The following is a 72,089-nucleotide window of genomic DNA, read 5'->3' as shown; positions in this document are numbered from 1 at the left end:
TGCCATTCCTTACGGAGTAACAACTCTTCTCAGAGATTATTTTTCAGTTGCTCATTCTTTTGATACAATGATTGGGAATATATATATATATATATATATATAGGTATATTATATTTATTAACTACACAAAGAGTGATATATTTCAAATTTGTATTTCTTTTAATTTTGATGTTTATAACTTTATAAGGAAAATCCCAAATTCAGTATCTCAGAAAATTAGATTATGAAAAGGTTCGATATTGAAGACACCTGGTTCCACACTCTAATCAGCTACTTAATGCAAAGCCTTTAAATGGTCTCTCAGTCTAGTTCTGTAGGCTACACGATCATGGGAAAGACTGCTGAATTGGCAGTTGTCCCAAAGACGACCATTGACACCTTGCATAAGGAGGGCAAGACACAAAACGTCATTGCAAAAGAGGCTGTCTGTTCACAGATCTCTGTGTCTAGTGATGGCAAAATGAGGCTTCCTTAACCTGTGAGACCTCACAGCCCATTGCTTCACCAAAAGGTTCATTATTCGAAGCTTCATTCATTATTGCTCACTAGTGACACCTAGCTACTGTGCAAAGAAATAGCAGACCAATAAAAACATACTGAATCAATGACCTGAGCAGACATTTGTCCATTGCCTGGGTATCAAATAAAATATGTTTCTCTGTCTGTCTGAATTTACTTGTGCAGAGACAACTGTCACACACATTCATTATTCATAAATTGTTTGGATAGTGACAGTAGGAACAACAAAAGTGAGACTGTGTTGAGTGTAGTTCTTATGGGGGAGGGAGTGTAATAACGCAAATTGCAACAGAAAAGTGTGAGGTGGGAAAGGTTAAGAATTGTTTCTGGTGTGTTTTGTGCATTAAACTGTTACTAGTTTTAGTGCAGTGTTGTGCTTATGGGACTATGGATTTAGAGGAACAAACTGCAACACTGCAGTTTGGGGTGGGTGAAGGAAGGATCACACATTCTTTTTATTGAGGAACAGAATTTGTTCAAGTGTGTTGGGGCTAGACGATTCCTCCTTTTGGACAGAACCTCTCCAGCCTGGGAAAAGGTCCTTTCGCATGGAACAGAGGATGCGGGGGAACAAAAAAATTTCAGTGCCAGCTGGTATAAATGAGAATACAGATGTTTATGTTGAGGCCAATATACTAGTGGATCCTCAGATCTTGTGAGATTCACTTTGGATAAATATTGATTTGATTGATAAAGATTGTTAGTAGTCTGTGCATGCTCGTGCAGTGCTCGATAACGCCTGTGCATGGAGGAGGTGTTATTGTTGTATGTCAGCTCCTTTAGGCACAGCAATCATTTCACCTAGAAACATAAATGAATAGACATTAAATATAATACAACCTTATAGTGAGTATTATTATTAGATCAAGACCGTAAAACAATAATAATACACATACCTTATTGTGACCAACCTTTTAAAAAAAACTCCCAGACAGAGGAGGATTTCCTCTTTCTTGCTGGCTCCATTACAAGGAAAAAGGAAGAGGTCACAAAAAGCATACAAATCCAAAAGGGCAATCCAAATCAAAAAGCAGTCCAGTCCAAATCCAAAAAACCAAAGCAATCCAAAAAATCTTATCTAGTTAATATAACAATATTATAATATAACTACTTTAATTAATAATAACAATATACTATAACTAATATAACCTGATATAATCTAATAATATACAGCCATAACACATATATGACACAATAACGATGACGACACAACTATCTAACTCTAATTCTGACTCGCTCACTCTACTACAACTGATTAATCTACTCCTGACAACACTCACAAGGTGGTGTGAGTTTCGAACCACCTTTATCCGGAACCGACACTCAGACCAAACCGATGACATGTCCACACAAACCGAGGCCTCGTTTGTCATCAGTTCATAACAGAATTACTGTTGGTGTCGCTGTTGGACAGTGTTTTCTCTACTTCCTGTTGGCCTTCTGTAGCTAATCATAGCTCCATGTAGCTGTTTTTATTTTATATTTTTTTCTCTATAATCTTTCTTACTATCACTGTCTGTTTGTTTGTTTTTTTAATTGTAAAATATAACTTAATTCACACCATATTTCTGATATTACCGATCAATCTTATCAGATTAACTTTGATCGGTCACTCTTCCGTGACTGCAGTACACCTGCAAAGCGTTAGCACTCGTTAGCTTGTCATTAGCGTTTTCTTTTCTCCTCTCCTCTCCTCTCTCACGCTGCAGTTTTCCACAAGTTCATCAAACAACCGCAGTAAGAATATTTCATCAAGCACGGTGAGTAATGGCTTCTCCTACAATTGTTATTTGCACCTCTTGCCACATGTACAGTTTATCTATCTCTGTCGCTGATGAGGGATTCACATGTGATAAATGCAGGGAAACAGTTAGGCTGACAGAGAAGATTTCAGAATTAGAGACACGCATCCAAACTTTAATTGAGGACAGTAAGAATGTTAGGGCTCTAGATATGGCTTTGGATGCGTCTAGCTCAGGGATTCCTGTACATTGTCCGGTTCCAGCAGATCCCCTGCAGCAGGGCAACTGGGTGACGGTGAGGCAGCGTAGTCGTGGGTCAAAACACCGCTCTTCTGTTCCGCTCAAAACATTAAACAGGTTCTCCCCACTCAGTGATGCACCCACTGAGAAACCTGATGAAAGTGCTCTAGTTATTGGCGATTCTATTGTACGGAACGTGAATATAGAGACACCAGCCACCATAGTCAAATGTTTACCGGGAGCCAGAGCGCCTGACATCTTGGCAAATTTAAAAGTGCTGGCTAATGCTAAACGTAAATACAGTAAGATTGTTATTCATGCCGGCGCTAATGATGTTCGACTTCGCCAGTCGGAGATCACTAAAAATAACTTTAAAGAGGTGTGTGAACTTGCAAGCACGATGTCAGACACTGTAATATGCTCTGGTCCCCTCCCTGCTTACAGTGGTGATGAGATGCATAGCAGATTGTCATCACTCAATGGCTGGATGTCTAAGTGGTGCCCAAAGAATAACATAGGTTATATAGACAATTGGACGAGCTTTTGGGGCAGACCTGACCTGTTGAAAAGAGATGGTCTTCTTCCCTCCTGGGGTGGTGCTGCTCTTCTGTCTAGAAATATGGCACATAGTCTTAGTGTTTATACTTGACTAACTGGGGCCCAGGTCAGGAAGCAGACAGACTGGCTAAACCGACCGTCTGCTAGCTGCCTCCCGTCACAGAGGTCAGTTAATTCTCAGCACATAGAGACTCTTTCACCTAGATATCACACTATAGAGACTGTGTCTGTTCCACGAACTAGAAAATACAAAAAACGTCCAAACCAAGTTAAGGTTAACAATTTAATTGAGGTTCAACAAATAAAAAACAAATGCAATATGGATAAACAAATGATAAAGATTGGCTTATTGAATATCAGATCCATTTCTACGAAAACACTTTTTGTAAATAATATGATAACTGATCATAATATAGATGTGCTCTGCTTGACAGAAACCTGGCTAAAACCTGATGATTACATTATTTTAAATGAGTCCACCCCCCAAGATTACTGTTATAAACATGAGCCGCGTCTAAAAGGCAAAGGGGGAGGAGTTGCTTCAATTTATAACAACGTTTACAGGATTTCTCAGAGGGCAGGCTTCAAGTATAACTCGTTTGAAGTAATGGTGCTTCATATAACATTATCCAGAGAAACCAATGTTAATGATAAATCCCCTGTTATGTTTGTACTGGCTACTGTATACAGGCCACCAGGGCACCATACAGACTTTATTAAAGAGTTTGGTGATTTTACATCCGAGTTAGTTCTGGCTGCAGATAAAGTCTTAATAGTTGGTGATTTTAACATCCATGTCGATAATGAAAAAGATGTATTGGGATCAGCATTTATAGACATTCTGAACTCTATTGGTGTTAGACAACACGTTTCAGGACCTACTCATTGTCGAAATCATACTCTAGATTTAATACTGTCACATGGAATTGATGTTGATAGTGTTGAAATTATTCAGCCAAGTGATGATATCTCAGATCATTATTTAGTTCTGTGTAAACTTCATATAGCCAAAATTGTAAATTCTACTTCTTGTTACAAGTATCGAAGAACCATCACTTCTACCACAAAAGACTGCTTTTTAAGTTATCTTCCTGATGTATCCGAATTCCTTAGCATATCCAAAACCTCAGAACAACTTGATGATGTAACAGAAACTATGGACTCTCTCTTTTCTAGCACTTTAAATACAGTTGCTCCTTTACGCTTAAGAAAGGTTAAGGAAAACAGTTTGACACCATGGTATAATGAGCATACTCGCACCCTAAAGAGAGCAGCCCGAAAAATGGAGCGCAGTTGGAGGAAAACAAAACTAGAGGTATTTCGTATTGCTTGGCAGGAAAGTAACCCATCCTACAGAAAAGCATTAAAAACTGCTAGATCTGATTACTTTTCTTCTCTTTTAGAAGAAAACAAACATAACCCCAGGTATTTATTCAATACAGTGGCTAAATTAACGAAAAATAAAGCCTCAACAAGTGTTGACATTTCCCAACACCACAGCAGTAATGACTTTATGAACTACTTTACTTCTAAAATCGATACTATTAGAGATAAAATTGCAACCATTCAGCCGTCAGCTACAGTTTTGCATCAGACAGTGCACTATAGACCCCCTGAGGAACAGTTCCACTCATTCTCTACTATAGGAGAGGAAGAATTGTATAAACTTGTTAAATCATCTAAACTTACAACATGTAAGTTAGACCCTATACCATCTAAGCTCTTAAAAGAGGTGCTTCCAGAAGTCATAGGTCCTCTTCTGACTATTATTAATTCCTCATTGTCATTAGGATATGTCCCCAAAACCTTCAAACTGGCTGTTATTAAGCCTCTCATAAAAAAGCCACAACTTGACCCCAGAGAACTAGTTAATTATAGACCAATCTCGAATCTCCCTTTTCTGTCCAAGATACTAGAAAAGGTGGTATCCTCACAATTATATTCCTTCTTAGAGAAAAATGGTATATGTGAGGATTTCCAGTCAGGATTTAGACCGTATCATAGTACTGAAACTGCTCTCCTTAGAGTTACAAATGATCTGCTCTTATCATCTGATCGTGGGTGTATCTCTCTATTAGTTTTATTGGATCTTAGTGCTGCGTTTGACACAATTGACCACAACATTCTTTTGCATAGACTTGAACACTTTGTTGGCATCAGTGGAAGTGCATTAGCATGGTTTAAATCGTACTTATATGACCGCCATCAGTTCGTAGCAGTGAATGAAGATGTATCATATCGATCACAAGTGCAGTATGGAGTACCTCAAGGCTCAGTTCTAGGGCCGCTACTGTTCACGCTTTATATGTTACCCTTGGGAGATATCATCAGGAAACATGGTGTTAGCTTTCACTGTTATGCTGATGATACGCAGCTCTATATTTCCTCGCAGCCCGGTGAAACACACCAATTTGAAAAACTAATGGAATGCATAGTCGATATAAAAAATTGGATGACGAGTAATTTCTTACTGCTAAATTCAGAAAAAACAGAGGTGTTAATCATAGGGCCTAAAAACTCTACTTGTAATAACCTAGAACACTGTCTAAGACTTGATGGTTGCTCTGTCAATTCTTCGTCATCAGTTAGGAACCTAGGTGTGCTACTTGATCGCAATCTTTCCTTAGAAAGCCACGTTTCTAGCATTTGTAAAACTGCATTTTTCCATCTCAAAAATATATCTAAATTACGGCCTATGCTCTCAATGTCAAATGCAGAAATGTTAATCCATGCATTTATGACTTCAAGGTTAGACTATTGTAATGCTTTATTGGGTGGTTGTTCTGCACGCTTGGTAAACAAACTACAGCTAGTCCAAAATGCAGCAGCAAGAGTTCTTACTAGAACCAGGAAGTATGACCATATTAGCCCGGTCCTGTCCACACTGCACTGGCTCCCTTTCAAACATTGTATAGATTTTAAAATATTGCTTATTACTTATAAAGCCCTGAATGGTTTAGCACCTCAGTATTTGAATGAGCTCCTTTTACATTATACTCCTCTACGTCCGCTACGTTCTCAAAACTCAGGCAATTTGATAATACCTAGAATATCAAAATCAACTGCGGGCGGCAGATCCTTTTCCTATTTGGCGCCTAAACTCTGGAATAACCTACCTAACATTGTTCGGGAGGCAGACACACTCTTGCAGTTTAAATCTAGATTAAAGACCCATCTCTTTAACCTGGCATACACATAACATACTAATATGCTTTTAATATCCAAATCCGTTAAAGGATTTTTAGGCTGCATTAATTAGGTAAACTGGAACCGGAACACTTCACATAACACCGTACTTTCTACATCATTAGAAGAATGGCATCTACGCTAATATTTGTCTGTTTCTCTCTTGTTCCGAGGTCACCGTGGCCACCAGATCCAGTCTGTGTCCAGATCAGAGGGTCACTGCAGTCACCCGGATCCAGTACGTATCCAGACCAGATGGTGGATCAGCACCTAGAAAGGACCTCTACTGCCCTGAAAGACAGCGGAGACCAGGACAACTAGAGCCCCAGATACAGATCCCCTGTAAAGACCTTGTCTCAGAGGAGCACCAGGACAAGACCACAGGAAACAGATGATTCTTCTGCACAATCTGACTTTGCTGCAGTCTGGAATTGAACTACTGGTTTCGTCTGGTCAGAGGAGAACTGGCCCCCCAACTGAGCCTGGTTTCTCCCAAGGTTTTTTTCTCCATTCTGTCACCGATGGAGTTTCGGTTCCTTGCCGCTGTCGCCTCTGGCTTGCTTAGTTGGGGTCACTTCATCTACAGCGATATCATTGACTTGATTGCTAATTAAAACAGACACTATTTCAACTGAACAGAGATGACATAACTGAATTCAATGATGAACTGCCTTGAACTATCATTTTGCATTATTGAGACACTGTTTTCCAAATGAATGTTGTTCAGTGCTTTGGCGCAATGTATTTTGTTTAAAGCACTATATAAATAAAGGTGATTGATTTATTGATCAGTCACGTGATTTCCATGTCAACAACACAAGCCTTGAATCACGGCTTCATCTGGCACGCCCCTTTTTTCTTGACACAAGCTCCGACGCCTCGGTTTATGGAGCCAAAAGAGTATCAGTAATAAATGCACACACTACATTCACATATGCACACATAGGATTCATACATGCACACACATAATTTATAAATACACAAATGCGCACACAATTCACAAATGCACACACAAAATTTAAAAAGCACAGAAGATTCACAAATGCATATAAAATTCAGAAATGCACACAATATCCAGAAATACACACACAATTCAGAAATGCAAACAACATTTACAAATGCACTCAAGATTCACAAATGCACAGGACAGGATTCAGAAATGTATTTCTGATGCACACACACATATATATTGATTTACAAACTGCTTGCGGTCTGTGAACTTCACTGCATTTGTGTGTGAATTTTGAGACTCCTCTTACTTGGCTCGACACACAAATAACTTTTTTTAAACAGGGAATGATCTGCAACCAATCAGATATCTCCCTTGTTTGAGCCAATCACAAGAATGCACCCCACGTGGGGGATTGTTTACTTATAAGCCAGTTTGTAAATCAAGATATATGTGTGTGTGCATCAGAAATACATTTGTGAATCTTGTTCTGTGCATTTGTGAATCTTGAGTGCATTTGTAAATGTTGTTTGCATTTCTGAATTGTGTGTGTATTTCTGAATTTTGTGTGCACTTCTGAATTTTGTATGCATTTGTGAATTTTCTGTACTTTTTAAATTTTGTGTCTGCATTTCTAAATGTTGTGCACATTTGTGTATCCTGTGTGTGTATTTATGAATCATGTGTGTGCATGTATGAATCCTGTGTGTGCATATGTGAATGTAGTATGTGCATTTATCTTGATTGATACTCTTTTGGCTCCATATCGGTTCAAATGTCACATCACTATCTGTGTCCAAGCACATTGATAGAGAAGCGAAGGGAAGGAAAAGATGTGATAGAAAAAAGTGTACAAGCAATAGGGATAACCGCACCCTGGAGAGGATTGTCAAACAAAACCCATTCAAAAATGTGGGGGAGATTCACAAAGAGTGGACTGCAGCTGGAGTCAGTTCTTCAAGAACCACTCCACAAAGACATATGCAAGACATGGGTTTCAGATGTCTGATTCCTTGTGTCAAGCCACTATTGAACAACAGACAGCGTCAGAAGCCTCTCGCTTCAAAAAGGACTGGACTGCTGCTGAGTAGTCCAAAGTTATGTCCTCTAAAGAAAGTAAATTTAGTATTTCCTTTGGATATCAGGATCTCAGAGTCTGGAGGAAGAGAGGAGAGGCACACAATCCACATTTCTTGAGGTCCAGTGTAAAGTTTCCACAGTCAGTGATGGTTTGCGTTGCCATGTCATCTGCTGGTGTTGGTCCACTGTGTTTTCTGAGGTCCAAGGTCATCACAGCCGTATAACAGGACGTTTTAGAGCACTTCATGCTCTTCATGCTGTTGACCAACTTTATGGAGATGCAGATTTCATTTTCCAACAGGACTTGGCCCCAGCACACAGTGCCAAAGCTTCCAGTATCTGGTTTAAGGACCATGGTATCCCTGTTCTTAATTGGCCAGCAAACTCGCCTGACCTTAACCTCATAGAAAATCTATGGGGTATTGTGCAGAGGAAGATGCAATATGCCAGACCAGAAGAGAAGAGCTGAAGGCCACTATAAGAGCAACCTGGGCTCTCATAACACACACACACATATATATTATATATTAGGCTTCTATCCTGTACATTTTGTCCTACTCAAATGGCCAGTTTATTAACATTCCACGGAATAAAGTGTGGTCTTTGTTTTCAAAATATTTAATAACCAATAAGGTCAAGGATATGTCCTGCAAATTACTTTATCTTTTTTATCCTGTAAAGCTTTACTTAAAAAGAATGTTTCCTGATATTTACTCTTTATGTTATTTTTGTTGTGATGAAGACAAATCTATTTCTCATCTCTTCTGGCAATTCTCGTATACTAGTCTGTTCTGGAAGGATTTCTATAATTGTGAATGCACAATTTTTTTTCTTTATTACTCAGGATGTTTTATGTTGTCAGCACAATTGTGATAAAGATGCAAAGGACCAATATTTCTTGATAAATTTGTTTCTTTTTCTAGCTAATTTTTTTCTTACATAAATGTACATTTCAGGGTGTTAAGCCTTACTTTAAAATTTTCATAAGCAACTTAAATCCTATCTGGACAATCTTCTTACATCCAGCAACTCCAAAGCCCGTAAAAACTGTCTAATTGTGTCATTGTATTTACCTCTGGCATTGATTGTGTATGTTCTTAGCAATGCAAAAAAAAAAAAAAAAAAAAGATTGTTTTCAGTTGAATACTATCTCCAACCAGGAGAGGTCGCTAGTTTCCAGACGCTCTCCGTATAATTTTCAGTATAGTAGGATATGCACTATAATGTAAACATTCACTAATATTAGCAAATAATAAATGAAAAACTGACCATGAAAACTGCATTGTCCAGTCAAGATGGTAAACAGATTATCTTTTTACCAAGTTCAAGGGGATGCTTATATGTTTGGAGTGTTCTGAAATCTGTTATTTAAATCGTCATCACAACACTACAGCACAAACAACGGGGACGTCAGAGTTGCACTTGCCTCAAATTTCAAAGGTAAAAAAACTTTTTTTTTTACATAAATGTTTGCACTTAACTATGTTCATATAAACTCTAAAATGATACAACGTCATAATTATTAGAGGTCTTAAATTTGGGGACAGAAAGACAAAAATGTAAATATAGATAAGTGTGTAGATTAAACTTCAATGCTATGATTTCACTGAATAATCTTGAGCGCTGCACGTTTCAAAGTCAGGTGTGCTGCGGTTACCGGGGAAACTGCTATATTTCTGCAATTCCGAAAGTGAAACTTGCCGGCAGAGAACGAGTCAATTGAATTTTTCAACAAGTCCGTCTGCTATTTTCGCTACATATGTGTATATATGTATATATATATATATATATATGTGTGTGTGTGTGTGTGTGTGTATATATATATATATATATATATATATATATATATATATATATATATATTTTATGTTAACCAGTGGATCGACAAAAAGCTAATGCATTATAAAAAATCTAAACAATTAAGACACTAAGATATATTTATGCAATTAAATATAATCATTGACTAATATTATCCCAATTGTTTTAATTAATATAATAATTGATACTTTGGACTCTTCCCTTTTCTTAGAAATTGTTTAAAGGCTGAAATATAAAGTGCAGGGCTTAAAAGGTATTTAAAGCTCTTAAATTTAATGAAAAAAAATCCTGCAGTAACGCGGTTATTTTATGGTACCATTTGGAATAACAATTTATTTCTTTTTAATAGGCCCTTTTTAACGGTCCTCTCATGATGTTTTGAGAATGTTCTTTAATAATAATAATAAAAAAAAAATAATAGGACCTTTGTTTGTTGCAAATTTACAATGAAATTGAGATTTTTATTTGTTGTGGTGATATTTCTGTCAACTGACAACAAAGTTTCCTTCTGAATTATCTTAACTGCACAAGTTTTATAGTTAATAACAATAACTGAACAAGTTTTATCTTTAAAAACAAATAACATACTTTAATTTCCTTCAATTAAAAGGAAATTGAGTAAGACAATGTAAAAGGTGTGTGAACATGGATTAGTAATCTGGCCTTTAAGGTATAAAGGAGAAAAATTCAAAATTGCCAGTCCCTGCTGTAGAGCATATAGCCTATGAGCACTATATTAAAATCCCAGGACACCCCGGCCCTAGTCCGAACTTTCAATGCTGTTTATTACTTTGGATTGTCTGACATGAATATTCTATTTACTTATAAAGAGACAGAAGCTATTCTACAATGGGTTACATTTAAAAGCATTTTGAGTTAAAATAGAGTAAATGAAATCACCTATAAAGTGATAAATCTGATTAACATGACACACACACACACACAGAGGGGGAGAGAGAGGGAGAGAGAGAGAGAGAGAGAGAGAGAGAGAGAGAGAGAGAGAGAGAGAGAGAGAGAGAGAGAGATGTGAACACTCAAATCGAAAAATTCTGTTGTTTCCAAATCTGTTTCTGTTAAAAATCAGCTTCTATTTCTTTTCCACACTTTACACTAATTACAAGTTAAAATATTTACTTAAAGATGCCTTTAAGTGCCATGCAAATCATATGTACTATACAATACATATTAATATAGAGTAATTGTTGTAATAAACTCAAGACATAACTAGCTGATTTATGAATTTATAAAAAATAAAAATAAAAAAGGACAATTTGATCAACAGATGTAATACCAACTAAAACAACTGACATACAGTTTAAAAAGTATTCCAAAATCTTCCCACTATAACCAAGTGGAAAACTAAATTAAGGAAGTCGATGTAAACATCCAAGAATACTCTTAAGTCATGTAAAACCTTTTTTTTTTTTTTTTATCCTTTTCCCAGTGAATAAACATCCAACACAATTAATGAACACCAGTACAAAAACAGTATCCTACAGCCATTATGGAGTTTCCACATACAAATAAAAACATAAAAAATTGTTCAAACAAAACCATTCACTCAACACAAACAAAAGTCTGGGTAGCATTTTTTGTTCTTTTTTTTAAGTTTCATTAGAATATCAAAATAACACACTTGTGGTTTTCATAACAACATGACTTACTAATATGCAAAGACAAAGTTATATATTTAATTATATAAATACATAAAAATATGTAAAAATTGTTGTAAAAACATTAAGTTACAAAAAACAAAGCCAAATAAAAGCCTGTGTACAAACTTCAATAATTTAAACACAAAAAAGCAAGTACTCTTACATCATGTTCCAGCCCTGATTACAGTATTCTTTTACTTTAGTTTTACACAATTTATTTTGTTATTTTTTTCCAGCATCAATGAATTATTATGCTGGGAATAATTCAGGAAAATAAAAAATGTATGTACAGTACCCATTACAGTAAACCTGAATAATAAGTTAGTGGCATTATTTACAGAACTGATTAGAGACTTCTGTGCAAAAGAGACAGAAGTGGCAGGTATGGAGTAAAACAAAATACAGGAGTCACACAGCAGGTGCCAGTCAGGAATGGTGCTTAGTAAGGCTTTGAAATGTGTCTGCATTTGCCAGTCTTAGTCAACATCACTAAGGTCACTAATAGGTTCATCTTTGACTCGATTCAGATGGTTCATGGCACGGTTAAAGGCAGTCTGAACAGCCTTGCGGATGGCTGATGTGCGGCCCTCCATCATTTTAATCTTGTCGATGGTTTTGTCAATACCGAGAGAAACCATCTTGGATTTAGGAAGCCACTGCCTGGACAAGGTAAAACACACACACACACACACATATATACAATCAAATAAATGAATAGAAAAGATATAATAATAGAGATCACTATACCTCCCTAGTTTATTGAAAAAATTAAGAAATGCAAACATTTTCTGTATTAAATCTTTGTTTCAAATGTTATGTGTAAATTGTCTTTAGTTAAAGATGCACTAATTTGCATAGATTTCTAGAACAAAATCCTGGACACTGGATGAAGCCAGGTTCATAATAATTGTAATATTGTGTTGACATATTAGTCATGGGTTATTAAAATATATCTCTTTTTAACACCCCATAAGTATAAAAAAAATAAATAAAAATAAGCTAAAAAAAAAAAAACATACATATACAATAATAATAATAATAATAATAATAATAATATTATATATATATATATATATATAAAATGAACAAAATTCTGTATACAATCAGGCAAGAAAAATCATATACAAATAACGCATATGAACAAACTCCTTTATAAAACCTTCAGAATACAGATTGGAATAAAACTGTAAAGTGTATTTAATTGCTACTGAATTTGAGATTTTTGAAGGTTTTTTTTCCCCCTTCACAGTAGAAAAATCTAATTTTGAGAAAATGGCCTTTAAAGATGAATTATAAATAAAATCTACAGACTCGAATAGATAAAATGCCATCAGATAAACACGCAAGAAAGACCTTGTTGTCTTTAATGTTTGAATTTTATATTAATAAGACTACTCGTTTTTGCTGCGATCAAAACTGGAATTTGGAATTTTAAGGGTTATTAGGGCTGGCAAATTTTGGAGTGTCTACTTAAACTAAGTGCAAATAACCTGCCTTGTTGGCTGAAGCTATTTACACCAACTCCACCCACTAACGTGTGACTTGGCTAGTCAATACTACTGAAGTTGTGCAGATGGTAAACCCTGTGACATGTTAATTTTGACGCGATCGACCTGGGTTCAAATCCGCCTTATGGCAAACTTTTTTTCACCCTTTTCAAATTTCTAATCACATCAGAAAAGCATTTATATAGAATATAGAAAACAGAAGAATAAAGTTTTGGGTTGGATTAGGATAGGTTTAGAGAACGCTTTAAATGTCCCAATAAGGTGGCATCCATTTATTTATTTTAATTACAATTAAAATTTAAACGCAATAAGTTAATATTGCATACTGTTTAACAATGTACTACAATACTGAGGTTCAGATAATAGCCACTATTTGCAGTAAGTAGTAACATTTTAATAGTGCAAATAAAATCTATAGCTATTTGCACCTAGTGTAAACAGCATATCACTAAAAATGCTGCTATTTACGCTTATTGCAAAAAGCAGGTGCCAAAAACTGATCATGGTAATTCTTTTTTTCAGAACAGTCGATATCCATAATTATCACGATAATAGTCAAATCTTTAATTCTTTTGAGTTTAAAGCCAGATTTTTGCTCCAAAATGAAAGTTGTAGAAACCAGATCATTATTGTAGAAACCAGACGTTTTTTGTCTAAGAAATGCACATTTGATAGTAGCTTAAGTTAGAATGCAGAGGTAAATTTTTTGTTAATTATCAAAATCAGTAACATCTGGAAAAATTGTAGCAACCACAGTTTTATATGGTTCATTTATTCTAACCAAGGATTTTATTTTTTAATTAAGCACTGGTCTCCTATTGTAGCATATATTTAAATCATGATAAACACAGTTAAAAACACACATATAGCAACTCCGTGCCATGGTAAAAATATAACTATGAAAAACAGTAGTCTAGAAACATTCAGTATAAATGCAAACATGTTATAGCTTAATTACAAATACATACTAGAATTACATACCATTACTCCTGTAATAAAATTCAGTGTGAATATCACAAATTTCTGCCACAATACATGTAAGTGATGGAGTGAGTGTTACTACAGTAAATCCATGGTGAATGATGGCGAGGTGTAAATTGAAAAGCCTTCTGTCTCATTGCACAGTGTTTCTTCTTTTTGGCTTTAAACTAGTTAGTCAAATTTTAATTTGTAATTTGTGCTCGTCACTCTTGTGGCGTACGGCAGTTTAAACTGTGATCTAAGAGGATTAACAGTCCATGTAGCGCAATTCAAACGAATCACGCTGTTTCGTTACGCTTTTGGCGCATACATTTAATTTAACATTTATTGAACTCTTCGTATTGTTTTATCAAGGAAAATTATATCGTGATAATTATCGTTAACAAATTATCACCCACCCCTAATTAAAATACAAGGTTAAATGGTTATCATGGTCTGTAGTACAAAAAGGAAAAGTTACAAGATAACTGCAGATGTTCAAAGCATGGTTTGCTCAAATCCCTAAGTACGCACAATAATAATAGTATGAGCAATAATTGACTTGGCAAACAACAATAATTAGCATCTAAATCTCACCAGCTACGTTTGTTGTCAAAGAAGAGAACAAGGTAAAGTTTCTCTTCTAACTTGTACTGCATCTGTTCTCCAATCTGTAGAACATCCAGTGGGGGCATTGGAATAGAGACTCCATTGTGCTGGCACCCCACTCGTGGCATGTGAGGGTCTATGATCTTTCATAAAACAAAAACATGTAACAGAAAATGAGGACAACCCTGGGAAAAGTAAAATAACTGTCATTGTTTATAAATATTACTTGGGTCATACATGATTTACAAAAACCTTTCACTTGTTATTAAATACATAGTCTATGTCGGGGTGTCCACACTTGGTCCTGAAGGGCCACTGTCCTGCAAAGTTTGGCTCCAACTCACTTCAATACACGTACCTGGAAGTTTTTAGTATGCCTGGTAAGACATTGCTTAGCTGGTTTAGGTGTGTTTCACTGGTTATGGAACTAAACTCTGCAGAACAGTGGCCTTCCAGGAACAGGACATCCCTGTTCTAAGTGATGTATTGCTCTAGAAAAAGTGTGAGCGTTTACCTTATGAGCGCTGAATATATGCAATGGCCGGATCAACATTCTGTCCAACGTTATATAACCAATCCAGGGGTTTTTCCGCATTGATCTTTTTTTTTTTGGCGGCTGTCAAAGCCTTATTTGATCGGGGAGTGATGTAGAATGACTTCTGCGCCTGAGAGAGAGCCCCGGCTGTGCGCGCGCACTCACAGTCTTCAAACAACACGAGAGCTTCTTGCTCTCTCTCTCCCTTGTGCATATTAATCAAAAACATTGAACACTATAGATAAAGGGCGAAACACCAAAGTTTCACGCGCGCTCGCGCACTCACGGTCTTCAAACTACACGAGCGCGGTCTTGCTCTCTCTCTCTCTCGTTTTCTCTCTCTCCCTCGTGCATATCAACCAAAATCATTAGACACGATAGAAAAAGGGCGGAACGCCAAAGTTTCACGTGGAGCATTCATAGATTTTTTTTTCTCCATGACAGGCTGCTGGCTCCCACTGTTAATTTTTTTTTTTTTTTTTTTTTTTTTTTTAGAAAAGCACGCTCTATTAGCTAAAAGCCCTCAAGTTTACATTGGTTTCTGTATTCTTTCAATTCCTCTAAACAAGTATTTTGGGTGATCTTTTTTATTGAATCCTAGACATCAAGTTGTTGTTATTTTCATCTGAAAGAAGAACTTTTTTTCAGTAAGCTAGGCCTTGTGTGTTGAGTAGGCTATGTGTTTTCAAGTCACATCAAAACTGATTATTTGTAAGTACTGAAAAGAATGCATCAAACAATAATACAATTTATTTTTAAAATCAGTTTTCTGTAGATGGGTCTGATCTGTATCTATTGAATTATCTATTGATAGAAAACTGAAAAATAAAAACATACTGCAATGTTGCAACACTTATAGGAATAATATGAGAAAGAATCCAGCCAGATGCTACATAGAGCAGTGGTTCTCAAACCTGTCCTGCAGTACCCCATGCCCTGCACATTTTGTATGTCTCCCTCAATTATCACACCTGATTAAAATCATCAGCTCATTAGTGGAGACTGCAAGACCTAAAGTGTGTGTGTCAGATATAGGGAGACATACAAATGTGCAGTGCTGGGGGTAAATCACGGAGAGGTTTGAGAACCCCTGACAGAGAATATAGATTTTTATTTTATAGAGACACTGCAGATTATAAGGTAATATATAATAACAGGATAAAACTAAATGACTACTTAAATACATCTATTATGTTTAGACAGACCAATTATTTCTTCAAGAAAGTTTTTTTTTTGGGTTTCCTGACTTTAAATGTATGCTGAAGATATATTTTCCACAAGTAAATTGATTTATCACAAATATTTTATTTTGGCTGACTCCGAAAAGTGTGACAACTGAAGCATAGCTCATGCACAAGACTGAAGCCATAAGCACCAAGTTGTTCGGTCAAATTAGCATCAGCTCAACAGTTTAAATTATGTCAATTATGCAGGAATGTAGTGCACAATGAGCAGGACTGGACAGATCCAAGCTTTGAGAATATAAATAACGGAAAGAAATAGGTAGAAATAGCTATTAAACACATGCATACTCACCAGGGCAGGGTAGGAGGGGTATCCACTACATTTAGCCCAAACTAGTTTGAGAGGTTCCAGAACTGTAGCAGCACTAGCAGGCATCCAAATACTGCTGTTGCCAACTTCTATAAAAGCAGGAATATCAACAAACATGTTATGATGGTGCAGACATACAATATAGTGTTTATACTATGTCTACAGTGATGCAGCAAATAATAATAAAAAAATAGGCAATTCAGGTATCTTTATATATATATATATATATATATATATATATATATATATATAGTGTGTGGAAAATAGGATATAAATACAAAAGAATTACAGTTCTGTACTTAAGTAACAGGTCAGTACGTTTTCAATACATTTACATTTTGTCATTTAGACACTTTTATCCAACGCGACTTACAAATAAGGACATTGGAAGCAATCAAAAACAACAAAATGGCAATGATATATAAATGCTATAACAAGTCTGTTAGCTTAAATGCAGTAAACGTAGCAAGGGCTTTTAAATAATATAATAAATAAAAAGAAAACAGATAGATTAAAAAATAATAATAGAGCAAGCTAGTGTTAGAGGTCTTTTTTATATAATTGTATAATAAATAAAAAGAAAACCGAATACAAAAAGATTAGAAAGGTAGTTAGATTTTTTAAGAATAGAATTAGAATAGTGAGTGCTAAAGTTAGAGGGTCAACATAGGTCAACATAAACATAGATGTGACGTGTATTCTTTTCGGTTAATTAAAAATTAATCTTGCTGCCACATTCTAGATTAATTGTAAAGGTTTGATAGAACTGGCTGGAAGACCTGCCAAGAGAGCATTGCTATAGTCCAGCCTGGACAGAACAAGAGCTTGAACAATACAGGTGGTATCTGTGGTTCAGTGGTTCACCGAACAAACTGTGGCTATATCTTTCAATTATAATCAAAACTTTGTTAAGGATAAGAAAAAACATATGATAGCCTTATTTGTTTACACTGTAATACAGAGCAGCAAGATCTGTCTTAAAAAATATCCAAGCCACTGAGGTTTGACTCACTGTCAAACTGAGATCAAATTACAATTCAGTTAAGTTTACAGATGTGGATACCTACCAGCAGCTATTCTAGCAGCTTTGGCGAAGTTTCTACTCTCGATGCAAGCAATAATCTCATTCTTGTCCTCCACTGTGTTCCTCCGGATGAGGGCTGGTTTCCCCTTTCCACACTTTGGTAGATTAACTGCATTACTAAAGACAGACAAGAAAACATGATGGTGTGGTGTGGGATGCCCGTGAAAACAGGAATTGTACAGCGTTACAGGGATGTTCATGTTGAATACTCAAGCACTTGACAGATAAATCATAAATTAGCAGAGTGCTCGAGTACTTGGGGATGCAATGTGTGTTCCTGCAGCTCACCAAGCATGGTGCTAGAAATGCCTAAGCCATGGATTTGATTCTTAAGGGATGAATAAAGTGATACAGTGGGGAAAATATTTATTTGATCCCCTGCTGATTTTCTAAGTTTGCCCACTTACAAAGAAATTAAGCATATTCAGCATTTCTCTCCCTCCAAACACGGCGAGTCAAGTTAATGCCAAAGAGCTCAATTTTGGCCTTATCTGACCACAGCACTTTCTCCCAAACCTTCTCTGAATCATTTAGATTTTCTTTGGCAAACTTTAAACGGCTTGTACATGTGTCTTCTTTAGGAGTGGGACCCTCCGGGCGCTGCAGGATTATAGTCCATTTTGGCTTAGTATGTTACCAATGGTTTGCTTGGTGAGTGTGGTCCCCACTACCTTAAGATCATTAAAAAGCTCCTCCCATGTAGTTCGGGGCTGATCCCTCACCTTTCTCATGATCATCCTTACCCCATGAGTCAATATCTTGTGTGAAGCTCTAGATAAAGGCTAATTGATGGTTGTTTTGTATTTGTTCCATTTCTGAATTAATCACACCAACAGTTATCTCCTTCTCACCAAGCTTCTTGCTGATGGTCTTGTAGCCCATTCAAACCCTGTGCAGATCTACAATCTTGTCTCTGACATTCTTTGACAGTAGGGCTGCACGATTAATCGAAATCAAATCACAAAGACTATAGACTGTTTCATCGGGCCCACGCGCCTGGACCTAAGTTAACTTCCGGTCTGTTGGCTGCAGTGCCTTGCCTTCTACAAACACAGTTAAAGTTAAGGTGATGAGTAGACTGAAGTTGGGCTCAGGTGGTTGTACTGTGGGATGTGTTTCCCATACATTTATTTTATTTTTGGAGACTCGCCACAATTTTAAAACTGATCGATTTTCAAAAAGGCTTCTTTGAATAAACATGAGTAACGTTACGTACTGCACTTTTATTAATAATAATTCCTTACATTTATATGTTTAAATATCAAAGCGAGTCACAGGTGTTTTTATATCGCTGTATTTCTGGAGGAGGACTTGCATGTTATATGCCTGATAAAGCAGCGTGTGAGCGTAGCTCTGCTTCGTTTACAGCTGTTACTGGGGAAACCTCTATTTCTCGCGCTTTATGTCTATGCTTTAAAACATCTCCTGCAGGCAAATAATGAATTTGCATATTCATTAAGTCCGCCTGATCCACGCAGCAAACATATTTTGTTTGTTATCAAAAATATCTACTCTAGAGGGACTTGGCTGCTGTTATTTATTCTATTTGGAAGTCTACCGGAAGTTAAGTTAGGTCCACAATACGGGCACGCGCAGTAACGTCTGTTTATATTGTTATATTGTACATTTACATAATGACCATCGGAAATACTAAGAGGGGAGTAGTATAGCAGCTGGCTAAGTTCAGAATTCCAGCTGGCTGGTTATGTTCTTCAGATATACGGCCCAAACGCTTGACATCTGCAGAAGCAGAACATGCGGACACCTAGGTCTGAAAGCAGTTACTGATTAAAAATCAGCTAGCGATTTCTACAAAATTTCACTATAAACTATGTTGTGCAGAAAAGCACAACATTTGCATCCCTGTCCAGACTAGCTGACCGTCACAGACGTAAGCTATAGCCTACAGCCTACAGCATTCATTTAAAATCACTTGAAAAACAACAAAGTCGACAGCAATATTGCTAAATATGATTTCTTAAAGATACTGCAATGTGATAAACATGGAGACAACGTAGAATGTTAGCCACACTTAGCTATAGCCTGTGGAGACATATTCTCCTCACACCACAACTCTCTCTCCTCTGTCCATTTACCCTTCCCCTTAACTCTGCCTGACCCCTCTCTCACCTAGGCGGCTCATAAATTATATGGCAATGGCCCATCGTAAGAGTTGACATTAACCCCAACTGCGACCTCTTCACTGTCTGATTCCATTATGAAGAGATGAGCATAGAACGAGTCAATGTTTTGTTCGTTATCTGGCTCGGCTCGGTGTTCATCTTCAGTTCTCTCTTAACAGCAGTTCAGTCAGTGTACTGTTCGAGTACATTAATTACTCCGGGATATTGGTTTGTTTTAACTCAGGGAGTGTCAGCCACATTAAAAAAGTTAACAGCTTATGTCATTTGCGGATTAATGCTCATTGGAGATGTGAACCGGTTTAAACGATTCAGTTTGATTTGGTGAACTGGTACAAAAAGATCTGGTTACATCAAATGATTCATTCGTGAACCGGATATCACTAGATTGTTGTTTTGAACTCTCTCACAACAGACACGGAAGAGAAGACAATGCTGAATAAAGTCGTAGTTTTTGCTATTTTTGGACCAAAATTTATTTTCAATTTTTCAAAAAATTCTAACTGACCCTCTGATGTCACATGGACTACTTTGATTATGTTTTTCTTACCTTTCTGGACATGGACAGTATACCATGCACACAGTTTCAATGGAGGGACTGAGAGCTCTCGGACTAAATCTAAAATATCTTAAACTGTGTCCCGAAGATGAATGGAGGTCTTACGGGCTTGGAACGGCATGAGGGTAATGACATAATTTAAATTTTTCAGTGAACTAACCCTTTCAGTCTTAATACTTAAGTATTTGGCACTGTGATGAACATTATAGCAAATACATAAATCTGAATGGCTATTTCGATTTATTTAAATATGTTTTAGAAATTAGTGCAGCTGCTGTATTTATGGGGTTTCCAGGGTAAGGACATTTTCTGCAGTTTAGCGCCATCTGCTGTCAGAGAGTGAAAGTTCTTTCATTCAGCGTGTCTGTCATGTGTTCTCCCATGTGTGCTTGTTTACATCAAAGCGCAATGGATCGCGAAATAAAGATAAATGGCACTGCTGCATGATTTGCGTAGTATATAAATAATTTAGTGTATTATATGTGTGTATGTATATGGGGCAGACATACAGTCTATGGTGGCAGGCTCTCTCCACCCTCACATCAAGTGCTTAGAATCTGGCCAGTAAGCGAGGCTTGGCTGTATCCCGCATCACGCGCCTTCTTGGTAGTGTGCGAAGAATAACTACATTCTTTCACAAGAGCACCAGGGCCACCGCCGCCCTGACCAACAAGCAAACCCAGTTAGAGCTGCCTCGGCATAAACTTATCACCGATATCCAAACCAGGTGGAATAGCACATATGACATGCTGGCGCGCTATCTGGAGCAACAAGCAGCTGTCTTAGCTGCGCTGAGCTGCCCGGGAATCCGAAGGAATGCGAGAGAAATTGACACTCTGCATAACAGTGATATATCAGATGTCGAGGACATAGTGAAACTGCTTAAGCCACTGAAGACAGCCACAACAGTTGTCTGTGATGAAAAAGAGCCCACTGTTTCACTGATAATCCCACTGAAGTTCATGATCGAGCAAAGCATGTCACCAGACGAAAATGACACACAGACCATCGCCAACATGAAAAGCGTCGTTCTACTCGACATCTCGGACCGGTACTCTGGGGACTGTAATGACATGCTGCAGGAGTGCACTGTGCCTGACCCACGATTCCGAAGCCTGTCCCATCTGAATGATGAACAACGCGAGTCCGTCTATGCCCGAATATGTGAAAAAGCTTCAGCACTTCATGAGCAGCGCAACCAGGTAGGCTAACTTTTATTGAAAAAATAAAATGAGGTGCCCTGCACGTGTGTGTAACTCTGTATGTGTAGGCCAGAGCACGAAAACTTATTTCTCATATTGTTTTTTTGTTTTTTTATTAGTCGATGAGAGAGAGAGAGAGAGAGAGTCTCTGTGTGCGTGTGTCTGTGAGAGAGGGAGGGAGTGAAGGATTGAAAGACAGAAATGTTTGAGCTAGTTTTATTTTATTTTTTTCAGACCAGTGACATAGATGAAAGAACCACTCTAGGGCCAGTGCTTCAACATCAGGGGAAGCAGCAGAGCAGGGCAGGGCCATGGTTGAGACAGCACAGGGAGCAGAGCAGAGCTAGGAAGAGCCAGTGGAAGGAGAAAGTCAGATGCAGGACGTGACACAGCCTCCCCCACCAAAAAAGACAGCGTTAGAAGATCTCCTTGGGAGCTCCTACACTACTGTTGTTGAGACAGTGCAGTCCAGCAGAGGGATTGAAATGGAGATACACTCCTACAGAAATGGGATTCCTATCCCACTGTACAGTAGTCCACTTGAGTGGTGGAAAGTTAATGCATATGCTTACCCCATACTTGCCCCCCTGGCCAAAGCCTACCTTTGCATTCCTGCTACGTCAGTGCCCAGTGAGCGTGTTTTTTCCACAGCAGGAGACATTGTGTCTGCTCAAAGATCACTGATTACACCAGAACATGTTGATATGTTAGTTTTTTTGAAGAAGAACCAGTCCTGAGATAACTTAACCTAGGATTAGAGCAGCACTAAGGGAGTGTTCTTGTTTGTGTTTGGCCAGTTAGGCCTTGTGTTTCCCTGTGTGCAGCTGAAACAAAAATAAATAAGTTGTTGTTATACAGTAATATTTTCTTCTTTTTTTTTTCTTTTTTGATATCGTATCGTGATGTATCATATCGTGACCCTGGCATATCGAGGTGCATCGTATCGTGAGTTTAAGCATATTGTCCCATCCCTAATTTATATTTATATTTATATATATATATATATATATATATATATATATATATATATATATATATATATATATATATATATATATACACATATATATATAAACACATATATATATATATATATAAACACACACACTTATCCTCTATAATTTAATTCAATTCTAATTTGAAATAATATTGTCTGTTAACGGTTAATAATCGGTTAGGAAAAATAACCAAAATGAACATCCCTACACTTGTCAATAATTCAAATTTGCCAAAATTCAAATTCAATTCATTTTGTCATATTATAAGTGCCATACCCTTTAAGAGTGAGCACTCCCTCTTCTGAAGTGCATTGCAATCGGCACGAGTACACATATGAGCAGGTACCGTATTTTCCGGACTGTAAGTCGCACTTTTTTCATAGTTTGGCTGGTCCTGCAACTTATAGTCAGGTGCGATTTATTTATCAAAATTAACTTGACATGAACTGAGAGAAATGAACCAAGAGAAAACAATATACCGTATTTTTCAGACTAAAAGTCGCACCTGAGTATAAGTCGCATCAATCCAAAAATACGTCATGATGAGGAAAAAAACATATATAAGTCGCACTGGACTATAAGTCGCATTTATTTAGAACCAAGAGAAAACATTACCGTCAGCCACGAGAGGGCGCTCTATACTGCTCAGTGCTTCTGTAGTCTACACTGAAGACATAGAGCGCCCTCTTGCAGCTGTAGACGGTAATGTTTTTTCTTGGTTCTAAATAAATGCGACTTATAGTCCAGTGCGACTTATATGTTTTTTTCCTCATCATGACGTATTTTTGGACTGATGCGATTTATACTCAGGTGCGACTTATAGTCTGAAAAATACGGTATATTGTTTTCCGTTGCTCATTATGTTCTTATGGTTATAAAGGGTAAGGCTTTTGACAATATGAGGTGTATGAAAGACAGCTATCCTGGTTCACCATGATTACAGACTGTGAACAACTGTGAAATGCCAACTGCAAACCGACCCCACTAGTGAAGTGTGCAGTTGAAAGCGATCAATTCGTGGTTGATTTAGAAGTGAATGCCCACAGAAGATATTCTAAAGCACTGGAGATTTCAGTCAAATAAGGTATTCCCCCATGTCCTTTACTGTTATAAAATCCACTACGCTTGACGTTGTATTCTCACACACTAAATATAACATCTGCTTGCTGCTAATTCTACTGCTTTTACATGTACAAGACATGCTTAATATTTACTCCTCTCATGAATAACCACATTAGCTTTACAACTTATATTTTCTAGTTTAAATATGTAAATCTGATTAATGCAATAATGCACAAAAAATCAGAGTGAAGACCATTTACTTATCTAACTGTTAAGTTTTGGAAAATCTCTGAAAGCATGCTGCAAGAATCTCAAGTGAATGCTAGCAAGCCATATAAATGCAAGGCAGTAAGCTCATTGGCTGCATATCCGGCATGATCTACTATATATCCACTACATAAAAAATCCACTATAGCATTTTAGTGAGGATGTCAAAAGGTGTTAAATAAGGGTTTCATAGGCATATTTATTGCACATACTGAATAGCCCTAAAAACAAACAAAGAAAACCTGTATGTATTTATTTTTGGTAATCACAATAGCAATTAAAAATTCACAAAAATGATGCAGCTTTTTAGACATAATTTAATTAGTCTTCACATAATTGTAATATTCCATGCGAGAGATGAAATGCTGTTGAAAATAATTTTTGATGGAATACAGCATGTCACACGACTGTACATTGCATCCTTTCAAAAGTACTTGTCAACTACCCACCTGCTGCTGGAGGACATGCTGGATTCAGATGCGCACCTGTACCTAGCCTCCAACTGCCTGCTAGAATCCAATTCTTTCTCCGGCTCCAGATCAAAACCATTTGACAGCCCTGAAAGACACAAGGAAAAGAGAAAAAGAGAAATCATTCCCATTTAATCTAATGAAACTAATGTTGAAATTAATAAAGAAACTCACAAAGTGAAGTAGTTCAAGCAAGCAAAGAGACTTTAATAGCAGACAGGTTGTTTACATGACAAATCACACAGCACATGTCTACTACTGACATGCATGACTATTTTTTGACTGAGGAAATCACCATATATTACACTTTCCCATGATGCAATTCTAGTAACCTTATTCTAAAAAGCCTTAAATGCACTTTGACCTGTCAAAAAAAAATGCATTTATTATTAAAATGCATTTGTGACCCTGGTCCATAAAACCATTCTTAAGTTGCTGGAGTCTATTTTTTTTTAAATAGCTAAAACAATTGTATATGCCAAAAATAATTAGTATTAAGAGTCATGCTCAGGCCCATGCCCGTGTCTATAGATATACTAAAACTGTTCAAGCATATAACAATGTTTAAACATTTAACATAGATAAATGAGCACTATATCCAATAGTTTGTGCAGAGAGTGGAAGCTATGCGTGCTTTTGCAGGACTTGGAGGTGCCAGAGATCACTTGTATGTTTTTTTGTGGATACGCTGTCATTTTTGCTCATAAGGTAAGAGTAATTCATAACTGTAAAAGGTCTAATTTTATTTTTGTTCATTCACAATATCAACAAAAAATGCTTTTATAAAATAAATAAAACAAACATAATTTGTAAGCTTTCTTCCACATGGTGTTGAATAGGAGCGCTTCACAAAAATGAACCAAAACTCAGCAAATACATGGCTCACAGACATGATAAATACATCTATAGAAAGCTTTAAATTAGTACTCAACGAAATAAAACATATTGAAAACAAAAATGCTTTTATTTTAATCATAATGCATATAAATGCTTTTATTAAAGGTGCATCTAACGAGGAGATGGCGAGCACTGCACAAGACCAAATAACTTGCGTTGTTTGTCATGGTAATCAAATCAAAACTCTTTCAAAATGCCAAAAAAAAAATACCGTAAATATTTCAAAAGTACATTTTTGATTAGTAATATGCATTGCTAAGAACTTCATTTGGACAACTTTAAAGGCAATGCTCTCAGTATTTCGATTTTTAAAATAGTTATATATTGGCCAAATATTGTCCTATCCTAACAAATCATACATCCACGGAAAGATGATGTATAATTCACGATTTTGAAAAATTAACACTTAAGACTGGTTTTGTGGTCCAGGGTCACATATATAATCAATCATAGTGTATCTGTCTTGCATTTTTGTTTGTTTTCCTGCAGTTTCTACCTGTGTCCAGGCGTTTGATGAGGGGCTCGTCCTTAACACTTTCTCTACTGGTACTCCGTGGTCTCTTCCTAGTGTGAAGCAATGTCTCTAGGCGTGGTATGACGACTGCCAAGAATGTTTTTGTGCCTAGCTGAGAACTCCCCTTTGGAGTTTCATCCCCTCTCATGAGTTTATGAGGGCTTGTGCTTTTTGTTTTGCGGAAAAGCACAGACGTCCGTTGGTTTACTGGGCTTGATGGCTCGGCTAGAGTTGATGTAGCTAATACACTGACATCACTGTCCTCTAACTGTAGATGGGACTGTCCATTGAGTGGCTTTGAAATTCCATCCTGGTGGTGCCAGTTTTTGTCGGGACCGGGTTCAATGGGTTTCAGTTTGGGTGGCTCAGAGTGACGTCCCGCATTGATGAAGGGTGGCACAGAAACAGATGGCTCAAGCTTAGGTGGGACAGATTTATCACCTGCCATGAAACAGGGAAATACCGTCAAATATTGTACGAAAAGCAGTGCGTCACAGATTAACTTCAGTGACAATAAACTAGATTTTTTACATTTTTCAGAAAAAACAAACTAAAGTTTTTGTTTTCTCAGAAAAATCAAATGGGTATTGTAGGTGGTTGGCAAGATAATGCCACCAAGTTGCTAGTGTGTGTTCACAGTGCAATGTCATGCAGTTGCTAAGAGAGGGTTAGACTGTTTCAATCCTGCTCCAGGAGGGCCACTATCATGCAAAGTTTAGTTTTAACCCTGATCACACTCATCTGCCTATAATTAACTAGTAATTCTGAAGATCATGTTAGCTTGTTCAAGTGTGTTTGGTTATGTTTTTTTTTGGGGGGGGGGCGGGGTGACCCATTTAGTCACTATAAAAAATATATATATTTTTTTTTAGTGATTATTATTAAATAAAAACATAAAAATAACTAGTAATAATATTTAATAAAACATCTAATAAACATCTATCCTCATCCAACCTGAGCTCCTCTCTTCTTCTCCTTTTCCACTAGGCTCAGATTTTTAAAAGGTTTGCTCTACTTACCTTTTTCATTATATGTCTCAGTGCAAATCGCTTACCTAAAATAACAGTAGGGTTGCCCTTGACCAAGGATTTATTTTTCTGGTCGACAAGTAGTTTTTCATTTTACACATTAGTTGACTAATTATCACATGGAGTGATTGGAAATGAGCAACACCTGCTCGACCCACCGGTCTCAAGTCCCACGGAGGAGACATAACAGGAGCGGCGACAGTGAAGGACGAGAGAGGACCAGGCCTGGATTTTAGTTTGTGTTTTGATTTTTTTGATTTTTGATTTTGTTTGTCGGCCGTGAGGGGCTGCCGTGTTGTTTTGTCTTTATTTTGTTATTAAAGTCTTATTTGATTGTCCGCCGGTTCCCGCCTCCTTCCCATGAATATGAAGTTTTAATGCGTTACAGTGGTGCTGAAGCCTCGGAGAAGGAGGGACATGCTGCTGAAGATCCCTCGCCGTGGTGAACCCGCGGTGCCATCAAGGAGGGCGAGGAAGTGTGCCACCATGGACGCTCGAGGCGGTGGGCTGGAGTGAGTTGCCGGGGATGGGCGAACTCGCTGCTGGCCGCCCATGATGTAGTAGGGCGGCTGCCGTCCGTGAGGGAGCAGAGGAGTCGGTGCCGTTCGCCAGGGGTCCGGAGACTGCTGCCATCCATGATGGAATGGGGAGGAGCAGGGAACGGGTGACTCCTGCCGGCTGCCCAAAAAACGGCGGAGGAGTGTCGTGCCATCCGCCGAGGGCCGTCTAGTGTAGTGTTGCATGGTGCACCGATACTTCAAAAGTATCGCGATTCTCAGAAATTAAAAACGTCACGATTCCTAAATTTATTAGTATCGATACTTCAAAGAATGACTGCGTTCCAGATTTGTAAGAGAAGTATTTCATGTTGGTGTGTGCAATGCATGCTTCCAGTGCCTCCCTATGGACGTCTGTGTTTTTTCTCCACACGCAAGCAGCAAAAAAGCACTAAAGCGAGATGGCTGCATAAGTGGCTTTACTAAACTGAGTGCATAATCGCATTAAATAATTTAAGTTGTTCAGATGAACAAAGCACAAGGTTTTCTTGCATAATTAACATTTTAATTGTTTAGTCAGATAGTTCATTCTGTATATAATATTCATTATATAGTTATGTTCTGTATGCTAAATATGAAAACGAGCGTATCTGCACAGCACCTATAACTGCGCTTTGTATCTGCTGATTGCTGATCGAGATTTACATGCTTGGCTCACTGACCCTGTATACTCATTCATTTCATTCATTCAAACAAGATGTATCAGTTCATTCAACTCTTTCACGAATGAGAAGATCTCTCGATCTAGTTCAGTGAAGGACGGATTTGTTCACTACATTCAACAAATCACATGCTCCGTCACATCTTGAGTAACTCTTTGACAGGATGAAACAGTTCACAGAGCTGTTCATGAGCTGCGCATGCGCTGCTCATGCGCTGCTCATAGCGCCGAGCTCGTGCGCTGCTGTGGAGGGAGGAACTTCAGTGAACAAGAAATATGAGTCTAGTAGCAACGTATCTTCTGTGATGTCCCCGATCCACGGGTCGGGGTGGGTAAAGAAATTTCACTTTATTTGTGGGCTGGAGCGGGCCAAATAATTTCATAAAAGCATGACCCGCGCATCACATCGATGATATTTGAGAGTCCCACAGGTCACCGTGAGCGGAATTTTACATCACTATTCACGATAGCCCAACGGATTGGAAAACACAATAGCCCCAGGAGGTGGGGGCTAACGATTTTGCGAGCCCTGCACCTCAGATCTATTTGTGAAACACTGGTTTCCACACTGGTTTCGTTAAACAAAATAAATGATTATTTTAAAACATTGACTCAAAAGAATCATGGGTTCACTAATCTGATCATGAACTTGTATTACTGAGTCAAAGATTAGCTATTATTGAACATCTCGAATGAATAAAGACTTCAAGTTCATCTGTAAAGCACATAAAGCTATTGTTTGAGTCTATTTCATGCATGATTCGCATGGATCTGCTAACTGAATGCAAAGAGTGAGTTCTAGAAGAATGTTTGTGTCTTTGAGCATGTATCGCTCACTTGGAGTCGCTAAATGAACAGCTGTTGTTCTTTTTTTTTTCAACGGAGGATCAGTTGCCCTATTGGTTAAAATCCCCAAACTGTTTACTTAAATATAAAATTAATAAATGACATAAAAAATAAAAACAGGGGTTTTTGCGTTATGATGTGGTGGGCTGCTGTGGGCCAGAAAGCCTGGGCAACATTTTGGTCCCAGTCCGCCGCTGAATAGCACACCCCTATCCAAAAAGCACAATCAGTTGTATTAATAATGTTATCCTGAGTGTGAAGTGTTACCAGAATTTGTTTTAATTAAGGTGAAAAATAAAAGTTTTGTGTTTAATGTGTTTGTGCTGATGTTGAAATGGATTTCAAAACATATGGTATCGAAAAAAGTATCGTTAGGAACAGGTATCGAAACTGAGGTATCAAAATTGGCACCGGATCAAAAGATTTTGAACAATACAAAGCCCTATGCACCGGTGCCTTCATCTGTCCTGCGGCAAGTGCTACTGTTCAGCTTCCACTCTCTGCACAGAAACTTAAACAGTGCACATTTCTCAAGGTTAACATCAGACTGAGTGGCCATGTAAGGCTGCTGCTACTTAAATTTTTCAGATAAGCCATATTTGTGGTGGACAAATGATAAGTAATCATTTGGATGGCCTGCCAGATGCACTGTATTACCATCAGAGGTGGGTAGAGTACCCAAAAACTTTACTCAAGTAAAAGTAATTCTAGAAATATTTACTCAAGTAAAAGTACTAGTCTTGAATAGTTACTTGAGTAAGAGTAAAAGAGTATTGGATAAAAAATCTACTCAAGTAGTTAGTTACTAGTTACTTTGGGTCATATATACGGAGCCTATTTTTATTTAGATGTATAGATAAAATGTATGTAATGTATGTGTGTATGTATAAATTTATATATTTCATCAGCCTTTACTCCAATTTATTAAATTTATTATAAAACCCTGTCTGTTTACTTAAGTAACAGATATATGTGTAATGCCATAACATATTTTAATACGACTGACTTCATATTAAAAGTGAATTTAACATTGAAAGTTAATGTGATATAAATATTGCTACTAATCTTTCATTGTTCAGAAAGAGAGCAAATAACATTTACATTATTAAAGAACATTTTCACTGACAGTCTAGAGTTCAGTCACTCTCATAAAATCCTATTAAAATCATTGAAACTGTTAACACTGTGAAATCAATATCTTAATTATAGATTCGTACACACATCTGCACTTTGTTGTTTCTGACGAGAGAATTTGCCAGAAAGAGGTATTCAGTCAGTGAGCGAGTGAAGGAAGCACCGGCATTTCAGCGATGAATCATCGGAACACCTCTGATTGGCCATTGCATTCAAAAGCTCAACAGAACCGTGTGTGATTGGTTATAATGCGCAGCGCTGTAAAAACGCACCTGTCTCTGGCTCAGCTCCAGCAAGCGATCACAGATCTGAATTTAGCAGCTGATGATATGACTTGCTGAACGTACTCGCACCGGTGTGATTGTATTAAAATTAATAAAATCTCAATCGGCTATTTTTTGTCTTTTGGAAGCTGCATTCAACTTGACTCCCCTCTGTTATAAGCCACACACGTACAACAAACTAATGTAACAGTGGTATCGTGTACTGTAATCGAATGTAGCCCAAGTTATTACCTGTTAAAAAGTAGACAGCACATGCGTTCATCTAATAAGGATCTCCATCGCAAGCAAACAATAGCCTTTTCAGATTTGCTTTCAATTCAGGGCAGTTCCATAGCCCCGTTTTCAACACTGCTGATATTCTTAAACGTTACAACTCTGAGTGAACCGCTTCAGACGCTCAGCGCGTGCGGCAGGGAACTGAACGACTCATTCAAACTGATTCATGAACCAATTCACTCGTTTGCCGTTTGATCAAGCCTTTGAACAGAATTGACTCAAAAGAATGAATCATTCGCGAATGGGCATCGCTCATTGCCCAGAGAAAAGTAGACAGCGCGTTTGGAATAAACTGAAGCATTTATAACATTTATTGCATTAAGATAAAGTAACGAGAGGAGCGTCGCCCACAGTAACGAAGTAAAAGTACAGATTTTCCCCCAATAAATTTACTCAAGTAAGGGTATAAAGTACCCATCTTTAAATATACTCCGAAAAGTATTAGTTACCCCGAAAAATTACTCAAGTAAATGTAACGAAGTAAATGTAACTAGTTACTACCCACCTCTGATAACCATAAACCAGCCGTTAAACTTCGTGACTTTGCCAATGTGGATTTTTCCATAAAATTCATACAATTTTGGTCAACCAAGCCTCTTCTAGTTGAACGAATAGTTGAATATAAGGAGGTTGCCCTAAATAACAGTGATGCTTACCTTAGCCAATACTAAAGACACAAACTGTGATTTTAATCAAGAAGTTTGCTTGTTTATAAAGTGTCTTTTGGGCATTTAAGCGCTTATTGGTCAGGGTAGCTCTACAGAGGCAGGAAGCGACAGGAGAGGGATAGGATCAGTATGACCATGAGATGGGACTTGAACTTGAGTCGCTTGTTATATCAAAGTGATACCTACAAGGATTTGAAAGATATTGCAACATTTTTCAAACAAACCTTTCTGAAGGATATGGCAGGATTCTTTTTCTGCAGCATTCTCCAGTTCAACAGCAGGAAAATACTTCTTCAAACTCAGCTCCATCCTCACATCACTAATGATTTTCTTAAGCAGCTTAAGTCGTCTCCTCCGTGATGGGCTGGATTTCATTGCTGTGATCAGATCCAACTTTTCCAATAGCTCCCTCAGCTGCTCTTCCAATGACATGTGCTCTCGATTGGCTGGAACCAATAAGCGGTCCACTGAAAGAGTAAAAAGGCAACAATTCTTGATTGATTTATTCAAATGTAGGGATGGGAAACGCAAAAACATGTGATCATTATGATCTGACATAACTCTTCAGATTTACTGATTCTTAGGTGAAAGTTAACGTGCCTTGCGTTTTTGACTCATACATTACACGTCACATCCTGATGTCAAGTGTCATTATTGGATCATTATTTTGCCTTGTCCAAATACCTTTTTATACAGTCTATGCCAGACTGTCCAAAGCGCAGTGCCCTGAACGCACGCTAAATCCACAATATCCCGAATACCTGGCTTAGCGTATCCTATTCTCAGCCTCAAACGTCATGCCCACGGACCACTGGCTAAATGTCTAATGCATATGAGACACAAAAGAAAACACTTCAGGAGTGTCGAAGTCGTCATCGGATTGGTTGAATTCCACAGGATTTCTGGGAGACATGTGTGTCACATTTTTTAACGTTCTGCCTGTAAACAAAGATGCCGTGGTGCCAAACCCTCTCACGAGAGAAGAAAGTCACAGTTTTTACAACGGTGACGACGAGTGCTTATCAGGGTCAAATAAACGCTGGGTTCTCAAAAGTATGTGGAATATTTAAAGTTCGCAGCACAGAATCTTTCAAATATGTCCGAGAGTTTTACCGCTGGTCTGTTAAAGTGGCGACATTTCCACTTCCGGAACGTGATAACGAACTAAACGAAATGTGATTAGTTGTCTGACATGTCGGTCAAACGGCTTCATGGGTGGGTCTTAGCCAATGAAAGCTGCCATGAATTCCAGCCCTTCAGCCATCAGTTTAAAGTCTGGCTATGCGAGACTAAGTGTATTCCATCATGCATCATGTTTTGGAAATAAATCGCTAGACTTTTTGCTAAGATAGCGAGAGGTCACGGAAACCTTTCCAATGTAAGTTAAATTTGATTAATAACACTTGGGCCAAATACAGGAAATATGTTATAGAAGTAGTCAAGTGAAAAGACTGCAAGTGTGAGTATTTGGACAAGGATCTTTACGGGTTGTGTGTGAACACAAGCACAGATTCCAGGAAATTGCTGAGTGTGAATGAACCAAAATCTAACAATCCAAGAACAATTGCCGGGAAACATTACCTGTGTATTATCTGGAATCTTAGTGTGAAAGGGGCTTTAGTTTCAAGGAAGCACTAATCTAAGAACTATGTCGCATGGTGACATTTGACAAGAAATGTCACTGGATAGACAAAAAGACATGCTTGAATAATTACATTTGTTTAGCTATATTTTCAAGAACACATGAAAGGAAAAACAGTAGATATGCATGTGATTTTCATTTTGTTTTACATGTACACATATCCAATGACCTCATACTAGCACAGGGGGTGCTTTGAGGTTAGTTTGCTTTATGTCCACAAGGAATTACCTTTTACAAATCATACCAATCAAAAGACCATTGAGACTACAGATTTTGTGTATTTACCATCTTCCCAGGAGAAAGGTGCAGATTGCTCGATCTTAGGTGGTTCAAGCAGGTGCATGCCAGTTTCAAAATCAAAGCCAATTCTCAGAACATCTCGGTGAGTTTTCCTTAGCACAGCTCCACCCTGGTCTCTTAATCTAACAGCTGCTCTGTAGAAGAATGTATCCTTGCCATTGTACTTCATGCAGTTTTCAATAATGAGATTGAAGTCAGCTTCAAATTCATCCAGATTCTTGTAGCCTTGTGCATCAATGTGTTTCCTCATGGTGGAAAAATCCATAGGGTGCAAGATGTGGTCCATATAGTCAGGCACCTGTGAGGAACACACAAAAAAATTAGGAAATTCTGATCAGTAGAGCTGAAACAACGAAACGATTTAATCGATTAAAATCGATTATTAAAATAGTTGTCAACTAATTTAGTAATCGATTCGTCGCTAAATAAATTTTATTTGCCATAAGCGGCTCATTTCGTGCATATTTCAAATCTGCGGTGACCAAAGTGTGGCAGTAATGAGCCACCGGAGGTTTTACTCAGCCAGTACAGCAGGTGAAGTAGCGAATAGCCAATAGCTGGCCTCGTTTTATGTCACGTGCTTCCCGAACAGCGTCTCTGCAGCATTCAGCGGGAAGTGGGAGTACTTTACTTTGAGCCTTCAAAGTGAAGAGTAACCTGTAAACTCTGCACTACTGAACTGTTTAAGGGGCCGTTCAAATATCGTGTCTTTTGCGTGCTCAAGTTCGTTATTTCCTATGTAGGCGCGCAGTATGCACTCTCATAATGGAAGCGACGCGATCGCGACACGCACGCGGTGCGATGCGCCCGTTTTTCCAGGCGCGTCCACACCGCATCCATTTATCCTTTGCTGAAATTTCCGGGTCTTCATGGAGAAGGCACGTCATGGAGAGAGCACGTCATGGTTGCTTAGCAAAGGCAGACGCCTCAGGGGCGCTTCTGCCCGAGCGCTTTGGAAAGAAGGAGAAAGCGGCGCGACTAGCGTTTTCCACGCGTTTTTAGGTGCGATATGTGAACGGCCCCTAAGAATTTTATTTGTGCAGATTCTCCAGTACAAGGTTGTTTGCAAATGTTTAGTCGTAAAAGCTGATAACATTGCTTTTAACAGTTAACATTTAAAGCTTTACAAACATGTTATGTTATCAGTTTGTCGTTTACCAGTTCATAATTCAGACTTGCAGCCTAATTATGACTGAATGAGAGAGGTAAATGTTTGAGTATATTTAAAATGCACTTCTGTTCTAAGTATTCACTGCTCTTTTTCACACAGCAGGTTTTTTGTGTGTGTCCCAATTTGTTTTTTCTGGACAACCTTCTGTTGGATTTTACTTTAAATTGTGAGTTCCATTCAGGTTTCATGCCATTGGCACTTTTTTTCGAAGGATTGTTTACAATTGGTTAAAATCTCTTAAAAATCTATGCTGAATGATAAAGACCCTTTATTAATAATTTACTTGGGGAAAAAATGGAAAAAACTAAAATATAAGTACATAAACCGATTAATCGTAAAAATAATCGACAGATTAATCGATTATCAAAATAATCGTTAGTTGCAGCCCTACTGATCAGTGACAGAGACTCTGAAGCCTCTAAAAAAAAAATAATAATAATTAAAAACTTGTTGTATTTTGAAAAACCTTTGAAGTCCTATATCAATAATGACATAATTGTGACAAACGCAGTAAGATTTTTTTATGTGCTTTAAAAATCCAGAAATCATTCAAATATGCTTGATTTATTATAAGTGGTGGGCCGTGTTGCCGCAGTGGATAAGACATATGCCTTTGGTGTGAGAGACCCGGGTTCAAATCCACTGTGAGACACCAATGTGTCCCTGAGCAAGACACTTAACCCCTAGTTGCTCCAGAGGCGTGCGGCCTCTGACATATATAGCCATTGTAAGTCGCTTTGAATAAAAGCCTCAGCTAAATGAATAAATGTAAATGTAAACGTATAAGTGTTCGAAACAGTCGTGCAGTTTTTTGTGATACTTTCTTTCAGGATTCTTTGATGTATAAGAGTTAAGTTCAAAAGAAAAAAAAAGTTCTTTTAAAAAAAAATCTCACTTATTAAACTTTTTAATGGTAGTGTATATTGTGCACCCTGTTTTAGAGCCCGACCGATATGGATTTTTGGGGGCCGATGCTGATATTAACTCGAAAAGAGCCGATTTATAAGCCGATATTTTGATTTTGAAAATAAACTGGATATTAGACCCATTTCCTATATACTGCACTTAGACAACATTCAATAGCAAAATATCTGCCTGTTCTATGTATGTGGGCTGTATAAACCATTTTCCAGAAGAGATTATGTAAAAAAAAAAAAAAAAGCCTTAGATTATAGTCTCAATGACTAAACAATTGCACATCAAAAGTATATATTTTTTAATGGTCAAAAAAAACAGTCTGATTTTAAACATTTAACACTTTTACTTTCTTCCAGTTGAAGCTGGTTTTAACAGTCTGTGTGTGTTCTGTAAATAAATTATAATACTAAAGTATTTGCAGAAGTAGTCCGACACTTTGCTGCTACAGCATTCACCTTTTTCAGCCATCTGTAGGGCAGAAAGAGACAGAGAAAGAATAAGCATGTGTATTAATAATATGACCATGTATCATTACTCGTGTCATCATTAGAATTAGAATGATAATAAACAGGGATCTCCTACATAGGCAAAAATGAGAAATATATATATTTTTTATTTGTCAACCAATAGGTATTACCTATTACCTACTTCTTTTTAACAATATTACAACATTTTCCTGTTATGTCTTTAAAGCTGCTTTGAAACAATCTGTAAAAAATAAAAATAAATAAAATAAAAAAAGCGCTTGTTCAGCTCACATTTATTTACATGTCCCCTCTGGTTAATCATTTCTGACGCACCTACTCGAAGTTGAATGGTTAACGTTAGTGTCATGAACACACCGCTGTCAATTTTGAGAAGAACCACCTTCAATCACGTTAATAGCAAGCATTTAAGGGGCCTGCTAAAAAGGAAGCTATATTAGCGTTAGAATAACATAAGGCTGTAAATATCGAATATTTTAGTAATCGAGTCTATGATAGGCTTTTGTACATTCTGCTGAACAACAGCCTTTAACTGGACTTTTATTTTGACGGGTTGGCGTACATTTACAGTTCTGTGTGTGTGATGTGATGCTGCTTTTACTTAAATCAAACGGTCAAATGCTCATGAAGTGACTGTCAGAGCAGTTCTGGAGATGTTGTTCATGTGTTCACGTGCTTATTTCATACCTGTCAAGTTTTGAATTTGAAAATAAGGGAAATTTTCCGGCGCCCACCGCAAGCAGTCCCACCACCCCAACAAAGCTCCAGTATCCCTTACATTTTAAGGCAGGTGTTATAGCCCAAATGAAAACACAAAAGGGTATATATGAAGAGCATTTATTTAAAGGCTTATTTGCATATTTTCTGTTAATTTAACATTGCTTGTCTTTACATTTACATTTTATTTTCATTCCACACATTCTTTTCATTTCATATTGCTTTTCTTTTACAGTTTTTCTTTTTATTTCACATAACTTTTCTTTTACTCTTTTAGTGAGTTGTTGTACAAATTTGTTGCAGACTTTGCATTCTTTAAAAAAGTAAATTCGCTGTCCCATTTATCCTGGTATTTACACATGGGTTTTGGTTCTTTGGCAGGTGTGCCTTCACTCTCTATCGTAGCATCCATCATCCGTCTCGGTTTTTTCTTTTGTTGTTGTTGTTTTTCCCGCGTTATAACTCATTTCACCTGACCTCACACACCCCTCGCGACAGGCTACTTACAGGTGGCAGTTATCGCGAGACTAGTGACAGAGCTCAGATTGGGAATGTTTTTATTATTATTATTTTATTAATAACGCAGGTTAAAATAAAAAAAAAAAAAAATACGGGAGATTTACGGGAAAATACTAATACGGGAGGACGGCGGGAAAGAAGGGTAAAATACGTGACTTTCCCGGCCAAAACGGGATACTTGACAGGTATGGCTTATTTAGTGAGACAGCGGACGCTGAATTCACCGCGAGCTTAATGCGCGCTTACGTGTGTTTAATGAATGAAGAGGCGCTTCTGCACCATTCATTAACAGAGACACGCAGAACATGCAGGATTCATATTTAAACAGACTATTCCGTCTTAATACTTACAGATATTCGTCAATATCGTGATTTGATGTAAGTGCAATGACCTATTTTTAATGAATTCATTCAATAACATAACAGCTGTTGTTTTTTCGAGGCACGCTGTACATAACTTCTAGTCATTGCCCCCCTGCCACAGTTACCCGGTCATTATGTGGGAAACACTGCAGATATATTTAGAATAAGTTAAACGATAACGTTATAGTTTGACATCTTATTAACGTTCGCACTCTTCCACTGATAAACATGGTATTAGCTCCGTGGCTAATCTAATATATAGATTCTAATATAGCAATGCATTAGTGGCTGTAAGTGATGTTACAGAATATTTATAAGTGATAATGATAGGACCGTTAGCTAGAACTACCACATCATTGTATATACAGTGTATGAACTAAATCATTTCACATGAAGAACGACAGACTCACCGTCAAAACAGAAAAAAAATCTCCGTGGCTGGCTTGGCTGATCGCTTTCTTCGCTAGTGGATTTCTGGCGCTGTTGTCAACTCTGGAGCTGCAGAGCTCCCTCTGGTGGGTAAACTATGCAACACTCATAACATGAGTAAAGCATGAGACTCCGTTTCTCATGTTCCATCGGCCGTTATAAACGCCGATGCCGATTTAAATGCAATAAGCTCATATCGGCCGATAATATCGGCCGGCCGATATATCGGTCGGGCTCTACCCTGTTTGTTTTAAAAAATCTATAAGCAAACCTTTTCCAAAGTGTTCTTGATCTACGTTGTGACACTGGATGTTTAAATTATAATCTTTTGCAAATTATAAATGCAATGAGTTTGCTTCTTTCTTTTCTGAGAAGATCATAAATATCAGGAAGGCGATTAGCACATCCTCAAGTAATGCAGAGGTCAGACAGATTCGGCCAAAATATCAAAAATATACTATGTCTATTTTTTAAACAATTGATAGCAACATTCTGGAAGACATAGTGCAGCAACTAAAATTGTCAACCTGTTGTCTTGACGCACTTCCCACATCTTTCTTCAGAAGTGTGATTGACTGCTTTAAAGCAGATCTCTCAGAAGTGGTGAATGCCTCACTTCTTTCTAGGACATTTCCAAACTCCCTAAAAACTGCAGTTGTAAAGCCCCTCCTGAAAAAGACCAATCTTGATAACACAATTTTGAGCAATTTTAGACCAATATCTAATCTTCCTTTTATAGGCAAAATTATAGAAAAGGTAGTTTTTAAATCAGCTGAAAAAATCCTTAAACTCAAATGGATACCTAGACAATTTTCAATCTGGTTTCCGACCGCATCACAGCACAGAGACAGCACTCATTAAGATAATAAATTATATTTGCTTAAATTGTGACTCTGGCAAAATATCGGTGCTGGTATTGCTAGATCTCAGTGCTGCGTTTGACACTGTCGATCATAACATACTACTAGAGAGACTGGAAAACTTGGTCGGGCTTTCTGGGATGGTACTCAAATGGTTCAGATCATACTTAGAAGGGAGAGGCTATTATGTGAGTATAGGAGAGCATAAGTCTAAGTGGACGTCCATGACATGCGGAGTCCCACAAGGGTCAATTCTTGCACCGCTCTTGTTTAGCCTGTATATGCTTCCACTAAGTCAAATAATGAGAAAGAACCAAATTGCCTACCACAGCTATGCTGATGATACCCAGATTTACCTAGCCTTATCTCCAAATGACTACAGCCCCTTTGACTCCCTCTGCCAATGCATTGATGAAATTAATAGTTGGATGTGCCAGAACTTTCTTCAGTTAAACAAGGAAAAAACTGAAGTCATTGCATTTGGAAACAAAGATGAAGTGTTCAAGGTGAATGCATACCTTGACTCTAGGGGTCAAACAACTAAAAATCAGGTCAGGAATCTTGGTGTGATTCTGGAGACAGACCTTAGTTTCAGTAGTCATGTCAAAGCAGTAACTAAATCAGCATACTATCATTTAAAAAACATTGCAAGAATTAGATGTTTTGTTTCCAGTCAAGACTTGGAGAAACTTGTTCATGCCTTTATCACCAGCAGGGTGGACTATTGTAATGGGCTCCTCACTGGCCTTCCAGAATGCTGCTGCCAGGATTCTGACTATAACCAGAAAATCTGAGCATATCACACCAGTCCTCAGGTCCTTACACTGGCTTCCAGTTACATTTAGGATTGATTTTAAAGTACTTTTACTCGTATATAAGTCACTAAATGACCTAAGACCGAAATATATTGCAGATATGTTCACTGAATATAAACCTAACAGAGCACTCAGATCACTTGGATCAAGTCAGTTAGAAATACCAAGGGTTCACACAAAACAAGGGGAGTCCGCCTTTAGTTACTACCACAGTTGGAATCAGCTTCCAGAAGAGATCAGATGTGCTAAAACACTAGTCACATTTAAATCTAGACTCAAAACGCATCTTTTTAGCTGTGCATTTATTGAATGAGCACTGTGCAATGTCCGAACTGATTGCACTATATTTTCTCTGTTTTATTTTATTTTTTTATGTAAAATCATTTTCTAACTGTTTTTAAATGTTTTAATCATTTTAAAAGTTGTAAAATTGCTTGTTTTATTTTACTTTATTTTATGTAAAGCACTTTGAATTACCATTGTGTACGAAATGTGCTATATAAATAAACTTGCCTTTCCTTGCCTTTATGCTTAAAGACACTGTGCATACAAAAATACCTTATGCCATTTATTTTTTCAATCAAAATTCAGGAAAATGCAGACCAACCTCTGTAATGCTAACAGGCTCTGCAAAAATGTGTGCTTGGTCTTTCTCCTGTAACTGATCCAGCACAGTCCTCAGAAGGACTGTCAGAGGAGTGAGTTGGACCTCCATTAATGTCTGCTGAAGCATAATCTGCAACACAACCACAAATATGCAAACAATTAACATTAGCAAATGTTACTGTTACAAAAACCTCTCTTAATTTAAAGCAGCATATTGTTCTCATACCTCTTCTTTCTTGAGTTTCTCTCTCTTCCTTATCAACTCTAGCAGGAGTCTTGCTCGCTCAAGGTCATGTCTCAACCATTGCCACTTCTTCAGCTGCTCCTTCAATGCTTCAGTTTGCTCTTCTGTCTGTTTCTGTCATTACAATGTTTTCAAATTCAAGAAAACTATGTTATTAAAATGTAAAAGCATGCATTGTCATGTGTAAGTGCCGCCTGAAGAAATATTTAACCTAAAAAAAAATGAGTATTTGCTGAAAATGTACTCCCCCTCAGACCATCCGAGATATAGATGACTTGGTTTGGTAGGAAATTGAGAAGTATGTCACTTGCTTACCAGTGGATCCTCTGTAGTACATGGGTGCCATCAGAATGAGAGCCCAAGTGATGTTTTTCCAAATATGTTTAAATGAAGAACTACTTGGCCTGAGGGTGAGTACATTTTTAGCAAATTTTCATTTCTGTGTGAATTATTCTTACAATGCTGCATAAGGATATACAGGCAAACAAAAATCTGATATAATTTTGTGTATGTGTGTGTGTGTGTATATATATATATATATAGAATTTTTTTAGTGGGAACAGGGCACTATAGTTCATTTATGTAAGTGAGGATAGCAAAATAACGTGAACTCATTATACCCCAAAAAAAAACTCTTTATAGAGTGGACTACCAGTAAAACTGATAAAACTGATAAAAATGTGGAACCAAACATTATTCAGACCATTGACTAGAGATGTCCCGATACCCTTTTTCTCTTCCCGATACCTGGGCTCAGGGTATCGGCTGATACAGAGTACTGATCCGATACCTGGGTGTGTATACTGTATACTGTAAAACTTCAAATTATAGCCGAGTCCCAAATAGACGCCTGTCTCTTTTAAACGCCTGGTGTGACGACAGGTTTGGGTAAATAAAGGCCGGTCTCAAATAGAGGCCTGGTCTGTTTTTTTTAGTAGTGGGTTGTAGGCTATTTGATCTTCTCAAACCCGTCAGATCGTCTGTTCTATGTTTTGATTAGATTTCATGTGACAGACACAAAAACAGTTCATGAACGACTCACTATGATAACATAATAAAGAGGTTAACGAACTTTCTTTTAGTCTTCAGTTTTCTTAATTCTCTCAATACCTCCATGGAGACAAAAATAAATAAGTATGATTTGACATTTTAAGCTGAGAGTTTTCAAATTTGCCGAACAAAACTCAGGAGAAGCAGCGACATTTCTCGGTTGATACAAAGAGAGCTGGATACGGAGCGGCTGAAAAATTCCTTTAAGGTATGCTTGCGCGTGTGTGTTCGAGGGAGAAAGAGGAGGTAATATATTTCATTAACTTCGGGGTGTTATCCTTAGGTATGTGGCCTGACAGTAGCTTCTGATAGAGGTGAGGATCACCTTATCCATTGTTTCAAAGAGGGAGAGCCGTGCGCATCTGGGCGAGAGCTGTGTTTAGTGCAAGCAAGGCAGGCAGAATTAGCGGAGGCTGGAGAGGGAGAAGTGGAGGAGAGCGACGTGGAGGAGGAATTCGCCAATGAACTTGTAATTGAGGATCGCAGGGATGATGATAGTGATGAATAGAGTAATTTTCTATCACACGATTGCAGTTGTTTTACAGGGTAGCCTTCATTCTTTCTTGTTGATATGTTTTGGGCAACAAGTTCATATGCTCGATAGATTTTAGCGGTAATATTGTTCTGACCCTTGCTGTCACATCGTTTCATTTTTTTATGCTGCCAATAATATTAGACATTTCTTACACTAAATTATTTGTTAAACACATTCGTTTAGGGGTAAGTTAACTTGTATTGTTCCTCCCATCGCGGTCACATAGTTTCGTTTTTTATTATTTATTTTTTTAAGCTGCCAATAGCCAAAGACATTTCTTACATTAAATTATCTGTTAAACACATTCAAATTAATTATAAATAAAACGTAATATAATGTGGTAACCTCCTACTGTCATGCTTGAACATCTCAACACTAAATTAAAGGCCCGTCTCTTATAGACGCCTGTCTCAAATACAAGCCGGTGCAGTTCGGCGATTTGGGTAAATAGAAGCCCGGGCTATTATTTGAAGTTTTACGGTATACAGCTGTATATACTACTAGCCCTGTGTAAATTGCTAGAATTATTTTATGCTGTGCTTCAGACTTATCCCTTAATAAAACATGAACAAATACATGGTGAACTACTGTATTTATTACAGTATTCTTATTATCTGACATGAATTTGACAGTAATATTATTTATTTTCTTAAGCGAAAAAGAACTTCAAATGCAGCCAAAAATCGAACACTGCAAAACTAAAAAGGGTATTTTAGTTTTACAATATAACTGTATAAAAAACTGCATCAAATAAGTCTAGGAATATAAAAAAATTATATATTATTCAGATAATCTCTTTACAACAAAACAAGTAAAAAACAAGCAACCGTCTAGACATAATTATTATTATTAATAGAGACATATTATTATTACTAAATAGAGACATAGCTAAATCTACTGTAGGCTACAACAGTAGCTTAATATATTGTCAATTTACTCATGTTAAACCAAACATTTATTTTGATGGGTTGCCATGAAGATCTTTGAGTGTCTGTGTGTATGATATGATAGTTTTCTCAAATGAAACTGTAAATTCTCATGAAGTGACTGTTTATGCTTTTGTGTCCTCATATAGTGACACACGGCAGAGACTACAAAACCACGAGCTCTCGCACATCTGCGCCCGTCACCCACAGAGATGGTAATATTTCAATAGGAGTAATATTTCAATAGTATTTTGCAGTTTAATATTCACAGACACTAATATATATTCGGCTAAAGTCTGGAGCCCTGCGCTTGAACGCAGCTGCGGGAACCGAATATACTCGGGAGTCAGTAACTTACTACAGGTACTACAGAGACGCTGGTATCATCACAATTTAAAATTTTCAGCACCGACTTGGTAGTGAAGTGGCAGTACTTCTGAAATAATCCTAAACAGCGGACATACTGCTAACCATCTATAATATAGAAGCGGCTTCACTGTCTGTTGGCAGTTTAGAACGCGATGAGCGATCTAGTCATATATAGATCAGTGCTGCTAACGTGCTTTCATTTCTTCTTCGAAGAAGAACCGTGCAGCGGTTAGGCAAAGCTAGTGTTCATAACTAAGTCTTGAAAATGGTATCGGGTCGGTATATGGGTTCGTATACTCGCCGATTCCAGAATTTGTTGTGGTATCGGTGATATTTCGATACTAGTATCAGAATCGGAACAACTCTACCATTGACCTGACCACATTTTGCTGAAGTGTTGTTTCTTTAATTGCTAGTGCCCCCTTTTTACACCACAGACGGAACAAAATTAAGCTCTGCTTGGTAATTGGTTGACCTTAATTGGTAGTATCTAATTGAGTAATTAAATTTAAAGGCTGAATAATTTTTGGGTGATTGTAATCCATTACATACCTTTCTATGTAATTGATTACAATTTGACATTATCAAGATTTGTTTTGACAAAGTTTAACTCTGAGTTCTTGTCATATTTTATTGCCATTTTCTAAACTATAGCAAATAAACTGTGAGAAAGTTTGAAGGTGTCTGAATAAATTTTGGTTTGACTACTTACCGGCTGTGTGTTTTTCTGGAAATGTAGGCTAGCTTGGAGGCGTCTGTTGAGTGGCACTCCATTCCTTGAAAGTCTTTTAAGCATCCAATACTTCAATACAAGTTCGCCAAATGCCTTCTTCTTCTGTAAAGAAACTTGATTGAGGATTGTGTTTAACCTGTAGGAGAATATAACAGTATACAATGAAATGAAAAGTCTTGATTATTTGCACTGAAATGGCTTAAAAGAGTCCAATATCTCACCAGCTTTTGTCAAATCAAAGATTCGTACAAACCTTTCAGGTGAAAAACTGGGTACAGATGCATTTGGAACTGGGCCTACAAATTCCACCTTGTTGTCTTTAAGTCTCTTCTGTTTTTTTAATCTTGTCCTACTGTTCTTTTTGTCCACTGACTGACAAAGTCTGTCATTTGTCTTAGTTTCATTATAAATTGTAAGCGGTCTTTTAACGGAGCCATTTGGGGTGTGGGCCCCACAGTAGGCTGTCTTTTTCACAGAAAAAGTGGGTACATCTGAGTCAGTCAACTCTTTAATAGGCTCCATCTTCATAAAGAGACCAGCCTTCTGTGCACAGCTGACATGAAACGCAGTGTAGCAGTTCGCTTTGTGGCACTGGATACAAGCCCCAACACCTTTTTCTTTACAGAGGTAGCAGGTAAGCTTCCATCGAGCTGGCGGAATATTTGAAACACCATCAATAGGCTCAATGAAGACCATGTTGGAAAACCCAACCTCGGGAACCCATAATGCACAAACAACATGACCCCATTGGTCATCTTCTGTCTTTTTGACCGCTCCTCCCTTGTTAGGGCAGAGGATGCAGTTAGCAGGTTGTGTTGGGGACTGCAGACAATGTCGGCAAAGCCACTGTCCCTCTGGAATATATGGAACACCATAACAATCCTGGTGAACAGCTAGATTGCACATATCGCAGAACAGGATGGCATTGCTGTCCATGCAATCTCCATCCATGCATATGCAGCAAACAGCATCTTCATCAATTAAGAACTGTAGATTCTGTTGGCCCTGACTCTCTAAAAATGATTCTTTTTCAAAACGGTCAAGAAGGAACTCAAAGGAATTAGGGCAAACAGGGTTAAGACCTTCATTCTTTCTTTTCTTATTGACCAGCTCAAGCCAGGCATAGTCCTCTTCGTCCATATCATATTCCACCTCCTCATTCAGCTCTTCTGAAGTTTTCTCCTCAAATTTGTAGTATGTAGAAGGTCTGCGTGGGATTGCGGGGAGACTGTAATCCACTGTGCGGAATTTGGGCTCGGGAAGAGTTCTGCCTTGCACTAAAGCATTCTGTGGGGTAACAGCAGTGCTCTTTTTATGCTGGTTGTTTCTGAGGTTTGCAGAATGTACCAGGACCTGCTGGTGTTTTTCAGCATTCTCCTTATTGCTGGTACACTCCACAAATTCCTGTGCAATGGGATCCTCATCCGTGATGATGTAGAGCTTGTCAAAGATGCTGAACCGGTGCATCCGGCCATTAACTTCTAGTTCAACCATCGTCTGGGCCTGGGCGTAAGTCAGTGTCTTACGGTTTGAGAAAAGTTTGATAGGGGAAGGTAGCCGCTGAGGGGAGAATACTTTGTGAGGCAGATATTTTCTTTTCATTGAGGATTCTTACAAAGCTGAAAATAAAACATAACCAGTGTTATTTATAATACAACAGTGCATTTTTATTATATGTTGATTCATTCCACAAAAATTAAACCATGCTGTTTTACATGACTGAATCTAAATAATCCATATCACAATGGATAAAGATATTCAAAAGTTAATGTTACCATGGTAAAATGATGCAATGTATGTTGCTTTGGTATTGATGTATACAACGGCACTAAAAGCCCAGAGTATTTCTACTTCAACTACAGTTTTACCAAGGTATTATTAGGTTACTACGTGATAGCATGGATTACTATAGCAGCGTAGGCGCAAATAGGTCGCATTTTCGGGATGAAACAGGAGAGATCAGAGACACCATTCGGACGTACAATTCAAAACATTTTAACCATTTAACGTGTATCAAAAACATTCAAATCGAAACAGTTTTTCTACATCACATCAGAGTTTTAGGGTTCGCCTATCCCCTAAAATACTGCCCATGTAACGTTAGGCAGTTTGCGATGTTTTCAAATCTTTTCTCTTTATATTCCCAGGCATTATAAAAAAGGTGCAAATCGCAAAACAATGACGTTATTTTATTATCGATCATTTTACCTCTGATCTGCTGAATAAAGAAAGGAGCAGCTTTCTGGCGAGGTGGCCTGCAGTTATTCCGTACACAATGTTCTCATCCAAGGACCACCGATTTAAATCTGCATGAATAAATCTGGAATGCTGCAAACGCTTAACCACAGCGGACGACAGGACTACAATTATGAACTAATAATCAGTACAAAAAAGCTTGGTTTGATTACCATTCAAACACAGGGTCGTTTCCTTTCCGGCAAGGAACGGCGATATGATTATTTGCCTGCAACCAACAACAATGCGGATGGTTCACTACGAATAGACGTCCCATCCGCAACGCACAGCGTCATGACGTACCCAGCTCGCTTCTTTTTCCTCTTCTTCTTTGATGTTTAACGGCGGTTGGCATCCAACTTCAATGGTCAATTACCGCCACCTACTGTACTGGAGGGTGAACCGGAGCTAGACAAAAGAGATAAACTATAACTAAAATGGAGACTTCCAACTCTCTTCCCCCACCCTTTAAATAAATAATAAATATTTCCAAAATTGTGTTCTATATTCTCTTTGCTATCCCTGTGTTACCCAGCTCGCTATACTGTCTATATGGCTCATAGGGTCTTCTTTTTCTTCTTCTTAAGGTTTTATTGGCTGTTGACAAGCAACAAAATGTTGTATTACCGCCACCAACTGGTATGGAGTGTGGATCAAGATGACATTTTATATCCTCTCAAACAAATTATTTATTCTAAGATACTGAAAAATAAAACTATAACATTTATTTCCAGATTTATTTTGTAAAATATCCCCTAAAATATCCCCTAGTATAAATCACATTTATTTATTTTTTTTTTCTATTAAAGTCCTTCTTTCAAGCTCATATTTCTGATGGTCTTTCACTTTCATGGTCTTCCACTACTATAGGATAATGATCACTTCCTATAATCATTTCTCTATTTACATCCCATAAGCATACCCCCGCAAGAGAATTTGATACAAGTGTAAGATCAATAGCTGATTCTGTGCCCGTTTTGACATTAATCCTTATACCCCTTCCATCATTTAAACATTCTAGGTCTTTAATCTCCATTAACTCTTCAATCACTGTTCCATTCCCATCATTGCAATTATCCCATAAAGTGCTGTTAGATTTTGCTGTATTTGACTGAGCAGTAGTTTGGGTGGCTCGCCAATGTACTAGATTTCTCTAATACATAAAATAAGTAAGCTTGACCAAAGTTCTTGTGGGGAGAAGAATTTATTGAAGGTAGCAGTGTAGTAGTTCTTCAGCAGTGATGTTAGCATGTCATCCTTCAAACAGTCTTAACCCAAAGTACTGTCTGTGAGAACAAACCGTTATACCTGTTAACAAATGTGCTACAAACAATACAATAGCCGCGGTCAGTGTCTGTCAGGTCAGTGCGAGCCAGGGCTTAAAGCGGGCCGGGCGGCGCTCATAGTCTCGGGCCAGTAACACTGAGGCCAGAATAGAGGGTTTTCACCGACGTTACGTTCTGGGCGGTAACCCGGATGCGCGGCCATTGTGGAGGTACTCGGTGTAAAAAACTGAACGGAGTACAATGGAGTATAGTGCGCTTTGGATACTTTAAGTGAATGTAGCCATGTCTAAACAACTGAAAAGTTCAACAAAACGTGCCCAAGATGCAAAGGCATATAGGGAAGGACTTGGACCACAAGAAAAGGCGCTATTTCGAGAAATTACGATTTATTGGCGGTGCAGATCCTTACGAGTTAGCTCCCTCTTCTTGGATCCGTGACGACCCGGTGATTCTTCCTTCAGTTGCATATCCCGATATAGTCAACTACCTGGTTTTCTCGCCGAGCCCATACACAGCGGAAGACCTTAAATCCTACAAGGGTTTGGAGGCTTATAACCAGATGGTGTGTGGATGAGTGAGGGAGATGCAGGTTATCGACGACCGTTGTATTGTAAAGGGCAAAGTAAGTAATGCAATAACGTCTTTAATCAACCTATACTTAACTGTATGATATCATTGCGATACTCAAGGTGTAGCCAAGTGACTCTCAATCATTATTTTTTTTTTCATTTCAAAGACTCCCAGTTTGCTATCTACACTGTACACTATCTGAATTAGTTTCATAGTATTTTATTCTATCATATAAATGCACATGTACAATCTGACACCCCAAAAAACCACACACTATTATTCTCGAGCTGTCTTATTAGTACAACCTGAAACACGGCAATAATTAACCATTTTCCTTGACGACTTTGGGATATACTTCAGTGCCAGTGCTTTGTTGTGATGTGGAGTGCCTCCAACATGGCCGACTTCCGGTCTGATGACGCGCCGTGAAAACGTCCCCGGTTACTCACGTAACCTTAGTTCCCTGAGAGGAGGGAACGACACATTACATATGGGGAAATCCATTTCCTCGAAATTATGAAGTCTGATTGAATAACTCTTTTGCTTGCAAATAGCCAATGGCGCCCTCGCCCTCACCTGATTGGCTGACAGCCATCAATATAGGTGACGGTGGGTGCCAAAACCCTCAGAATCTTCCACTGAACGAGAGTAATGAGGTTGGAAGGTTTTCCACACGGCAGGTTACGTAATGTCTCGTTCCCTCCTCTCAGGGAACTAAGGTTACGTGAGTAACCGGGGACGTTCCCTCATCGAGTCGGTCGGCCATGTGGGAAATACTGTCCGGCCTAGCTCGCATCGAGCCACAGAAGAGCATAAGCACTAGTTCTTACAGCGCGTTAGCTCTAGGTCGGGTACCGGACCTGGTTTAAACACCTCTTGGCACAGAGCCAAATCAGCTCTTACACCATCGTAATCCAGTGCACCCAGATAAGCAACACTGGTGTGATATGGGGAAAATGCAGCAATATGTTGGAGCTTGGGAATACACTGCCGGCTTATAATGCGGGCTTAATAAAGGAACCACATTAGATAGTGAACGAATACCTCAACCGCAGCTATTACAAAAATAACTGACGCTGACCTGGTAGAAACCACGGCTAGTGCACGCGCTAGGCAGGGCGTGCCCATAGCTTAGTCCAATGACTAAGTGCACCCCGGTTGGGCAGGCGGTTCCCCGGGAAGCATAAGCTAGTCGCACAGCCTCCACTATCCAGTTTGATAGCCTCTGCTTCGACAGCGCGCTGCCCTTCTTGGCACCCGCGTAGCAGACGAAAAGCTGCTCTGAAGTTCGAAACTGGCTAGTTCTGTTCACATACTGTATGCACGCAGGGCAGCACGGGACACAAAGCGCACTTCTGAGACACTGAATTACTGTCCTCCTCTGGGGGAAAAATGCTTGAATTGTAACTATCTGAGCTCTGAACGGCGTTGAGAGCACTTTAGGCGAATAGCCGCGTTTGGGTAAAAGTCTGACCATACAATCTTCCGGTCCAAACTGCATACACGCGCTGTTCACTGACAAGGCATGCAAGTCTCCCACTCGTTTCCCGCAAGCTAGCGCGAGCAGTAGCGGCGTCTTAAATGAGAGCACTTTAAGGTCGCTAAACTCAGCTGGTTCACAAGGTGGGTTGGACAGCGCATTAAGCACTAATGACAGGTCCCAGACCGGCATCTGACGAAGGCGGGGTGGATTAAGCCGCCTAGCTCCCCGAAGAAAGCTCGTTATCAGGGGGTGCCTCCCCACTGAATGGCCGTCTAGCAAGTCACGACAAACGGCGATAGCGGCCACGTAGACTTTCACTGTAGATGGGGTACTGCCAGCATCCAGACGTTCCTGTAGGAAGGTCAGAATAATGGAGATATCGCAACTCCTGGGGTCCTCATTTTTGTCAACACACCAGTTAGCAAATACTTTCCACTTCAGAGTGTATAAACGCCTCGTCGAAGGGGCTCTAGCCTCTGCTATTGTCTGCAGCACTCGCTGATATACTCCACGCTGATCTGCCACACATGCAGATCCCAAAGCTCTGGGTTGGGGTGCCATATGGTGCCCCTCGCCTGGGATAAGAGGTCCCTTCTCGGCGGGATCCGCCACGGGGGAAGCCGTGATATGTTCACCAGTTCCGGGAACCACGGCTGGTTGGGCCATTTGGGTGCTACCAGGATCAACGCACATCTCTCCTCCCTGATCTTCTGCAGCACCAGCGGCATTAACTTGACTGGGGGAAAACCATACTTCCGTCCCTTTGGCCAGCGGCTCGACAGCGCGTCTCCCCCCAGGGGGGATGCTGTCAGCGAGAAGTACAGAGGGCAGTGGGCGTTCTCTTGCGACACAAAGAAGTTGATCTCCGCTTTGCCAAACAGATTCCAGATCATATTTATCGTTTGCGGATGGAGCCCCCATTCTCCGTGTACAATGCCGTCCCTGGACAGCATGTCCGCGCCTCAATTCAAACTGCCCGGTACGTGCACTGCTCGAATCGACAGAAGTACCCTGTCCGTCCATAACAGCAACTGTCTCACTAATCCCTGCAGGGATCGCGAACGCAAACCTCCCTGGCGATTGATGTATGCCACCACCGCTGTGTTGTCCGTTCTGATGAGAACATGACGGTGTTTCACAAACGGAAGGAAACTCTGCAGCGCTAGATGAACCGCTTCCATCTCCAAGCAGTTTATATGCCAGTGCGTCTGGTCCCCTGTCCACGTACCGAAAGCTGGTCTGCCATCGCATAGGGCTCCCCAGCCTGATAGTGAAGCATCCGTAGTGACCACTACAAGTCTGACCACTCTGCCCATAGCAGCACCCTGCTCGAATATGGTCGTGCCGTTAAGGGGATAGCTCTGCATTGAACGAAGAGGGCTAGTGTATTGTGAATCGACTGGATTCTCGGCTCTGACAGCTTCGCGATCATAGAGCGCGAGTCCAGTATCATACCCAGGAATGTGATATATTGGCGCGGCTGCAGTGTGCTCTTCTGAATGTTCACAGACAGCCCCAAACCTGTCAGATGGGCGAGGAGTCTGTGTTTGTGTTTCTCGAGAGCGCTTCTTGACCGTGCGATGACTAACCAGTCTTCGAGATAGTTCAGTATGCGCATTCCACTGAGCTTCAGGGGAGCGAGTGCTGTATTCATGCATATTGTAAATACACGGGGAGCCAAAGTGAGCCCAAATGGCAGCACTTTGAACTGGTACGCCACACCCTCGAATGCAAAACGCAGGAAGCGCCTGTGATGTGGGGCTATCTGGATGTGGAAGTAAGCATCCTTTAGATCCACTGCAATGAAGTAATCGTCGGGCTGAATGTGCGCGAGGATCTGCTTCACAGTTATCATCTTGAACGTGCGTTTCGCGAGCGCTTTGTTCAGTAATCTCAGGTCTAAGATGGGGCGCATACCTCCGTCCTTTTTCGAAACTAGAAAATAACGGCTGTAGAAACCGGAATTTCTCCGTTCCACGGGCACTATCTCTACTGCTTGTTTGGCCAGGAGAGAGGATATTTCTGCTCGTAGCAGCGGGGCGCTCTGTTCTGACACTTCTGTCATAATCACACCGCCGAAGCGGGGTGGTCTGCGAGCGAACTGGAGCGTATAGCCGCGTTTTATCGTGTTGATCACCCAATAAAATGCCGCGGGGAGCGTCGCCCACGTGCTGAGATGACTCAATACAGAGGGTATACGTGCGCGCCAGCCACCGGGGAAGCATTGACCGCTATATGAATGGCAGGTGACTCGTTCGCGGCTTCTTGCACGGGAACAAACATAGTCACCTCCTCGGGTTTCCCCGAGCTTCCGCTTTGCGAAGCGTCTCTCGGAGGAGAGGCTTCGCTTATATAGCGGGTAATAGTAGAGGGAGGAAGAAAGCTCTTTTGCTGAGGCATGTAATGCATGTTTATTGAAACAGAACACAGCGGTTTTATTCTCACAACATTTACATCTTTGATGAACTCTGGGTGGGAACACGCTCTTTTCACAGCGGGTCCGACGAACACGTCCCGCACTCTCTTCCCCCTGGCACGAGCATCAGGAACGCTGCTCCTTCTTGCCAGCCGGGCGCCCTTGGCTGCTAGAGGCCGGTTTAGGACCAAAACGGGGCTTCCTGGGCTGCCTCTGGCGGAATGGTGGCTCTGCCTCACGACGCTCTGCCGCGCTCGGGAACGCGCGCCTGGTATTTCCCGCCTGGCGCTGTGCCGAAGAAGATCTGGACCTCGCTGCAGGGGGGGCTTGAGACCGTTTTGGCAAAAGATGAGGCATCATCTTAGACTGCTTGACGGTCTCGGCGTATTTCTCCGACAGAGATTCCACCGCGACACCGGAAAGACCGGTGGGGCTCACCGGTGCATCCAGGAACTGCCTCTTTTCGGCATCGCGCATGCCGGACAGCGTCAGCCACAGATGGCGATGCAGGACCACAAGGCTGCTCATATTGCGGCCGATTCCCTGCGCTACCTTTTTCGACGCCGCGAGAGCGAGATCCGCCGCCGTGCGCAGCTTCCTGAGCAACTCTGGGTCTGGGCTTCCCTCATCCAGGGACCCAAGGAGCCGAGTTTGGAAGACCTGCAGGATTGCCATCGTGTGGAGGGCAGATGCTCCATGTCCAGCAGATATGTACGCCTTCTCGGCGATGTGAGCAGTAGCTCGACATGTTTTAGAAGGCAAAGAGGCGGTTTTCCAGCCTGGAGAAGACGCCAGGTGGGCCGCGATAGCATCCTCGACGGGAGGCGGTCGCGCGTATCCTAATTTCTCCGCCCCTTCCACCGTCGTCAGCAGCTGGGTCCCCTGTGCATGGGCTCGGGCTGAGTAAAGGGAGCGCCATGACCGGGTGAGTTCCTCGGGTCTCTGCGGGGCTTCACCCTGGCAGCCCGCGCCAAGGAAAGAACCGTCCATCCATCTCTTAGACGGCAGCTCCTTGGGGGCTGTCCACTCCAATTCCATATCTGCCACCGCCTCCGTGAGGATCGCCATAAGCTCGGCATCCAGTGAGGCGGTGGCGGCTTCAGACGGGGCCTCGGACCACGCTCCCGGGTCTGAGGCATTAGTAGACATGGCGTCGTCCTCGTCATATCCAAACGAGACCATTTCCCGCGCTTCTAGTGGAGGGCGGTAACTGGCCTCAGAGTATGAGAGGGGATCTTCCACGTGAGGGTGGCGTGGGCGTTGGGCTGATGCCAGTACCTCGACAGAATCCGTCGATGGAGCTCTCTGCAGTCTCTCAGTTCGCGGCTCGACGGCGGTGGACGGGGGAGAGGCAGGAGATACAGGGCCACCGTTACGGGTAACGGCCAGCCTTGCACGAAGGATCTTGATGGGAAGCTCCTCACAGGCACGACATCCCGATCCTTCGAATGCCGCCTCTGCGTGAGCCCGACCCAGGCACAGCACACACTGCTCGTGTGCGTCCGGGAAATCAATGGGCCCACCACACATGCGGCAAAGAGACATTTTAAGAGTAAAATCACCGGAACGCGAGAGGGGATAATTTTCCATAATTTTCCGCTCTGTATGTGTGAATCCACGACGAAACCAGACTCAAGTGAAGAAAAAAAGATTCTGAGGGTTTTGGCGCCCACCGTCACCTATATTGATGGCTGTCAGCCAATCAGGTGAGGGCGAGGGCACCATTGGCTATTTGCAAGCAAAAGAGTTATTCAATCAGACTTCATAATTTCGAGGAAATGGATTTCCCCATACGTAATGTCGAGAGACCGACTCGATAAGGGAACCCTCTATAGCGCAGAGTTTCTACAGTCGAGCCTGAAGCTCCGCTGCGCGTCACTAAAACACGCCCTTTACACGCCTCTCAGAACAACGTCATGCAACGTCATCATTTCACCAACAAAGAGAAGTTATCAGAAAACTAAGAAATAAATCACTGGAACATGCGCGATCACAAAACGAACATGATAAAAGCGGCCGTTTGTTTGCATGCTTTGTCATATATTCAAATTCAAAAGCATCTATGTTTTAATTATAGAATAAGTGATACATTGATCATATTGATTTAATTTATCAGGACTCAAAATTAATCACACATAAATACACTTATTTCTATTTTATTTATTTATTTTTTCTGCTTATGAAAATAGCCTGCTTATTCAGTCGAGTCTTTTTCTGTTTATGTGTAGCCACAGTGACCTATACGTCACATTTAGAATGAATGATAATCTCTCTATTTTTATAAAAGCTCCTGAACAAAAAACATTATATGATAGTCAACGTGAGCAAAACTCTCGAGACGAGGCTTGTGACAGATAATATAAGTTACTAAATAAATACACGATTGTGATAGAGAATAAGAAGCTGACGTCTGATTTCTTCAAGAGGTCATGTTTAACATGTTTACTATGGTAACATGTTTAGCATGCGTGCATATCTTTTACATCGCTTATAAATATTTCTGCCTTGTATGGTGATTATAATCCACATCAGATCAAGTTATTTCAAACACTCGCCGCTGACTGAAAGTGAGTTTTGAGCTTGACTTATTTAAAAAAGTGTTTAATGCTGGTGTTAAAGCTGTTATCTTTCTGAAATTATCCTCAGCGCACACTCTCTATTTTTATAAAAGCTCCCGAACAAAAATCACTATTCTATTTTGATGATATGCAACGTGGAGCTAAACTCATGAAACGAGACGACAGATAAAATGTTACTTAATAAATACACAATTGTGATAGAGAATAAGAAGCTGACGTCTGATTTATCCAAGCATTTACCATGTTTACTATGGTAACGTTAATTTTTAGCGTGCTTTACATCGCTTATAAATATTTCTGCCTTGTTTAGTGATTATAATCCACATCGGATCAAGTTATTTCAAACACTTGCTGCTAAGAGTGAGTTTTGAGCTCAACTTATTTTAAAAAGTCTGTAATACCAGTGTTAAAGCTGTTATCTTTCTGAAATGATCCGCAGTGCAGACTCTCCAGACAGTGAGAAACTCCGCCTTTGTTCATAACCCCTCCTCTAGCCCCAGCTGGCCCGCTGGCGAGGAAGCCGAGGAAGCCCTGACAAAGCACTTTCAAGCCCTGGAAGTGACAGTGGAAACGCGACTGGCCCTGGCACGCCCGGTTTAAGCTCGCCAGTGGAAACACGGCTAATAACACCCCATGGAGAGAAAATGATAGTTTAACCTTTTGATGACTTGAAAGGATTTCCCATGGAGAGCCCATTCATTGACCTGATGTTGACCTAAGAGGCTGATTATGGGCCAGTTGTTTCACACTATTGTGAACAAATTACAGTTGCCTACAGTTGATTCCAAATACACTCAACCAAAGTTAATTAAGAACAAATAATCTTTCAGTGATATGGGCATTTAAATCTCCACAGCATATAATTTTTCCTTCTAAATGTACAGTAAGTTCATCCATTAACTCTACTGATAATCTTTTACATGGATTATAAAAATTTATAATTTTAACATTTCCTTCTTTACTCAAAACCTAATACTATAAATTCCAACTCATTACCTTTCTCAATAACCCTATATTGTATTCCATTTTTAACAAATATTATACACCCTCCCCCAATATCTTCCTCTCTATCTCTGCGTATACCATCATACCCTTTAATACTAAAATCTAATACTGGCTTAAGCCATGTTTCCTGGATACATATGATTTCTGGTTTCTTTCTAAGCCCTTTTATAAATCGTTTAAACTCCTGACCATTAGCTATCAAACTTCATGCATTCCATTGTAAAATATTCAAGTCAACTTATCACTTGTCTTTCCACCATCTTCCAGTCTTTTTTTTTTTATATTTTCCCAAGATATATTATCTATACCCAAAAACCTTTCAGCTCCTTTCACAATTATTTTAATTTTCTCTGTATTTTGTTTAACTTGATCTGTACAATTAATTACATAATCAATGAACAAAATCAACTAATCCACTGTCAGTGCTGTGTTGCTTTCCTCTGCTTGACCAACCTCTTGTCTCAAGTTATTTTCCATTGTATTGTTTTCCTGCTTGACCAACCTCATGTCTCATGATATGTTTAACAGTATCATCACTTCTCCTTTGCTTTTAAACCTTCTTCACTGCCTCTGAGTAACTTAAGTTGTTTACCGCTTTCACTTTTTCAATTTCCACTGCTCTCTTCCTTACATCACATACACTGTATGTTATCCTGTGTTGCCCACAACAATTACAGCAATTATCCTGTACACCCTCTCCACAGTTTTCAATTCTATGCTCACCTCCACACTTGGGACATCATTGTTTTCCTTTGCACACCGCTGCTATATGTCCATATCTCTGACATTTATAACAGCGGAATGGGGGAGGAATATATGGACTCACTACGAAACTCATATATCCTATTTTAACTCTTTCTGGAAGCACTGAATCCTGACGCTTTGTTTTTTTGTTCTTCTGTTTTACAAATTATAAGCAGACTTCCGTCTCTCAAAATCTTAGCTATATCCACTTCTCCTAACTTTTGCTTCAACTCTTTAGACAATGCCATTGGACTAAGATTAACATGCTCATCTTGCTTTCTAAATTTAAGAATTATCTTAAATTCCTCTTTTACAATCTTTTTGCGAACAGCCCTATTATCCTCATTTGAACTGTTTCCTTCTAATCCCCGTTTACTGGATTGGCTTGTTACCAGATTCCCTTCATTTAGTTTTTTTTCCTGTTTTCTTGACTTTTCCCACTCCCTACTAAATTCCAATCATCAAACTCCATATCTTCTTCATTAACTTTCTCAAAATTCATCTCAATACAGTCACAAACCAGTTTATGCCAACCGCCTTAAACTCAGAAAAAGTCGTTCTGCGTACAACCCACCTGCTCATAGGGTCACATAGGAAGGCTAGACAACCCCCCCATGCTTCACACTCCATTCCAGTTGGTGGCGGTAATACACCATAAATTGGCTTGTAAATCGCAATTAAATTGTTCAAGAAAAAGAAATAGACAAGCTCCAGATTTCTCTAAAAAGAGCCATGAGGGATGCCGAATATCTCCTTTTTTTATTTTTACATGTAATGCATGTAATACATTAACAAATATAATTTTCACGGAATCAGGATTTAAAAAAAATAAAATAAAAAATGCTGTCAATCAGCAGACGATAATAATTTTAGAGATTCATTAGAAATTAAAAATGTGATTGATTGTTTGAATGACTTTTCATTGGTTTCAGGTTTAAAATTAAATTCAAACAAATGTGAGTACCCTCTTTAAATAAAAAATTGAACTTCTAGATATTAATGGAATCCCTGTAAAGAATGTAGCTACCTATCAAAATATGTAAAGATGAAACGGAAAGGGTACAGCTTAATTTAAAAACTTGGTGACTGAAGATAAAAATAGATTGAATTTATGGTTAATGAAAGACCTGTCAATGAATAGTAGAATTATTTGATCAAAAACTGAATATTTATATCATCTGCTCTATCCTGCAATTTCACTAGATGTACCTAATAATATAATTAAAAAAGTAAATAGAAGTCTTTACAATTTTATTTGGAGAAATAGATCTCATTACATTAAAAAAGGTACCTTAACTAATTGGGTTTGTAATGGAGGCTTTAAATGTGATAGACTTCAGCACATCAAATGATGTTGCATGACAAAAAAACGGTTGCATCAAGAATTACTTTCAATACAAAATTAAAATGTATTATTTAAATCCCAATCTAATCTTAAAAAAAAAAAGGTGTTGAATTTCTGTTGCAATGCAACTTTGAAATAAGTAATATTCAACTTAGATTAAGTAATTTTCACAAGGTGATACTCTCATGGGTCCTTATAAACATAATTTCTCTCTAAAAATATATATATATATTAATTCCAATAATCCCTAAAGAATATTATTTAGTGTTTGATGCTATAGCATCTGGATTAAAATGTCTTTTCAAAGGAAAGTTGAATAAAGAAACTGAGTCTCAGACCTGATGTTGCAATTAACAGACAGGATTACTAACAGGATTCAGCCCAATATCTTCTAAAACACACTGACATTGTAAATTTGAGTGCAATGACGGGAAATATCCATGGTTGCTGCCTAAAATTATTGCATAAAAATAAAAATTGAGAGAAGTACATTTAAAATTACTCCATCGGGTGTACCCTCTTTAAAGTCTTTTTCTTAGATTTCGTACTGATGTAGATTTTATATGTGATTTCTTTGGTATGAGAAAGAAAATGTGTACTTATTTTTTTAACTGAATTTATAGCTAAATGTTTTGGATAGATTTGGAATGTTTCCTTTGTAAATGCCTAGACATGAAAGTTAACTTTTCTGAAAAAAAAAAAAAATATATATATATATTCATTTTATTTTATTTTAAAAGACAAAGATTACCACCAAATGTGGCCTTTATTGTTAATCTTTTTTGATCATGGGGAAATACCCCACAAATTAACAGAAATGGGTTAAAGGAAAACCCAACTTTTTGTTATTTCATATAGATATGAAAAATTATATCGCTTTACTACTTGGGTTGAAAAACAGTAAAGCAAAACGCCCTAGGTCTCTTAGTGAAGATTTTATGTTATTTATATGATGAACTCTTACCTGTTATTATTTTGTTTAGTTGTTTATTTTTTTTTTTTCCTGTATTATTATTTATAATATACTGTATATTTTCTATTTCTTTGTTGTTGTTTATATTTGTTCAGTACTCCATACCTTATATGTGGGAAATCAATATATATATATATATATATATATATATATATATATATATATATATATATATATATATATATATATATATATATATATACTATGTACTATTTATATTATTTATTTATAATACTGGCATGATTTTGTTATACATTTTAATTGTTACAGCTTAATTATTCCAAGTATATATATATATATATATATATATATATATATATATATATATATATATATATATATATACATATACATATATACATACATATATACACACACACACACACACACACACACACACACACACACACACACACACACATATATATATATATATATATATATATATATATAAATTCAAAATCTCAGTTACATTTACAATTGCACTGTCATATGAAACTCTACGAACACAAACATATTTAGAATTTCCTTTGCAATCAGGAAATGAAAATAAATCGAATGCTGGTTGATGCTATAGTGTCTCCTAAACAGCAAAAATCCAGAAAAGTTCCAAATATTTTAATTACCTAAAAACAGACTTAAACATCAAAGAGCCTATGTGTTTTGCCTTATTGCCCCTGAGAGAAACCCTGGGGTCAAGAAACCCCGTGCATATTTTTTAGTAAACCCTCGTTATTATCTGTGCTTTGAGCGTTTATGCATAAGTATGCAAAGTGTATAAATTGCTTCATAATTTTATTTACATGATTATGACCTTTCATCGGGTATGATATAAAAATGACGGTAGTTTTGTTTTATTAACCCCACCCACTATATCGAAAACCTATGTGACGCCATACCATAGAGCCATGTTTCTTCCGTCTGACGCCGTGTGGCGCTACTACAGCGCACTGTTTACGGCACAGGAGACAAAGCAACCAACAACACTGGACCAACTGTGCGCTTTATTTAACCATTTCACAGCCAAAACTCACTTAAGTAATCCTCAGGACACAAAGGTAAGCTATACTTATGCCTTTACTCGAGTGTTTATATTGTCTCGGGAAGACGCATGCATGAATTTGGTTTAGATCCAGTGACCCGTCTAGTTCGACGATCTTCTCTGTTTTGTGCGACCAGGATCCGGTTCTGCCTCATCAGGTTATGTCCTGTGTGGCCTAACGTAACCACACAATTGAGTTGTCACAAAGTCAACTACGCTCTTTCTACGTGATTAAATGATTCCAAGTAGGTATTTTAAATCCCCAAGCAGTCGTATGTACAAAGTAAATAATAAGAAAACACACAAGTAACTCAAGTTTTATGGCCATATGGCAGGAGCGAAATGTTAAGTATTTTCCTGTTGTTTTGTCTACGCGCTAATGCACTAGCCGCTAGCATGTGTCGCTCTAGCTAGCTCCTAACATCTCGTGAGAGCGTGTGTTGAGACGAGTAACGTTACCTCAAGCAGCACACGACTTCCTTACTAGAAACACTTCTGATAAATTGTATGTAATTGTATTAGAACTGCATGAAACATACATCAGTACACGGTCATAATTATCATAGTAGGCTGCTCAATGTATATTTTTGATTTTCTTTTAATTTATGCCTTAATATGTCGTGACAACTGACAGAAAATGTAAACGTTAATATACTCTTTACACCAAATGAAACAAATTCCACTGAGAAATATTTTAGCATAGTTTGACACTATGTGACAATGTAGCCTATATTTTCGTTTTGCTATTAATTGCTGTAATAGGACATATTGTCATTGATGACAACAACTGACGTTTTTCTTTTTTCTTTATCGCTATGTTCCGTTATGAACAGGTTCAAACCTATACAGTCTATGGTTAAAACAAGGAAAGGACTGTATTACTTTGTTAAAAATATGGTGGCATTTCTGAAAAAAAAAAAAAAAAAAAACAACCCACCAAGTATTCTAATAGTAGTAGTTTATATAGAGGAAAATATACCAATTTGGTAAACAAACACTGTTGCATTTCAAGAAATAAAGTGAATGTGGATATCACAGTATACCTCTCATAGCTCTGTGTAGTTACAGGTCCAGGTTAAGATGGGGAGTGAGATGTCATAGCAGCTTTATGCAGGTTATATAATAATTTCTCATAGTTCTGTGTAGTTACAGGTCCAGATTAAAGATGAGGAGTGAGATGTCATAGCAGCCTTATGCAGGTTATATAATTATTTAATTGACAGGTTTCCCATTCATTTTAAAGTACATTATCATGTCCACATTAATGAATAGGCTGTATTATTCAAGTATGATTGATCATTGCTACTGATCCCAAATAAATATGCACCAATAATAATACCAGCCATAAAAAAAAGATAATTATTTTTGTGTTATGCTGATAACTGACTAACTAACTAACGGTCTGTTTTGGCTGTTAGGCCTATATGGTTATTTTCATTGGAGATGCTAACAAAGCTGAAAAGAGAGAACCGAAACAGTGTTATTCTTAATACAAGTCGAATAATAATGATGATGATTATAATATTATAATTTTTCAATATCTAACTAGTGAAATATCCAGCAATTTGTTGCCAAAAAGTTGTTCTAGATTACATTTTCCATGGTATCCTGAACACCTTTTTGGTGACCGTTTGACAGTAGTTGCTATAAAAGCTAGGCTTAGCAGAGAATTAGTTCCACAAACCATAAATACACAAAACTACTTTTCAAGACCAATATCTCTGAAAGTAATGATAACTTTCAGTTCAGGTCAGCCATTGATTTCATTAATTTGAAAGGGTCATTTGATGCTTTTTTAAAGATAATTATTTTGTGTATGTGGAGTAACATGAATCATGGAGTTGACATGATTTAATGTTCAAAAAACACATTATTTTTCAAATACTGTAAATTATTGTAGGTCCTCTATGCTCCGCCTCTCTCAAACGTGTCCTTTCTTCCAGGCAAGCACAGTCTGCTTTGATTGGCCAACTGACCCAGTGCATTGTGATTGGCCGAACAAAGCAAGCACTCGTCGGAAATGTAACACTGCTTTTCATAATCACCAGCTAGAGACAGTTAATAATGTCCTTAGTTTTACCACCAGTTCAAGCCCGAAAGAGGAACAGAGTGGTGTGACAGGCAGTGATGAGGCATGTAATGTGTTTGCAATACACAAGCCACGGACGTTAAGACAGCGGACTCCAATATGTGATCGGGTTGGGCGATAAATCGATTTTATCGATTAACTCGAATGAGTAGTTCATATCGACTAGTTTGAATGAAAATACGTTTTCTTTTCAACATCCGCCGACGCTCCACTCAGGGCTCCTGTAGTTTCCAACGGCGTGTTTGCTATAGAGACAAGCTGTCGAGTGAGAGAGATGTTACACAGTATGAAATGAACAAGACAGCGGCAGCACAAGCACACCCGCCAAAAAGCTACCACAGGAAGTGTTACTTGTTGCGTGGCTTGCCGGGCTTTACTTTTGTGACTCGCATGGCAGTAAATAATACGATGATATGATCATGCAGTCAATTCAGATATTTCATAAAAACATTAAAAACAAGCAGTGCTATAACATAACCCTTTAAAAAACTCACACCATGTCTACACCGGGCACGAGTGGCACGATCCAACAAAAGACGACAGAACCCAGTGATGTTGTCTACACTGGATGCGGTGTGATGCGACACTATCCCCATCAGTAAACTGATGCCTCGTTCTTTTCATGACGAAATGTACTGACACTATGTTCAGATGATTTGCAACTGTAGTGTGGTGCCATCAAGTTTAGACAGACTTTTAGCGCAGCAGGGCGTGGCACGACAACTCTTGCGTCCGTGGTAGACATGGTTAGACAGTGTCTGGTCTATTTGAAAATTATTTATATATATATATATATATATATATATATATATATATATATATATATATATATATATATATATATATATATATATATGTGCTGCAACAACGAGTCGACGTCATCGATTATGTAGACTACAAAAATACGTCGACATGCGTGAAATGCGTCGACGCGTCACACTGTTTGTTTACATCTTGCGTAATGGCATACTGGGAATGGAAGTTGCATTCTATCACAAAAACAGAGACCATTGTTATCAAAAGTATGTGAATACTTTAAACACAGGACAACTAAAATGGCCCTTTGTTGTAAAACCGATATGGTGAACCACGGCAGCACAACTGCGATGCGCAAGCACCTCAGAGGAAAACATCTTGGCGCTCTCAAGTGTTAAGGTTTAACTAGTTACCGTGTGATCTGGTGACCAACTTCCTGGTTCAGGTCTGATATTCTTGCGCTTGCGGCATTCTGAAAAGTTGAGATGTTTTTAACTCGATGCGGTGCGGACGCGCCTGGAAAAAACGAGCGTGTCGCACCGCGTGCGCGTCGCGACTGCGTCGCTTCCATTATGAGCGCGCTTATCGTGCGCCTACATTGGAAATAACGAACTTGAGCGCGCAATAGGCGTGATATGTGAACGTCCCCTTAAAAGACAGCGCGCCGCAAGACAACAGTCACAAACCACCGAGCTACCCCAAATCAGCTCCAGATCTCTGGAAACCATGCTAAACCATAGCAGAACCCTGACTACATTTTATGGTTTGTGATGCTAAAGAACATTTCATGACGTCTCAGACAACTGTAAATTTATGGCTACTGTGGTTTAATTATAAATGCTATCATAAGCTCATATTTACCATAGTAAAATAATTTTCTTTGCCTCTTATTTATTTTATACTGTAAAAACTTCAACCACATAAGTTGAAAATGAATAAAGGTTGAAATATTATATTAGAAGTTGTACTTATATTTTTTTTTTGTAAAGTTATCCAAAGGATTCATTAGCTAATTAAAAAAAAGAACATTAGATTAATTATTTATTGTAATAAAAATAATCGTTAGATTAGTCGACAGAAAAAATAATCATTAGTTGCAGCTCTAATATATATATATATATATATATATATATATATATATATATATATATATATATATATATATATAAAAGATGGAAATTTTGACTAAAAATATATTTACACACGCTCTGTCCTACGTCCGTGACACTGACTCACTGCGGAGTTGTCGGTTTTAATCTTAACAGTTCTTAACGCAGAGTATGCACTTGGTTGGTTAGATGCATGATGGGCTAGTATGGGCTAGGTGTTTTTTTTTTTTTATAATTTTGTCTCAGTTACAAATTTGACTGGTAAATGATAAAGAATGATAGCCCCCATTGCATTGCATATCAGGGATGACAGATTGATAAAAAGACATGCTAATTATTACTAGATGTAACTTGATACCTTGAAATAAAAGTGGCTCTATTGATTTTTTGATCAGTGCAGCTCCCATGAAAAAAAAACTAGTGAAGACCTATGACAGTCTTACAAACTGTATCCAATATGGCTGTCACTTTTGTGAAAAAAATCATTTTCGATTTTTAAGACATAAGTATTTGTTGAATCGATTGTAAAATCTTGTAAAAAAAAGACGATTGTAAAAAAAAAAAGAGAAAAAGACGTTTCCTTTTTCAACGTAAAATAACGGACGAACGTAAAGAGAGTGCTGGAAACGCAAAAGTCAGCAATATTTCTTCTTTATTGGCATGAAGTGCAGAATAACAAACGGCAACAGGAGTGCAACATTCTCGAAAAAAATATATGCAAAGGGGACTGCTGCCATAACATAAATGAAAAACATCACTGCAGGCTTCAACCCGGCTGCATTTATGATTTAGACAATTCAAAAATCTCCAAGATTATTTTAAATAATGATTCAATCCATTTCAAACAACTGTTCAAAAATGAAACTTTAAATGGACCTGAGAAACATCTGTGTTTTTTTTATTGAACGTAACCGACACTTAGGCTAGGCGGCACTAGGCAGGCATATTGAAATGCGCAAAAAGTCACAAATTTATTGGACAGGAAAACAAGTCGATCAACATTTTCGGGGTCCAGAGCAGAGCGTTTTTAATTCACTGTATGTCCAGCTGTTGAGAAGATGTGCTCCGACCGCACTGATGTCCCAGGGACCAGTGTTGGGCAGTAGCGTCGCTACAAGCAGCGAAGCTACTAGTTTAACTACTAGTTTAATTTCTCAGTAGCTTGGTCGTAGCTTCGCTACTTTCTGAATCAAATAGCTTTTCAGTAGCGAAGCTCTTTTTTTTACCAAGTAGTGCGGTAGCTTCCACACAAGCTACATTTTCGCAAGCATTTCTGAAGCTCAAACTCAAATCGGGAAATACAACTGCTAAGATCGCTGATCCTGGATCAGTAGTGACGCGACGGCGCTACTTCATCTTGTTCGTGCTTACGGTGGATAGCAACCAACCATCTTTATGATGCATTACCGCCACCTTCTGCTCCGGATGGTACCACTCCTTGGCCAGTCACGCAAAAAATTATTTGATGAAATGATGGCATAGGATGAGGTCGGAGAACAGTTAATCCCGAGGAGTGAGTCGCCATGGCCGTACCTCGACAAGTACATGACACTGACCGAGATAACCGAGAGAAAATATGTTTTCAGATGCTGCTTGTGAAAATTATCAGGGTCCCCCTTACGAAAGGAAAATATATTTTATATTAAATATATTGTAATACATTATTTTCCTTTTTATTTTCTAATATTTTATATATTTGAATACATTTAATAATATATTGATGACACATATATTATATAATATATTGCAAAATATACAAATGATTGCCGCTTTCAATATATTGCAATATATAATAAGCAATATATATAAGAATATATGCCTAATATATTACATGATATTTTCCAATATATTGCAATATATTTTTGTTTCATAAGGGCCAGCCTGGCCATTTTTTTTTGTACTGTGTCTTGCATTTTGTTCTGCAAAGGCCTACAGTATATTAAGAATGCCCATACAACAGGTGCATACACTTACTTGTGCTCACATTGTTAATTACATGTATTTTGATTGTTTTTGTTGCCAAAATGATAAGGAACACAAACTATTCAACTAAACAATTACACCTGCCTATCTGTTTGACTGACAGTTTTGAGCACTGAGATAGCATTGACTTGTAATAAAACGTGTTCAACATAAAATTTTTATTTTAAAAGTAGCTTAGATGTAGCAAGCTACTGCTGATGTAGCTTAGCTTGCTACATTTCCCAGGGGGGTAGCTTCAGTGTAGTGAAGCTTCATTTACTGTGGAGTAACTGGTAGCTTAGCTCACTACATTTTCCAAGTAGCTTGCCCAACACTGCTAGGGACACTCAGGTACAGCTGCGCAAAGTGGGGGTATTACTGCCAATTTTCCACCACGAAAGCCAGTCGCTGTCAGCTTTCAATGGTCCTTTTCATAACTCAGAATCTCCTGTAACTAGATGCGCGAATGAGGTGAATTCGAGTCTTGCTTACGCCTAGATTACACACAGCATCTCCCTGACATGGCTGCTTCAACACTAACTTTGGTTACTGAAACCATGCCTTCTTTCTTTGCCTGAACATCTGTCAAGTCAAGTCACTTTTATTGTCACATCACCACAGTACATGTGCCTTGGTGAGTGAAATTTTTGGGAGCGTTCTCCAGAAATTGCAGAAACAATTAACATTTAACCATACAGACTTCAACAGGTGAATATGTGCAATATGCACATACATATAGTCAGTACACACCGTGTACTATGGGCGGCATTATGCAAATATTTCCACATAGTGACGTAGACGTGGGGGCATTTGAATGAGTTGTTTAGGAAGGCATGGCAGAGTCTTAACTTTGTTAAAAAAAATCTGTTTGGTTTTGAGACTTTAGTCTTTGCAACTTTACAGATCTTCTTCATGCACCAAGAGCTTGTAACACTCCAAAGAGAAAGAAAAAAATTTAATCGCATCATATGACCCCTTTAAATTGTCAAACTGATTCAAACAGATAAAACAATAATAAGTGTATTACTAATAACTTATAATAATGAGTTTAAAATAATGTTCTATAAAAACTACTAAAAAGTGTGTATATAACATTATTTCTTTTATTCCTTTAAACTGTTAATTGTATTTTTGATCTCATCTAATTTTTCAGGTTCTACAAATGAAAACAAGCAGTTTACACTATCCTAAATGGAGGTCAACACATCTGTTGCATCTGTGCTCAGATATAACATGGTAAAGTAAACATCTGGATGGAAGAAAGATCCATACCCATGACACTTGAACACTTAAAAAGCTGCTTTGAATAGAGAAGGTTTTCTTTCCCTGCAGAAATTCTTTCTGCGATAATGGATGGAGAGGACGGCCTCTCAGAGAAGACTGAGGATATAAGCCACGAGCATAATGGCTCCAAAGATAACAAGAGAATAGAGGCCAAAGGAACCTGTTTAAAAATAGAAGGGAAAGATGGTTATGTGTTTAAATCATACAGAATTACTCCTCAAGATGTACTGGAAGCAGATCCCCACACTTGTCCCTCTGAGACACTGGCAAAAGATTCCTCTTTAGTGTCTTTGTCATTTGAGGGCACAGAGGAAGATGGATCTTCTGAGGTCGATGGGCTCTCAACAGAGGATTCAACAGCAGAAAGTTGTGAAAAGCATGACTCTCAGACATCTCTAACTGTTTCAAGTAAGAGCCAGAACACTGAAATAAATAATTCCGAAATTGAAACAAGTATTTGTGTCAAAGAAGAACCAAATGTAACTGGTGAAATCGCTCAGGATGATGAAAAGTTATCATTTGATGGGGCCTTTGGCCCCTTTGCCACCAGAGGTTATGATGATGCTTATGGTAGCTTGTTCAGTGGCTACTCAAGTACTCTGTATGATGTTGCAATGGATGCTGTCACACAAAGCCTTCTATCATCCATTAGAAGTCCCCTCAACCCTAGAAAAAAATCCCCTGCTTGGAACCATTTTTTCATATCACCACGTGATAGTACCAAAGCAATCTGTATGTACTGTATGAAAGAATTCAGCCGAGGTAAAAATGAGAAAGATCTCAGTACTAGTTGTTTAATGAGGCATGTGCGAAGGGCTCACCCCACTGTTCTTCTGCAAGACAGTGACTCTGTAAATAATTTGTCCAATAATTCATCTTTAATACCTCCCAATATACCACCAAACAATGGAGACTTGTCTGTATGCATCAAGCCTCCTACAGACAACCTTACTCCACTGTCCTCTATTGTAGCTGAGGCCACAGACATAGTGTCCAAAGACTCTTTACAAAAGGTCAAACCAAAAGCAGAAAAGAGCGTTAAGAGTGACTATAGTGTGGTTCCATCCCCACATTCCTTAAACAACCATAATGATGATGCCACAGACTTGAGTGAATGCCCTGGATCAGCCCCTAAGAGCTCAAGTTCCCGGCGGCGATCAGCAGTGTGGAAACACTTTTATTTATCCCCTGCTGACAGCTCAAAAGCAGTGTGTATTCACTGCATGAATGAATTCAGTCGTGGCAAAAATGGGAAAGATTTGGGGACAAGCTGCCTTATTCGCCACATGTGGCGGGCCCATCGTGACATAGTCATCGAAGAAAATGGACAGGGCTCAGGCATTCCTCCACCTTACACCACTTCACCAACATTGCTGTCGCGCACACAAGACTCCACAGAGGTCAAAAAGGAATTTCTCTGTACCTCGCATCGCACTGATGCCATATCAGACGAAGTGCCCAATGATGACAGTGAGAACATGATTCTTGAGGATGAGGCAAATGATGCTACATATCAATCTGGACAGGAGTCCTCACTTGATGCATCATTTAGTCTGAAAGGGGAAAATATACCTGTGTCATCCTCGCCAGAGGAACACAGTGAGGGGCATAGCATATCCCAAGATCAGAACTCAGTTTTTCAACAGAACAAAAAAATTATGAAACGAGTGAAATCGGAAGTATGGCATCATTTCATTGTCTCTCCTGTTGACCAGCTCAAAGCTTTGTGTCGGTATTGTCCCTGTGTTATAAGCCGTGGTAAACGAGGGGACTTTGGCACAAGCTGTTTAATGAGACATTTAATGCGACGGCACCCTGATGTTCTCAAAACCCAAAAAAGCACAAATGACAAAGTTTCCACGCCTCAGTCTCCCCATTGTACTCTTGCTGCAGAGGACAACATGACAACAAATGCAACGGACAGCCCTGCTGCTGAGAACAAACACCACACCCTGCCTGTTTTCAGCAAAAAGACTTCAAAGCTATGGAATCACTTTTCTATTTCCTCAGCGGACCCAACAAAGGTGGTCTGTTTGCACTGTAGCCGCACAATTAGCAGAGGCAAAAAGACAACCAATTTAGGCACTAGTTGCTTATTTAGGCACATGCAAAGATTTCATGGGCATGTGCTTGAAAATAATAGTAATAACTCAGGTGATGTGTCATCTGCTGAAATTCAAGTTAAGCAGGAGCTCATGGATGTTTCTACTTATGAGGAGAATGCAGAGAAGTTCAGTGAATGCCACCCAGCTTCCAAAAAAATCACCAAACTCATTGCTGAAATGCTTGCACTGGATCTTCAGCCATCAACTGTAGTGGAAAATGTTGGCCTTAACCGACTACTGGAATACCTCCAGCCACAGTATTCTCTACCTTCGTCATCCTACTTTACCAGCACAGCAATCCCCGAAATGTATGGAAGCGTGAAAGAAGTAGTTCTGACCCACCTCAAGGAGGCTGAAGGTGGAATTATTCACTTCACGACAAGTGTCTGGGTCAGCAGCCAAACCCAAGAGTACTTGATTGTTACAGCCCACTGGGTAACATTTGAGTCTCAAGTTCTGCCTCAAGGGCAAGATTTCCACTGCTCAGCCCTTCTTGGTGTTTCTTCAATTGACTGTGACTACAATGTGCTGAACATACAGAAGCAGCTTGAATATCTTTGGGACACCTGGATTGGTTCTTCAGGCCTTAAAATTGGATTTACTGTAACAGATAATCAAACTATTGGAAGCATACTAGAGAGCAGTGATCACACCACCATGCAGTGTTTTGTTCATAGCATAGACCTCATTGTTAACGAAGCCATAAAAAGTCAGAGGATGGTTCAGAACTTGCTTAGTATTGCTCGGAAAATCTGTGAGAGAGTGCATCGTTCTGCTAAAGCAAAGGAGAAGTTGGGAGAGCTGCAAAAAACTTACCAGTTACCTGAAAACCAGCTGGTTCAGGATGTTCCCTCTAAGTGGAAAACATCATATTTTATGCTTGAGCGATTAGTAGAGCAAAAGAAAGCCATTGATGAGATGTCAATAGAGTGTAATTTCAGGGAACTGATAAGCTGTGACCAGTGGGAAGTAATGCAGTCAGTCTGCAATGCTCTTAAGCCTTTCGAGGTATCCTGCAGGGAGATGAGCAGTCGCACAGCAACTCTAGGTCAGGTCATTCCACTCATTCACATACTCAACCGAAAAATAGATATGCTTTTTGATGAGACCATGGGTATTGACAATATGCTCAAGTCTTTAAAGGAAGCAATGGTGACTAAAATGTCACCTACACTTCATGACCCCAGGTACATATGGGCAACCATGTTGGACCCAAGGTATAAGACCTCACTTTTTACTGAGGAAGAAGCAGAGCAGTGTAAGCATGACCTCATACAAGAGCTTGAGGTGTCTGCATCTAACTCCGTGGAGACTAAACCACCATTGTCAAACGGATGCAGTGAAATACCAGCTTCATCAAACAGCTTGGCCTCAAACGATGAAAACCTCTGGGCTCTTATGGATGACATTAGACAGAAAATCAAGCAAGAGGAGAAACCAAAATCATTGGAGCTTGCAGTGCTGGAGTATTTGGAGGAAGACATTCTTGACCAGAGTTGTGATCCTCTGGATTATTGGAACCTAAAGAAGTTACTGTGGCCTGAACTTGCCAAAGTAGCTGTACGCTATGTGGGTTGTCCACCCAGCATTGTACCAGCAGACACCCTTTTTAGCACATCAAGTGTCAACTGTGCCCTGAATCAGTCCCGGCCATTGCTAGAAAATCTTGAAGGACTTCTTTTTTTAAAGGTCAACCTTCCTTTGATATATTTTCAGTACTGATAATTGTGTATTTATATTTGCAAGGCTGTTGCTTAGATTCTGAAGAACCTCAACTTAGGACCACTCAAGTAACTTTTCTGAGAAGGCCTAGCTAAATTCATTTTATTGAGGTTCATATTCTTCAATACACAGCATTTGGATATTTAATTGAATAAAGATTGCTTGAGTACTACTGTTAAGTTCACTTGATAACTGGAGTCTTATTCCTGGTGAAAAGTGTTTTCAGGGAGGGAGGGTTAGCTAGCTATAGGGGTAGTTATTGTTTGTTGCTGTACTTTGATTCCTTTTATTAAATTTATTTTATCTCGTCTTCTCTCTCCTTGTGCCTTATACAAACTACTTCAGGTCAACATGCTGTAAATATGAATTGATGTGCAAAGCAAGTCATAGTCTTCTGATTTAAATGATTTTATAAAATTGAAACTACATGCTGAATACTGTTTTTATATAGATACATGACCCAAAATAAATGCTGTGACTGAGAGATGTTTTAAATGTATTTTATTTAATTCTGTGATTTTTGTGGTTCATGGTACTTTTAGAATTAGGGTTATTTTTATTTTTGCTGATGATTGCTTTGTATTTGTTAAAATGTATATAATGCTGTACTTTCAGGTTAAAATCTTTTTTGAAAATTTGTCAAAGCACAAATCAATTTTCTTTTTCTTAAATTATGGGACTTTAAGGAAATGTACTATACATTTTATAAATTTCCAAAATATAATTTGACAAAGGAATAATTGAGACTGGAACAATACGTTTTTTTCTTTTTTTCTATGTGGTAATTTGTAAATAAAACTTTACACTTTGAAAACATGTTGCTTTTAAATTTTATGTTTCAGATCTTGGTCTTGTGAATGTTTTATCCCTATTGAGTATTAATAGGGATAGTTATATACAGAGGACATAGCTATACAAGGACTATAGTTGCCATAGGACTAGTGGTGTTTGATGTTTTGCTGAGCTTTCATATACTTGTATATGTATACCACACAAAAAAAAAAAAGTATGTGATGGATAGGCCATCTGTCCAGGGTGTTCCTCTGCCTTCAGCCATAGAAGTGAGATGACACTACATAGCATAATCTTTTTGGAAAAATGGTTGTATTTAGTTTTTTATAAGTACGATTAAAGGAATGGTA

The 72,089-nt window shown here is 38.7% G+C and overlaps 2 protein-coding genes across 8 annotated transcripts; one reads left to right on the top strand and one right to left on the bottom strand.

The window, feature by feature from the left end:
• Positions 1 to 11,677: 11,677 nt before the first annotated feature.
• On the bottom strand, positions 11,678 to 46,805 carry brd1a (bromodomain containing 1a). Of its 6 annotated transcripts, none has more exons than XM_026231558.1 (14): positions 46,651 to 46,805; positions 46,451 to 46,562; positions 44,496 to 45,861; positions 44,222 to 44,378; positions 40,612 to 40,743; positions 40,387 to 40,515; positions 33,489 to 33,801; positions 31,786 to 32,028; positions 26,090 to 26,548; positions 24,676 to 24,784; positions 17,981 to 18,114; positions 16,896 to 17,002; positions 14,813 to 14,967; positions 12,224 to 12,407 (listed from the first exon to the last, which is right to left on the bottom strand). In XM_026231558.1, exons 3-14 carry the CDS (start codon positions 45,842 to 45,844, stop codon positions 12,224 to 12,226), a joined length of 3,471 nt encoding a protein of 1,156 aa, XP_026087343.1. In that variant the 5' UTR covers positions 45,845 to 45,861; positions 46,451 to 46,562; positions 46,651 to 46,805. The 6 variants fall into 6 exon arrangements, with proteins under 6 accessions (XP_026087335.1, XP_026087369.1, XP_026087343.1 ...); XM_026231565.1 differs by having other exon boundaries at positions 46,451 to 46,548; positions 46,651 to 46,795; XM_026231550.1 differs by having other exon boundaries at positions 11,678 to 12,407; positions 46,451 to 46,794.
• Positions 46,806 to 59,584: 12,779 nt separating this feature from the next.
• On the top strand, positions 59,585 to 71,763 carry zbed4 (zinc finger, BED-type containing 4). Of its 2 annotated transcripts, XM_026231526.1 has the most exons (3): positions 59,585 to 59,936; positions 66,990 to 67,072; positions 67,169 to 71,763. In XM_026231526.1, exon 3 carries the CDS (start codon positions 67,186 to 67,188, stop codon positions 70,945 to 70,947), a length of 3,762 nt encoding a protein of 1,253 aa, XP_026087311.1. In that variant the 5' UTR covers positions 59,585 to 59,936; positions 66,990 to 67,072; positions 67,169 to 67,185; the 3' UTR covers positions 70,948 to 71,763. The 2 variants fall into 2 exon arrangements, with proteins under 2 accessions (XP_026087311.1, XP_026087304.1); XM_026231519.1 differs by having other exon boundaries at positions 59,586 to 59,936; positions 66,990 to 71,763.
• Positions 71,764 to 72,089: the final 326 nt, after the last annotated feature.

This window comes from Carassius auratus, chromosome 4 (genome assembly GCF_003368295.1).
Source record: "Carassius auratus strain Wakin chromosome 4, ASM336829v1, whole genome shotgun sequence".
Classification (NCBI taxonomy): domain Eukaryota; kingdom Metazoa; phylum Chordata; class Actinopteri; order Cypriniformes; family Cyprinidae; genus Carassius; species Carassius auratus.
The sequence above is the reverse complement of the archived record's forward strand: the minus strand, read 5'-3'. Positions and strand labels throughout refer to the sequence as shown.

Coding starts and splice junctions, on each gene's coding strand:
- brd1a (XM_026231558.1), bottom strand. CDS start 45,844: ATGAAAAGAAAATATCTGCCTCACAAAGTATTCTCCCCTCAGCGGCTA. Junction 14,968..16,895: donor ACCCCTCCTACCCTGCCCTG/GTGAGTATGCAT, acceptor GTTTTATGAAAG/ATCATAGACCCTCACATGCC. Junction 12,408..14,812: donor TTTGACAACAAACGTAGCTG/GTGAGATTTAGA, acceptor TACCTTGTCCAG/GCAGTGGCTTCCTAAATCCA.
- zbed4 (XM_026231526.1), top strand. CDS start 67,186: ATGGATGGAGAGGACGGCCTCTCAGAGAAGACTGAGGATATAAGCCAC.